General features: G+C 35.7%; 5 protein-coding genes across 11 annotated transcripts; 1 reads left to right on the top strand and 4 right to left on the bottom strand.

Moving 5' to 3' along the window:
* Positions 1–3745: 3745 nt before the first annotated feature.
* Positions 3746–4383, bottom strand: LOC126688722 (glu S.griseus protease inhibitor-like). The gene is made up of 2 exons (XM_050383515.1): positions 4233–4383; positions 3746–4130 (listed from the first exon to the last, which is right to left on the bottom strand). Exons 1-2 carry the CDS (start codon positions 4246–4248, stop codon positions 3937–3939), a joined length of 210 nt encoding a protein of 69 aa, XP_050239472.1. The 5' UTR covers positions 4249–4383; the 3' UTR covers positions 3746–3936.
* A 5291-nt stretch (positions 4384–9674) lies between these two features.
* Positions 9675–13162, bottom strand: LOC126688723 (uncharacterized). 2 transcript variants are annotated; one of them, XM_050383516.1, is made up of 6 exons: positions 13061–13162; positions 12494–12648; positions 12218–12390; positions 11710–11904; positions 11379–11591; positions 9688–10344 (listed from the first exon to the last, which is right to left on the bottom strand). In XM_050383516.1, the coding sequence occupies exons 3-6, from the start codon at positions 12263–12265 to the stop codon at positions 10039–10041; spliced, it is 762 nt and encodes a 253-aa protein (XP_050239473.1). In that variant the 5' UTR covers positions 12266–12390; positions 12494–12648; positions 13061–13162; the 3' UTR covers positions 9688–10038. The 2 variants fall into 2 exon arrangements, with proteins under 2 accessions (XP_050239474.1, XP_050239473.1); XM_050383517.1 differs by lacking the exon at positions 11379–11591 and having other exon boundaries at positions 9675–10344.
* An 11956-nt stretch (positions 13163–25118) lies between these two features.
* LOC126688725 (DNA repair protein XRCC4) lies at positions 25119–35655 on the bottom strand. Of its 5 annotated transcripts, none has more exons than XM_050383521.1 (5): positions 35216–35649; positions 29715–29843; positions 27750–27872; positions 26087–26342; positions 25119–25257 (listed from the first exon to the last, which is right to left on the bottom strand). In XM_050383521.1, the coding sequence occupies exons 1-4, from the start codon at positions 35489–35491 to the stop codon at positions 26097–26099; spliced, it is 774 nt and encodes a 257-aa protein (XP_050239478.1). In that variant the 5' UTR covers positions 35492–35649; the 3' UTR covers positions 25119–25257; positions 26087–26096. The 5 variants fall into 5 exon arrangements, with proteins under 5 accessions (XP_050239478.1, XP_050239477.1, XP_050239476.1 ...); XM_050383520.1 differs by lacking the exon at positions 25119–25257 and adding an exon at positions 25620–25866; XM_050383519.1 differs by lacking the exon at positions 25119–25257 and adding an exon at positions 25620–25883.
* Positions 35656–37431: 1776 nt separating this feature from the next.
* On the top strand, positions 37432–46096 carry LOC126688726 (ureidoglycolate hydrolase). 2 transcript variants are annotated; one of them, XM_050383523.1, is made up of 12 exons: positions 37433–37784; positions 37971–38056; positions 39529–39603; positions 40415–40543; positions 41735–41821; positions 42037–42239; positions 42323–42425; positions 42905–42996; positions 43207–43269; positions 43494–43734; positions 44186–44226; positions 45675–46096. In XM_050383523.1, the coding sequence occupies exons 1-12, from the start codon at positions 37578–37580 to the stop codon at positions 45770–45772; spliced, it is 1425 nt and encodes a 474-aa protein (XP_050239480.1). In that variant the 5' UTR covers positions 37433–37577; the 3' UTR covers positions 45773–46096. The 2 variants fall into 2 exon arrangements, with proteins under 2 accessions (XP_050239481.1, XP_050239480.1); XM_050383524.1 differs by lacking the exon at positions 41735–41821 and having other exon boundaries at positions 37432–37784.
* Positions 46097–51681: 5585 nt separating this feature from the next.
* LOC126690183 (uncharacterized mitochondrial protein AtMg00810-like) lies at positions 51682–52347 on the bottom strand. The gene has a single exon (XM_050385310.1). The coding sequence runs from the start codon at positions 52345–52347 to the stop codon at positions 51682–51684; it is 666 nt and encodes a 221-aa protein (XP_050241267.1).
* Positions 52348–72089: the final 19742 nt, after the last annotated feature.

A 72089-nucleotide genomic window follows, 5' to 3' on the forward strand; every position in this document is an offset into this window, starting at 1 on the left:
ATCTATATGCTCGTATGACATGCCCAAGTCACGTAATATCTTCTTTGCTTCATAGGTTGACCTTGGAACCAAGTTACTTTTCGGTAAAACCTTTGTCAGCAATTCTAGCATCATATCAAGTCCCTTATTACTCAAGTTGGTCATTATTTTTATATTCAACATCTCAATAACAAATTTCAAGATACTATAATCAGTGCAACCCGGATACAACTCACGCTTTGCATCTTCCTCAAGTTTTTCAAAATGACGCACCTCCTCATCTTCGATTGCATTTCTTGGTTCCCCACTAATTCGGTTACCTACCAAGGCATCGATACCATCCATCTGATCACCATCCGACATTTCATTATCATGAATGTTCTCGTTCAATACATGAGGTTCTCCATGATTATACCAATTAATGTAAGATTGCATAATCCCACGATGAAGCAAATGGATACGCACAGTATTAGGAGATTGTCGATAGTAATTCCCAAATGAATACACGGGCACTGAATATTACCACTCACGTCCACAACTACTCTTGCAAAATTAATAAATGCATTGACCCCTTCAATATATGGATGACTTAATTTGCCATTGGGTGTCTTACCCATTGTCATTCAACTTTTATCCATGTTTGACTACAATTACAAAATGAATACTATTTTAGTAAAATAAGGACAACTCATGCATAATGTATTCTAACATCTAAATCCATAAGCTGCTTAGATAAAGTTCTATCCTATTCATGAATGCACAAGTCTATATTAATACTTAAACAAATATACATTGCACACACAAATATACACTCCCAATATGCATTTAAACGACTTTATAACATCACGCAAGCCACCTTCTTGCTCCAACACAACAACCCACCACAAAGCCAATCACAAACATCACAACTATAATGCTTACAAGTATTGAAATTGAATAAAGGAACACAATTGCTACTAATCAACAAGTTTCATTCACATTTGCAAGAAATTAAAAACACTCCCAATATGAATTTAAACCATCTTATAACACCATGCAAGTCATCCGCTTTCTCCAACACAACAACCCACCACAAAACAAATTTTCAACATCACAACTATAATGCTTACAAGTATTGAAATTGAATAAAGGAACACAATTGCTACTAATTAACAAGTTTTATTAATATTTGCAAGTAATTAAAAACACTCCCAATATGAATTTAAACCACCTTATAACACTATGCAAGCCACCCGCTTGCTCCAACACAACAACCCACCACAAAACAAATTTTCAACATCACAACTATAATGCTTACAAGTATTGAAATTGAATAAAGGAACACAATTGCTACTAATCAACAAGTTTCATTCATATTTGCAAGAAATTAAAAACACTCCCAATATGAATTTAAACCACCTTATAACACTATGCAAGTCACCCGCTTGCTCCAACACAACAACCCACCACAAAACAAATTTCCAACATCACAAGTATATATAGAGTTTTATAAGTTTTTAACTAAAATATACTTACTTTGCTCAAGCTAAGTTTACAACTTTCAGAAAAAATCCAAAGTTAACTTGTGTTCTTCACCTTGTTCCTCACAATTTCTTTAACCACCAAAGAGAAAGAGAGCTGGAGATAAAAGAAAGTTTAACTTTTAATTAATCAAACAATCACAATGCATAAAATACGATTGCCTTTATCTACCTTGCTCCCTCATAGGCTCATAGCTGCAACTTAAACCACCTCACCCACCAGCTCCAAAACAAATAAGGTTATCCACGGCCACAGGCACATTCGCAAGCAATTTTAGTCAAATGAACCCAATATGAAGATATCATCACACACGCATTTACACAATTCATCTAAAAAAGCAGGCTCTTTCACTTAATCTGAAACACAATTACACACAACTAGCATATGAGGAAACATGGTAGTGCATAGCAAAGAACGCCAAAGTACAACAGAACCATCTTGACAGGCAATATAACTTTGTGGAGAAACCCAACAGTAAATTCCCCAACAAAACCATTCTATCACATAAATACCATCATCCAAAATCTCACCCTTCAATTTAATCTCATTAAAAAAGGACAGATATAAGAAAGCACATCGGACAAGTATGTAGAAGCAATAAGATTCACTTCATTAACAAGAAACATAGCATGAAAATTCAGTTGGCACAAGTACAAAAACATAAAAACACATATGTGTTACAAACTACTAAAACAACCCCTATCTATGTGAAGCTGATCCAATATTGCCTTTTCCTTTGCCAGGGTCTGGTGGATATTTGGCAACACTCCTCCATTGGCAATAGTTACAGATTAAGAATCAGATTAAGAATGTCATATTTAACAAAATTTACTAATAAAATTTATAAATAAATATATTTAAAAAAAAAATCCAATGCGATGCAAAAAAAATAAAAAATAAAAAAATTGTATGATTCAGCAGATAATCTCAAGCAATCAAACAAATAGATACAGTGCTAACACAAAAATCAGATTATAAAAAATATATATTTATGAAATATATATATATATATATATATATATATATTGGCGGTGGAAATTTTGAACGTGAACGTTGAAAAAAGGAAATTACCGGCGGTGGAGTTTGGAAGCAACGGCGTTGACGTGATGGCAGAGGAGTCGAAGTTCATTCGAACGGTCTCCGGGAAGGCAAACGGTCTAAAACCATTATATAAAACATTATATTATTATTTGTGTATTGCACAAATAATTATGTTATAATATATGTATAACATTCTCTAAAACCATCTTACATAAAACATTATATTATTATTTGTGTATTGCACGAGTAACTTTCTAGTCATTGAATAGAGGCAGAGCCAAAATTTGTCTGACAGATAATAGTATTAAAACATATAGATATCCATCCCCATGCACAATGCTCCGTAACACAGTCAAGGGAGGTACTCATTGATCAAACCACACAACAATACCTCTAAGACTTCAAAGGAATACCTCTAATGTCTTGAAGACTGAATGATGTTCTAATGTGGTTAGGAAAAACTTCATGGACGTATTTGGTTAAGAATGTCTATGATATGCCCTAAACGGAATACTTTTGTGCTACATATGGCTAATCTTTGTGATGCATGTGGAATGCCACAAGAAAAAGAAAATGCTTAAAATTAAATTTTTAAAGGATTCTTTGAATCCATAAGGAACTCCAGAATTCACAAGATCAAGGTTATTTTTGAGGAGAAGTTGCTTAAGTGAAGTTTTTTAAACCTTATACATTATAACTACACGGACGTCCTTTATAGAATGTCAACCTCTACAGGAGCCCGAGTTTGAGATTTTTTGTTAATGTTAAACCTGTAAACAGAGTTTTTTCTTAAGGAATATATCGCAGACATCTTGGTTTGGTTAATGGCTGATTACGGCCAAAAAGCAAAAAGCAATACAACCAGTATAGCCAAGCCTCAAGCCTGCACCTTTTAAAAGTGAAGTTGCATATATTACAAGATTGTTGCTAGCGAATGGATATTTTTTACGTCAATGATAAAGATTACATGTTTCCGTTCATACTTGTGACATCTTAACTTTGTTTTTCTTTTCCATATTCACTTTTTGTTAAGTAATGTTTTAACTTGCATAAAAAAAAAAATATGTATGAAGTAATGTTTTCACTTCGTGCTAGATCAGGAGAAGGCATATATAGATTCTGAACGGAGCTTCTTGAATCTTTATTCGTATCTATTCCTCAAACAGGCATGCAGTATAGGAGATTTGAACAAAATCCAAAAACATGGCCATCAACTTTATAGAACCAGTCTTATTAATTAACTTCATAAGCAATACAAATGCACAAAGGTCCTTTGAACTTGATTAAATAATAATAATAACATTTTATTTGAGTAGGAATTCATAGTATAAGAATAACATTGCTATGAGAATAATAATAAGTAGTAGCCATCAAGTAGTGCAAGCCCTTTGAGTCCTAACCAATGACGGGGACCTTGGAAACAGTGCCATCTGTGCGGACCCAAACCCAAACCCTATCACAACGGAAGTCTGGTGTGACAACCGAGCCGTCTTCAACGATTATAGCATCAACAGAAGGATTCTCTCTTTCAATTGTTGCCTCAGCCACCGTCCCTTGCACTCCCACAAGCTCCGGCCATGAATTCTTACCTACTCATAGACCAAAAAAAAATTATAATGGATCAAAGACAATATAATACTGATGTAACTGGCATATATTCACAACTCTTAATACATGTTCATGTTCTTTACCTTCGCAACTGGTCATTGTTTCCTTTTTGCTTCACTTTAGCTCTTTTGTTGTCAGTGTTTCAATATGTGATGTATTGCTATGGTGAAGAGATGGGGTATATATAGAGCATCTTTACGATAGCTTGTGGTTGATCATTTTTGACTTGATGAATTTCATGCATTGGGTTTTGATTTTTCTTTTTCTTTTTCCGGTCCCCTGTTTGAATGTGGCTTCAAAGATAATTAGGCTGTCTTTTTGAGGTCACTGATTGCAACGGTTTGCTTGCTGAAGGAAAATTCAAGAAAAAATTGTTGTCGTTCAAACATTAAAAATTAAAATGAAAGAAGAAAAATGTGATTATTGACCGTACTCCTTTCATATATATATATATATATGCTCACGAGCTTTGACGATCTAGTGAATTCGCATAACAGAAAACAAAAGATAAGCGATGTTTCAACCAAAATAATATTGATGACTGGAAGGACATTCATCAATTTATCTTCGTTTACCAGCTGGCCGGCCACCGAAGGATTTTTCTTTGTTTATAGATTACAAAACCTTATCGCCAAGGTGGTCTATTCTTCAGACTTCAATGCATTCTAAAAGGCCTACATATGTACAAAACATGTAGCCTAAAAATAACTTTGATTCATACACAACTTAAGAACAAAGTCAATGGTGTATAATTGTCAGATATTGCGTACGAAATGTGTACTTGCCGGCGGTGGATCTTATCGACAATACAGTAGGAAATGTCAATTTTTTTTTTTTTTTTTTTTGAAAAACAGGATATGTCAAACTTGGAAAAGAGGTATATGTCCATTTGAGCCATCCAATTCTGGCTAGATAAGTTTAGTCTTAAAAAGCGAGCACGAGATATTCTTCGTGCAATCGCGGTCATCACTCATCAAATAATAAGAAGCTAGCGTGGGGAGCCAGCATGGTTGGATAATAGAATTAGTTGCTTAAACTTTTAATGATTATTTCCGGTAATTCTTTGATCAATCTCATTTTCTAGGTTTTATTGAAGAGAAACACTCCTACGGAATCTGCTAAATTTGTGGGGTGTTATCAGAACACATTAAATAAATGCCAACCTATTTTTTTTGACTTAAGGTGCTTCCTTCGAGTTTTATGATAGTTTTGAATTTTGTGGGAAATACAATTAATAAGGCCAAATGTTGTGTTTGTGGCTGGCACATAAACTTCCTCATGGATCCTAGGCTTTAAATGTTGCAAATAGGGATGTTAGGGTCATATTTTTATGTAGTTGACATATCCTTTGATAAAATGTATTTTATTTGTATTTGGGTAGTTTTAAGTGGATTAAAAAAATCATGAAATATGTTAAATAAATTTTACAAGTGGTAGTATTGAAGACATAAAAACTGCACAAAGAAACAAGTGTGAAATGCTGAAAATTGGTGGCTTAACACCTAACTCGATACACGTATCTATCAAAAATTAATGAATCTCGATACCTCTCAATCTATCGAGTTTCGCAGATCTAGAATTTTTAGATCTGATTTTCGGCTCATGATGACTTGGCTTTTTAGGGTTTCATTCTCTAACCTTCTAGATGATATAAAATTATTATTTTATAGTCGTCATCATACACAAAGACTCATATAGAGATTCTATATACTCATTGTGAAGCTACTACGTTCTTATACGTCTTAGGGTTTTGTGACCAAGCGTTCTACAAGTGTGTAGTGAAAAAATTTGCATCCAACAAAAAGTTTCAAGTCGTTGGGAGTTAGTCATGTACTACGATCGATCCATGCAAAGGGAATAGATCTTTACAAAATCAAGTTCAATTAGGAGCGAAAGTATTTTACTGTAGGTAGGTACTAAGGGATAGGCTAACAGGGTATTTTACTGTAGGTAGGTACTATGGGATAGGCTAAGAGGGTAATATTTCTTGCACTTGTGATCACTTGATTTTAATTAATGGATTCTTAGGAGTGGTGGCTTGAAATTCTCCTAATGGGGTTTTTGTGTTGTGAAGGTTTTTCCCATTAATCAACAAATCACCATGTCAAATTTACTTTCCTCTGTACTCTAGATTATTTGGTAATTTGTTCGTGCTTCCATGATATTGTATGAAATTTGATCTAATTAATCAACTTGAGTAATTTATTTAATTAACTGTGATCAATTTATAACCTATCAAGAAATATCATGCCAGCCAAGAATTTGGACTTTGCTTTACGCGGCCTTGTAGGGTTTTTAACAAAAGTGGCCATCAACATGCTTTTAATGATAGTCTAACGATAATGACATCTTTTTTGAATTATGTCATCTCATATTTGTGTTCGAATAAAAAATAAACATTTATTAGTTACCCTATAGTGCTTGTTTTCAATCAAATATTCTCACATGAAGGGGTTCTCAGCATAAAGTTGATTGAGTATGAGATTATTTATTAAGTCAAATTTCAAATGATGATCATCACCTTAAAAAAAAATCTACAAATAGTTCGGGTGGAGTTTCTCAGCCCACAACACCACCTGCACATCCTGTACGTATCGCCATTTCAAACAACCATGTCATAGTCAACGGGCTTCATTTGCATCAAAACCGCTGACGTATTGCTATGAATCACAGCTCTATGCCTCTATCCGATGGGTTTGGGTTTTAGAGGTAACTGATCATTATTGTGCTGCTTAAGAGCCCCTATATAGTCTCTTGTTCTCTTATGTTTTTTTTTTATTAAAATTAATCGCTTTTAATGTTCAAAAATGTTTTTTTTTTTTTTTTCAGTTGTTAACCGTAGTTTATGACAGAAGGATAGATGTAAACAAACAGTAGATGTAAACTTAAATAACTAAAATGAAAATCAATTAAACTTAATGAGTTTATAATTTATATTTTTTACCCTTTTTTCCAAAAAATTATTATGGAAATAAAAATTTAAAGGTCAAACTAATACGTATGAATAGAAGAAACTACTGATGGCTGCTATCACTATCAAAACATAACATTATATATATATGGTCTTAAAAATATTTTTTCCTAAATATTTCTTTGGTCTGAAATTGAGTGTTTGAATTTGAGTTCAATATTAAATTACACCTGCTGTAAGTCTTTTATAATATAATACCACTCAATAATTTCTTCTTCAATTAATATTTTAATATATTCACAATTGGATCATATGTTTTCATTCTTTCTAATATGCAAGTTAAATTTTGTTTTAATCGAATGTTATTTTATTATTTGATCTATAAGTTCATTGTTTTGATAATTAATTGACTATTATAACACGCAGAAATTGAAGATTCGAATTCTGGTCCTTAAAAAAAAAATGAAGCAATATTATTGAATTACAAGGCCATAAATTAACATCTTATGTATACTTTAAAATAGAAAAAAAAAAATGAAACTTAAACATTCTATAAATAAAGATGATGGAACAAGGGATATGAACTACTAGATGATGGAATTATAAATATTTTTAACTTATTGAAACTGAAAATCTATTCCATCGGATGGTGCCAAAATCGAAAGACACCTCAAAAAATAAAACGATGAAGTGTAATATATTATAAATAAAAGCGATAAAAATTAAAACAACTTATGTCATTAATTTACAATCTAGTACTTATCATTTCTAAGTCCGGGTTTTAAAAAATAAATAAATTTAATCTTCGTTTAGAAATAATTAAATACTCTTTTTGTTCCTCATATTACTCTAATTAAAAGGATATGTTAATAGAGACAGACCACTTTTTACTTCAAAAAGTACGGTCACCTTATCTAGTCAACGGACTCAACTCAATACTCAATGCGCAAATGCCAATACTAGAAGCTAGCGTACGTTGCACAGCCAGCTTATTTAGACAATGAGATACATATCAGAATTACCAAAGGTAAGGAATAACTTGTATATATATTATTTAACTTCGAATACACTTAAAAGTTACAATCACGAAGAATATGATCTCTTATTTAGTTTCCAAAACAATGCCACGCATGCATGGATAATAGGAACTCCTTATTCATTTGAATAGGAATGGACTCTAACCAATGGTAGGAACCCTATAAACAATGCCATTTTTATCAACCCAAACCCAAACCCTGTCGCAGCGGAAGTCCAATATGACAGATGATCCTTCTGGTACAATCACAGCATCAACATAAGAATTCTCCCTCTCGATAGTTGCCTCTGCAACTGTCCCTTGCACTCCAACAAGCTCGGGCCATGAACTCTTACCTACACAGCCATGTATGCATATATAAAACTTGTATCAAATCAAAGATAGATCATAGATATATATAATATGTAATGTAAGTGGCATGCATATATGCATATATTCACTAACTCTTTGTATACGCTCATTACCTTTGCACTCTGATGACATTTTTCTTCCTTCTTCTTTCACTCTCTTGTATTGTTAATGCCTATTTGTGTTTGTGATGAATTGATATGGTGAAGAGATGGGAGTATTTATAGAGTAGAGTATCATTACATTTGCGTGTGGTTTGTCATTATTGACTTTCTAGATATATATCAAGCTAAGAGGCCGATTGAATTTCCCCCCTCTTTTTTTCTTTATGAGATAGCTTCATAGGACAAGTAAGCTGTCATATATTGACATAACTTTTAGTCTTTCACCATGAGGTGCTTTGACTTTAGCTGCAGTTTTCTTTGATTTTTTTTTTTTTTTTTTTTTTTTCCTTTTCTTTTGGCTTCGTTGCTCTTTTCTTTTATATGATAAGCTCGATAACTTCTTTAGATATATATTTCATTATATGACCATGAAATGCCATATACCTGTTGTTCATTGTATCAATTTATTTGACCGTTTTTCTTTTTTAATAATGTTTTTGAGTTTTGAAAACTATTTTGATGAGGTTTCTGCCTCAACATATCCACGATAATCTAATTGGAGTGTAGAGAAAAACATAACCAAAATCTCTAACAATATTGTCAATTTCAGATCCCATAGTAATATTGATAACTTTAAAAAAAAAAAAAAAAAAATCTCAATGTGAAAGCCACTTTGATTTTAAAGAGTGACGGCTCACATCATCATCCAGATTTTCAAGATACATTTCTTCAATTTTTTAAACAACGATCAAGTCTTAGTTCCAAGATATTGTAGTTAGTCGGCTATAGATCCCAAGGTAGTTTGCTATTTACTATTTGATCAAGGAAATATGGCGACTTCCAGCAACTAAGAAGAATATAGCAAAGAATGGGATGTTAAAGCGTCTGTTGCTGTGACAAGGCTTGCTGAAGAAGAAGAAGAAGAAATGACAATAATGTCTATTGTGGAAGAAGGCGAAGAGATGATGCTACAATAAGTTAATTATTGAAAAGATTGGATCATTTATTTGAGATGCTCAAACCATATGACTGGCGACCAGAAGAAATGCAGAACATGGTCAAGTATTTTTAGTAAAGAGATTAGTACAAGGCCTCCGATACCTCACATTGGCAAGACGTTGTCCGCACCTCACTTCAATGCTAAGCAAGTACCTTTGGAGAAAGTATCATGTGCCTGGGGTAAAGAATAATTTACTTTGCAGAACTATAATAGATTCAAGTAATTGGGTGCTATTTGGTCCTAAAGATGTTAAGGTGTACAAGTATCTGAATCAAATTTGATAAAATCAAACAAAAACATTATATAAACTATACAACTATATACAGTATTATCTGAATATTGACTTTTTAGAACTGAACAAAAACAAAAATGTTTATGTCAATTTCAGTCACCGACTCACCTATAGTATTTCATAATATCAGTTTTAAACTGCAGGCAACCCCTAAATGAGAGCAGATGCAATCACGAGTGGTGAAGCTGTTTTGTCCAATCAAAAGGTTCCCAGTCTTGGACAGCTTTTAACTGCTTCCTTTTGAACCTCAACAGAATCATATCTCCGCTGACCATGCATATCTTCCACCGGCAATTGGAGCATCCCTCTAATGACATTAATGCCAAGGTTGCTTTTAAATTCATCTTCGTTATCAATGACATGTAGAAATCCTTTGTTCAGACCAAACTGAACATTAAAGTATGGAAAATCCTTGGGAATTGAGGCTTGCAGCCCCTTTTCAGTTGTGTCAATAAGCTTTTTCGCATTGTGTTGGCTCCACTCGTCTTCTGCTTCATCAATTGCCTAAGACAAAGTACTTTTAGAAAATTGTAAAACATATACATAAATACAGTAATTCAAAATCAAACAGGGACACACAGATATATATATATATATATATATATATATAAAATAGTGATAAATGCTGATTATCACCTTCTTGTGAAGAATCATGATTTTTCTTATTGAGTTTATAAGGACAGATAATAATATCATTATCAAACATTTGTTGCATGGGAGTGTCAACTGGTTAATTATATAAAACTGAAAGTCCGAAACTCACAAAAGTTTCCAAACAGATGTAATAATAAATAATTGGAGTGAATATGTATGCTGCAGAATTTTCTGCCTTATTATTTTTCTCTCCTTAATTTTTATTTTTATTTTTATTTTTTTAAGTGGCTTATTATTTTTATCTTGAAACACAGGTTCCATCTTTTTCTTCTTTGCACTCAAAGAATATGCATAGTAAAATTTACCACTTATGCCATCAAGATGTAGAAGAAGAACATTGCCCTTATGAAAACACAAGTATATTACCCACAAACTAAAACCAGTTTTTTTTTTTTGGAACCCCAAGAGGTAGCACAATAAGTGAAGTCCATTAGAAAGATATTTCCCTCCCCTTTCTCTTGAGGCCAAACTCACTCATTAAAAAAAATGTTCAAAAGGTTTTTAAGTTTTATGTTTAACTCCAGTTTCATGTTGACATTTTCTCAACAAGCATTATTAACACAAATGTATGAAATTTGTCAAAGTTTCCCTCCAATGATTTGTCCAAAGTGATAGCACTGCTTCAATAAAACACACTTTTTTCTAGCTTCCCTGCCCTGCTAAATACTTGCCACTTGATTTCTAAGCTATTTTTGAAGACCAAGCCTTTCACTAACTTAAAGCACAAAGATAATTCATTGCACACCAATAAGGCAGGGGTTGAAAGAAAGAATGGTACAACTTTTTATTTCGCACAAACAACTTCACAGACACTAGCTCAAGAAATAACAAGCAATCAAATTTCAAATGCTGCAATCATAACAAAATTAGGATAAGGAAAACACCTTTTTAAAATATAAAGGAGCTTGTTTGGCAATTTGTTGGGGCAATGGAACACAATCAATCAAGCAATGGCAGCATTGTTGCGCAAACCCCATCACTGTTTCAAGGAACACTACATCCCTCCCTTGCTTTGCAAACATCATAATGAGGCATTTTTTGAAATTGAGAATTTCTTCCCACACATCATTATCAACAGTTCTTATGGCTAATTCATGCTGCATAGCAAATAGCTATCCATTAGGGGAAAAATATTTTTCATATTGAGAAAAGCAATAAATTTAACAGGAAATAAACTAATTTAACATTTAGGAGAAGGAATCAATTTAATCTCACCTGCAGTGGCAAAATGCAGCAACGACCAGGCACCACAGGCTTCGAATGCGGCAACATCAAATACGTGAAATTAGCTATTGATACAATAAGATGGTTTGTCCATTTAGCATTCTCAAGGCAGAAAACACAGCACTCTTGTTGATGGGTACCCTTGTGATCACCTCCACCGATCATCCGAGTCTTGTCTTCCTCTACCTGGCCATTGTTAATACAAAGAACAAATAACAAGATTAACTCCAATTAATCACTGAAGCAAGAGCTCATGTTCTTAATAACTAATTTACCAATTACAACAACTACATTCAAAATATGAATGCTTTCCTACCCACCCCCATTGGAGCATAAGTTTGCATCAATGCCTTTTTTTAAGAAAAACATTTTCAGTCTGTATTGTTAGTGTTTAACTAATAAAGGTCACCTTCAATTTCTAAATATACCACTCCAAATGTAGGAAAACATAAATTTGACACTAATTAGGATGAGATATAGAAATGCCTGTCACTCTTACCATAAGTTTATTAGCTTCATCATTTTGCAGCAGAAGAAATTTGTGCATAAAGCTTCCATCATTGCAAACTTATTAAAACTCGACACTGCAGCTGAGATAGGGAATAGATTTTGACTTTTCTGCTTTCGCCAAGATAAAGAATCTCAAACTTTAGGTTCCCAGAAAGATACACCCTTCAAGTAAAAACATAAACATTTAACTTGTAAGCATAGAAAAGTAATGCATCAAGACACCAAAAAAAGAAAATCAGTTATGAACTAGACAATGGCCAGGTACCTTGATATCCCTCTCACTTTGAACTTCTGAACCTGTTTTCTGACCCTCAGTTGGTACCCTCTTACTATGAGCATGAGATAGGGCAGCCAGTTCATCACCAGAAGTAGAACCCGAACGTTCTCGACCTGCTTGCTCTCCTGTGCTTGCATTTTCATCTACAGAAACAGAGATAAAAGAGATTCCATTTCCATTGATACTAAGGAAAAATCAAACAAACAAATATACAGCATTGTCTAGAACAATTATTACAAATCACATCATTTACTCAATCAATCAAAAAAATATTTTTAAAAAAAAATCCCAACCACCTAGAGCAAAACTTCAATCTCTCATCCATTCCATTCAACTTCCCATAGGTAAAGCCCAAAAAATCCCTTAGTAAAAAATGAAACCCAAATTCCAAATCTAGGTTTTGGATTCCATAAACATCAAATCTAATCAAAGCCCAACAACAATGGACATTGAAGAAACTAAGAGAATATTTAAGTTCTACTAGTTTAAAGGTTTCAGGAAAGCAATGAAATTCTCCGAACAGAACAAATTCAGGAAGAAGAAGAAGAAACTTACCGGTTTCGGCCATGGTGGTGTAGCCGAGAGAGAGTGAGAGAGCGGGAGACTGGGAGAGTGCGATGTAGCGCGCGCGAGAGAATATTTACGACGCCGTTTTCTTATTTAAAACAATAACCATCGCACACTTAGTATGACGTGCGATGGTCACTTCATAAGTATAATTGCTTGTAGAGTGTGGGGAGAAAAGTTAAGGTTCAAGTATCTAGGAGGGAGTTTTACGCATATACACTTCAATTAGATTAAAGTACAATAAAATTTCTATCTTATATTAAAAATTTGAATAAGGAAAAGTTAGAACGTTTGTCACTTTCACATGTCATTTTTCAATGTAATTGTGAAAAGAAAAAGTAGGGAAGCTAAAATGTCTAAAAAGTTAAAAGTTTTGGTCTTAGAGTTGAGATTAAAGTAAAGTTTTTTTTAACTTTCAATCTAACCCATCAAATTTAGAACATTCACGCTAAAAATACTAAAATAACTAAATATTTATTTTAGTAACAAAAATACCCAAAAGACCCTTAACATCAAAGTTGCTAAAACTAAAAATTTTTTAACACTTAGTTATAGTAAATTGTCATCTTTGGTAGTCTATAGTAGCTAGAAGTTATACACAAATACAATTTTTTTTTTCACGTATCTCTCTTTCTTCATTCAGCCTTTTCTCTCTCTTTTCTTTTCCTCTCATCTCCATCTCTCTCTCTCTCTCTCTCTCTCTCTCTCCACCAAGACCATCTCTCTTCTTGCTTAAGGATGTGCAGTGGTGATAGATTGGCGATGATATTGGTGTCCTTAATTCGTGGGTCGCAGGTTGTTGAGATCGATTGGTTGTGAGAGTGAGTGGTGGCGGTGGTGGTTTTTGGTGCTGGGGTTTGTGGTGGTCATGATATAGGTTGTGGGTTTTTGATGGGTGGTTGGGTTTATGTGGTGGGTTTGTGTGGTGAGTTAGTGGGTGGTGGGTTTGTGGTGGTTATGGTATGGGTGCAAGGTTTTTGGTGGGTGGTTGGGGTTTGTGGTGGTTGTGGTTTGGGTGCTGGGTTTTTAGTGGATGGTTGGGTTTGTGGTTGGGTTGTGATATGGAATATTTTCTGGGATGGTGAGTTTATGGCCATGGGTTGTGCCGGCTAGTTTGGTTGGCAATGGTTGTGCGTGGTGGTGGTAAGCGGTTGTTCTAGTTGTTATTGCTTCCAAGAGAGAGAGAGAGAGAGAGAGAGAGAGAGAGAGAGAGAGAGAGAGAGAGAGAGAGAGAGAGAGAGAGAGATGGAGAGGCAGAGAAAGAAAAAGAAATAGATGATGAATAAAAAAAAAAGAATAAAGAAAGAATATTTAAATGAAGTAGTAAAAAAATAAAACTTTTGATGTTGGGTGTATTATAAAGTAGTGTGTTAAAATAGATAAAGTAGTATTTTGAATTGTTGTGAATGGTCTTACACCATTTTCACAATTATTTTATATCGCATATTGTGATTGGTTGTCACTTTCACATGAACCCACAATTTTTTCTTTACTACTCACAGCTTGTCATGTCAGAATTGTAACAAAGTTGTGGCACAAAATGGTGTGGTCTTAGATTTTTTTTTCGTTCAATTTACATAATTCTCTCCATGCAAGACTGACCAAAAATATAACTAATCAAGTTTACTTCCAAAACAATTTGGAAAATAATTCCTTGAACCCAAAAAGTTATGATTGAAATAACTACTTGTTTTTTAATATCTAAAATGTTAACATTATGTTTTTCCCCTACTTTGTGCTTAAAACATTTTAATAGCCTAATCCTTATGTCAATAAAATTGTCTACTTTGGGGCTTATACCCCTCAAACATTTGTTCTTCCAAAGCACAGAGTAGGGGAAAACGCATAGTTAACATTTTAAATATTCAACCCACATATAAGGCCTTCCACTTTACCACACGTAGGCGATATGGGATTTCATGAATTGTAAGCCTTCCTTTTGGGTCACTATAGTGGATATGGTGTGCTTGGGAAGATTATGAATAGACATGGTGATAATAAGTGCTTTTGATTAAGGGTTTATGTGATGAATGTAAAGTCGATAGTGCAATTCAAATGTTTTACCCAACCACACTCACATATTGACATTATTCCCTTCGGCGTTTATAGTTTTAAGGCTATCCAACCCAATTGGAGACTCGATCCACTAGAAGAAATCAATCGGATCCGAGTTGACCAACGATTGACTTGAATACTCCGGCGGTTGGCGAGGGCCGATTTAGGTTTTCCTCCCCCAAAAATCGAAAAACCCAAACTGACTGACTTACTAAGATATTTATAGCAAAAATTTTCAAATCCTGGCAAGATCTTAGGTAGATTCAATGAGATTTTGACCGACTTTGGCAAAATCTCATCGAATCCGATGAGATTTCCACTGGATCTTGTGAAATCTCACTAATTTCTCGCTGTTTATCAGATCTTTAATCCCAATTGACCCACCCACCATTCGTTGGAGGTTTGATTCGCCCGATCTGATCAATCTCTCGGTTGGTGGAGAGTTGATGATGGCTACTCCACCCGATCAGGCCAAGTCAGATGCGGGTTAGGCCCAAACTTGATTTGACCTGACCTGTGGATAGTCCTATATAGTTTCTTGTCTCACACACACCAATTCATTAACCGGGGGAGGGGGGAGCTCTCAGGTGTGGCCCCAATATGCTAATTAAAAGTTTCAAATCTAGAATCTCATGAATCTCATGAGACCTTAAAAGATATTGGACCAACCTCTTGGTGTTAATTATATAATGTGTTGATAAATGACAATAACAAGATAAAGATGATTGGTGAAACTCAAGACTTGACGATTTGGTGTCTGATGATGTAACTGATATAATTATTAAAGGCTTGAGCCCGTAGGGTTAAAATCAAGTTTCAAGACATTCTTAGAAGTGTTTTGATTTCCCTAAAAAATGTTTTGATATTTAATGTCCAGACCTTATACCCTTGGTAAATTGTGAAAAAACAAATGTCCACACATCAAAAATTGTGTGCATTTAATATACATAATTGTGTATGTTCTTTGAAACTTTGTGTTTATTGAATATATAGAATTGTGTACATTATTTAAAAATCTATGTACAACAAATATACAAAATTCTGTATATTTTTTGAATATTGAATATACAAACCTAACACTCTCAATAATTTGTGAAAAAAAAAATGTCCACCATCAAAAAATTTTGTTTTGAATAGACAATGTGGGGACCGGCCCAAAATAACAGGCTGGCTGGGCCCTAGGCCCGTTCGAGGAGTCAGTGTGGCCCAAGCAATCCTTATTCAGGCCCGCTGGGGCAAAGAGAACATGTCCGAGGAGTAATTTCTCTTCGGATACTGTAAAATCTGGAGCAAAGGTACATCCAAGCCACTATAGTCCATCTTCCAAATACATAAAAAGGAAGGAAACTCGAAATATCTCAACAAAGGCTGCCATCACCACATTAAATGCATTACAACTACTCTCCTGGCCGCATTAATGAGGAGAAGACCCCTGAACAGTGTTACCTTGGCTACCGCAACTCACAAAGAATTAAGAGGGGTGTCTGATGGGACAGGTGCTCAAGTGGGGGTTTGGATGATCAACAAGTGTAAAGCCCAGATGATTGGAAAGGGCTTATATAATATGTAAAGGTCCCCTAAGAGGGGGGGACGGGAGAAAAAGAAGAGAATACTATAAAGGAGTTTTACTGCATTGATCTGTATCTATTAATCAAGTTTTTAGCCTGATCATTTCTGGAGACCTTTCTACACTGTGACATTTTCGTTCTTGTTTGTGTATTCCCTTAACCCATGCATCAAACCGTTCAAACTAACTGAAACCGAGTTCTTTAGCCCATAATAGTCGGCACCGATTATTTTACCAAATTGGTAGGGGCTGAACCTTTGGCCAACATCAAGGACATGGATGCCAAGAAATTCATTTGGAAAAACATTATTACGCGTTTCGGAACTCCTCACACCCTCATCTCGGACAACGGTCTTCAGTTTGATAGTAAAAACTTCAGGGAATACTGTTGCGACTTTGGGATCACAAACCGATATTCCACTCCTGCATACCCCCAAGGAAACGGGCAAGCTGAGGCTGTGAACAAGGTCATAGTGGGCGGGCTGAAAAAGAGGTTGGATGAGGCGAAGGGGAGATGGGTGGAAGAGCTCCCCCACGTTTTATGGACCTATCGAACGACGCCACGACGATCAACGGGCGACTCCTTTTTCAATGACTTATGGGGCCGAAGCCGTACTCCCAATCGAGAATAGCTTCCCCACATTGAAGTCTGGCACTTTTACCCCAAAAAACAATAACGAGTTATTGGGGAAAAGTCTAGACTTAGTTGAGGAAAAAAGGGAAAAAACGATGATCCATATGACCTGTTATCACCAGAAGCTAAAGCAGGGATATGATGTTAATGTAAAGCTGCGACCTTTGAGTCCAGGCGACCTCGTGATGAGAAAGTTTCTCGGCAGCTCTAAGAACCCTTCCTGGGGCAAGCTGGGACCCAACTGGGAAGGACCGTATCGCATCACATCTGTAGCTGGAATAGGTGCTTATTACTTAGAAGACTTAAATGAGAAAATTGTACCTCGCCCGTGGAATGTAAATAATCTAAGAAGATATTATTATTAATGAAAACGGCTCTGCGCATGTTTTGTTTCATGATCATCGCATACCCGTTGGTCCATTTCCATCTATCCAAGTTTTAAACAGAACCCAAGTCCTGCATGGCTCTTCGGGCCACAAACTTAGGGGAAATTAATAACTTAAGGCATCTATTCAAGTTTTAAATAGAACCTAAGTCCTGCATGGCTCTTCGGACCACAGACTTAGGGGAAATTAATAACTTGAGGCATCTATCCAAGTTTTAAATAGAACCTAAGTCCTGCATGGATCCTCGGACCACAGATTTAGGGGAAATTAATAACTTATGGCATCCATCCAAGTTTTAAACAGAACCTAAGTCCTGTATGGCTCTTCGAACCACAGACTTAAGGGAAATTACTAACTTATGGCATCTATCCAAGTTTTAAACAGAACCTAAGTCCTGCATGGATCCTCGAACCACAGACTTAGGAGAAATTAATAACTTATGGCATCCATTCAAGTTTTAAACAGAACCTAAGTCTTGCATGGCTTTTCAGACCACAGACTTAGGGGAAATTAATAACCTATGGCATCTATCCAAGTTTTAAACAGAACCTAAGTCCTGCATGGATCCTCGAACCACAGACTTAGGAGAAATTAATAACTTATGGCATCCATTTAAATTTTAAACAGAACCTAAGTCCTGCATGACTCTTTAGACCATAGACTTAGGGGAAATTAATAACTTATGGCATCCATTCAAGTTTTAAACAGAACCTAAGTCCTGCATGGCTCTTCGGACCACAGACTTAGGAGAAATTAATAACTTATGACTCCCATTCAAGTTTTAAACAGAACCTAAGTCCTGCATGACTCTTCGGACCACAAACTTAGGGGAAATTAACAACTTAGAACTCCTGTGTGATTTTAAGGTACGTTCGTAGTTTGGTATAATTGCATCTATTGTTCTAAGTTCGCCGCACGGCACTGCCTTTTCTCATTCATTTATATTTGTTTATATTGTCGCAAACATTAACTAGAGGAACAGTATTAACTTTGAACAAAATAATGAAATTATATCAACATCAGTCATAAATACCATAAGAGAAATGGAAAAAATAACATTCTATATTAATAAGCCGAGATCAATACAAAGGGAAGTCTTTACAAAAGAACAAAAAATAAGACAAGTCCCATTCTAAAAGAAAATACAGCAAAAACCCTATAAGCTAAGCCTGAGTAGGAGGATTCTCTTTCTGCTCTGGCTGAGGAAGAGGAACCTCTTTGGCTTGGGAATTTGCCCCAAGACCCTTGGAGATGAACTCCTTGGCAGGATCCTTGGCCTTATCAAGCAAAGGGATGGCATCAGGAATAACCAGGGCCTGCTCAGAAGCTTCAGGGGCGCCGTCAGGGATCTCTCGGATCTCAGGAGGGAAGAAGACCTTCTCAGGCAACCTCAAGGCCGAGTCTGCAGGAACCCCTGCAGCATCAAGGGCATGAGCCCATGAGATGCTGCAGTAATCCCTGCATACCTCTGGAAGCTCCTTAGAGAGCCTGGCTTCAGTCTCCTCCGCCCCAAGCTGATAAGATGCCTTCTTTTCAGCCTCGGCTGCTTCCCGAACTAGCTGAGCCTCTTCTTTAGCCAGTCGGACCTCCTTCTCAGCTTTCTATAACGCAGCCTTGAGATCCAACACTATTTGCCTTTCTGCGGCGAGGTTGGTCTCGGTCACGAACAATTTTTAGCACTGGTCCTCGGCTTGGGTTTCAACGTTCTTCAGTCCGGCCAGAGCGCTCTTACGGCCTTTCTCCGCCTCTTTAAACTTCTTCAAGAGTTCAAAATTTTCCTACTTAAGGGACCCTACAAATTTCTCCACCTCGGCACGAGACTGAGCCTCAGATTCAACCAAGTTGTGGTTGTTGCGGCAGTACTCCTCGGCCACAAACACTTGCTGAGTAATCTGCCCATAGAACAACAAAACAATGTCTTAGAGTGTGACAAGGTCTAATGATTTTATCAAAGGTTAGAAGAGTCACTTTACCATTGCAAGGTCCCTCTTGAGGGATAGAAAGAGCTCAAGCTGAGAGAATCGCCTGTAGGCCTCCATGTCTTGGGGAAGGAGCACTGGCTACTCTAGGGCCTCAACTATATATCCTGCTCAGCCCCTATTGTATTCTCGGACCGAGACAATATAGGGAATGGCGACCCCATCTACCTCGAGCTTCGAGCTCCAAGTGCGCGGATTAACACGCACTTCGGCCCAGTTCTCTTCATCCTGGCTTTCTATGGAGGGAGCCCTTTTATTCTTTTGCTCCCGGGTGGTTTTTTGCTGCTTGCCTTGACGGGGGCCCACCTCGCCTTCCTCGAGGGTTTCAAGCGGTCTTTTCTTCTTCAGGTTTAGGTTAACCTTTAGGCCAGGATCAGAAGGGACCTGAGGAGCAACGGGAGGAAGAACAGGGGTCTGCAACTGAGATGTCGCCTTTGAAGATTGACCTTTACCTCGGGAGGCCATCAACTCTCTTAGGCTTTTTCCTTTGTCGAAGGCCATATTATCTACCTCTTCGTCTGAGGAGTCGTCCGAGCAGGCTATAATAATTGGGGCGCCGACCACAAAATTTCGATCCTACTCTCCCTCAGGGTTTGAAAGCTAAATCAAAGGAGTTTTAGGAGTCTCCTCTTCAAAATAGAACTCGTCTATCTCCTCAAGAGAAACACGAGAAGATTCAGTCTCTCCTTCAGCTGGCACAGCAACTTCAAGGTTGTCTGGTAGAGGCAAGTGCGCAACTGGTGGAGGATTCCGAACGCCAGGTAACACGACTGGCTTGAGATCTTGTCGGGCCAAAAACTTGGGCTTGGATATGTCAATCCTAGCTAACCTCGGACTACCAGCTCTTATGGCGTAGCCAATGTCTTGGAAAGCGCGGGATAGGGGTTGGTAGCCCAAAACCAGATGAGCCGCGCGTAGTTGCCCGTCCTCGGTAGCGTAGATTTCTGACCTCAAAAAATATTTCAAGGCCGGAACGTTTACGTGGCTCAACCGAGAAGCAACTTGAGCTCTATCTGCAAAATAGCCGAGAAGGAGATTATGGTTAAGTTATAAAATTTTTGATTCTTAAGCAAAAAAAAAAGGGGGAATGAATCTAAAGAGCTAAGCCCCCTCCCTAAAGGAATGGCCCTAAAGGCGCCGCACCTGGAATTCCTACCCGAGTTGGACAATGAAAATCATCGCTCCACACTCCTGAGGCAATGAGGAAATCATCCTTCATAGTCTTATTAGATATGGGGAGGCAGGAGATTAGCCTAACAACCTCGGACCGAGATTTAAGATAATATCCCCCTTTCTCGATGTAGTGGCACTCGTACAGATGAACCACACCGTGCCAGGTAAGGCCTAGACCCATCCGCTCGTTCAGGACATCTATACAGCCTAATATCCTGAACATGTTTGGAGCGCACTGATGCAGTGTCAACCTATGGTGGAACAAGTAGTCCCGGGTAATCCTACACATGGGAAGTGTCATTCCCCATTCTATAAAAGCAATCATAGGAATGACGACTTGACCCACGTCTCTCTCTGTTAACACTCCTTCTGGGGGACAGTACTGTAGAACCACACCAGGTGGGATATGATATTTTGCCCTGAAAGCTTCCATGGCAGTCGGGGTATCTACTAGATCCTTGAATCTACCCATCTAAGTTAAACTGGAGAAACGGAAAGAAAACCGATAAGAAAATTGAAAGCCGAGGAGAAATTTAAAGCAACGATGTAAGCAGAACTTACGGGTGTCCTCACAAACAATCACCAAGATGCTTGGAAATCTTTTCAAGGAAGGATGCTTCGCAGAAATGGCTACAGAAATGTGAAGGTTGGAAATGTTCGTGAATCTCTAGGTGTTGAAGTTCTCTGGAGTTCTCTGGACTTCTTATGTACTAGTAAAAAAGAAAAAAGAGTCTTTTAAGGGCTTTATATAGTTAGGGGGAAAAGGGAAATCACTCCCGCTCAAGAATTCTGGAAAGAATGTCAGCCGTTGGATCTGCGCCTCGCCGTTGGATAAAGGAGACATGAAGCCGCCTGGAGTAAATAGTTGCGCCTCGTAAATTGTAGCGCGTCAAAAGTAACTGCCCCCACATGTGTGAATCAGGAGCTAATTAATTCCATCTTTTGTAATGTCAAAACCCTGCTTTTCTCCTCGGAAGGAGATCAAAAACCGGAGTTTTAAGGGGCTATTGTGGGAACCGGCCCAAAATAACAGGCTGGTTGGGCCCTAGGCCCGTCCAAGGACGCGACCCATCCGAGGAGTCAGCGTGGTCCAAGCAATCCTTATTCAGGCCCGCTGGGGCAAAAAGAACATGTTCGAAGAGTAATTTCTCCTCGGATACTGTAAAATCTGGAGTAAAGGTACATCCAAGCCACTATAGTCCATCTTCCAAATACGTAAAAAGGAAGGAAACTTGAAATATCTCAGCAAAGGCTGCCACCACCACATTAAATGCATTACAACTACTCTCCTGGCCGCATTAATAAGGAGAAAACCCCTGAATAGTGTTACCTTGGCTATCGCAACTCACAAAGAATTGAGAGGGGTGTCTGATGGGACAGGTGCTCAAGTGGGGGTTTGGATGATCAACAAGTGTAAAGCCCAGATGATTGGAAAGGGACTATATAATATGTAAAGGTCCCCCAAGAGGGGGGGACGGGAGAAAAAGAAGAGAATACTGTAGAGGAGTTTTACTGCATTGATCTGTATCTATTAATCAAGTTTTTAGCCTGATCATTTCTGGAGACCTTTCTACATTGTGACATTTTCGTTCTTGTTTGTGTATTCCCTTAACGCATGCATCAAACCGTTCAAATTAACTGAAACCGAGTTCTTTAGCCCATACTCTATCAAAATTCATTGTGTGGGACCTTTTGGACCAAGACTTGAGCGACAGGGATTGGGTCACCAAATTGTTCACCTACAGACAAAATTGTGTATTTTTTTTTTTAATTGTTTACATTGAATATACAAAATTTTGTACTTTTAAAAAAAAATTGTTTACATTGAATATACAAAATTGGGTATATTGAGTCCGTAATAAGACTAACTTGTTTTGACAAGAAAACTACGCCTAGGGTGTCTAGGACCTAAAAGCATTGCTCCATTCTAGTTTTTATACCAAAACTCCAATCTTGTATTTCGAACGAAAAGCTTTACCCAAGGGTATGAATTTTTGTCCATAATAATGCCAACTTGTGTTTGAAAAATTATGTACTTTCAATATACAAAATTATGTACATTATTTGAAAATTTGTGTACCTTGAATATACATAATTGCATTTTTTTTTTCTATTTTTTTTAAGGTCTGAATATTCAATATATTTATGAATTATTGTTAAAGAGAAATAAATGAATTTAATAAATATGATATGTTCACTCTTATAAGATGTCATCTTGATTAATTCAATTAATAACATTATTTCTCTAAAAAAAATAGTAACATTATTTTGTTATATAATAATAAAAAATTACTTCTTATTAAGGTTCAATTGATAATCCAGCTGTAGTGATACTCTTTGTGGTGTGTGATGTCAAACCTCTCATATCTATCTATCAAAAAGGAATTACTTCTTATGTAACAGGAACATGATAATAAATTACAACAAATTATCTTTTTTTTTCCCTCCCATTTTCTTTTCAACCAAACAAAAAAAATTTATATTTATTTTCATTCATTTCAATTTTCCATCCTCTGTACTAAACCCAAAAATTTACTTTTGCTAACAATTGTTATTTCTATTCATCAAAATTTTCAAAACTGAACTTATGTCTGATCTTTTTCTTTTTTTTTTTTCTTTTTTTTTTTTTTTTTTTTTTTTTTTTTTTTATGAAACTTATGTCTGATCTTAACATTCTTTTGGCATTTTTCTTTGAGAGAAAGAGATGATCTTTATACGTTGTCAAAGAAAAAAAAAATCATAGATATCTACTATATGCTTTTATGAATCATAATTTTTTGCTCCATTATTGATGCAATTGAGTGTTTGTTTGGCAAAAGTTTTTTCATTTTACTTTTTGTCTCAGTTTTTTTTTTTTTTTTTAATAAGAAAACTATTTTTTAAATAATAAATTAAGTTTTAGATTTTTGTCACACATTTAACATAAAAGGTACCAAAAACTATATCTATATTACTATTTAAAGGGTTTCTCCTATTTGGATTCCTCATTTTTTAGTTCAAAAATGCCCTTATATCTCTATGTTTAAGTAAAACTAAAGAACAATAAAAATGCAATTCCAACACCCACTAAAACATTACCTAAAAAATAGTACTCTCCTGTTAATTTTCAAATTTGCTTTATCCACTTAAAATTAGATTCTTAAAATAAAATTATATATGTAAAATAAAAACACAGGTTTTTTTTTTTTTTTTTTTGCTAAAAAATAAACCTCATCGCACGTGCATAACGTGTGTGATAAGGCTAGTTTTTTAATAAATGATATGCAAATAAACTACCAAAAATTATTAGATACCCAAACGTAAAGTGTTTGTCCGTATGTATGAATGTCTTAACATTCTTACAAATATAAATGCCCAGTTATTTTCTTTTCAATAAAATCCAAGTTAAGCCTAACAACCTACATTAAACTTTCAAGAATTCTAAAACTAATTCTCAGGATCATCAACCAATCGTTCAAGAATTTAAACAATTAAAACCAAAAGTTTAAACTCTTGGGAATCTTTAGATTCACAGGAATCCAAATTCACGCCAACCAAACAGTAGCAAGTGAAATCTTTGAACCCGAAATAAAGTTCTAGAATTTTGTTTGGATGAAACTTAAAATTTTCAAACTAAGAGCATTCTTATCAAGACTTCTAAAAAATTTAGCATTTACCATCTCAAAACCTATATTTATAACATATAAAACACTACTTTACAATATTCCTCACATCAAAATTTCTATTTTTTTAACACTTCATTTAAATATTCTTTCTTTATTATTTTTTATTCTTTTTTTTTTTTTTAATTTCTCACTCTCCCTTTGTCTCTCTCTCCCATTGTCTTTCCATCTTTCTCAACCCATTGAAGCTTCTCCCTCCCTCTGATATTTGATCTCAAAACCTCCATGGCCTGAGCTTTTCAAGCTCATCACTGATAAACCACGGCCACAACCACAGCCACAGCCACAGCCACCACCACCAACCACAACTTTAACCCCCAACCACCAAAAAAAAAACCCACGGCACAAACCGAGAAGCTTCTCCCTCTCTCTGATATTTGCTTTCAAAACCTCCATGGCCTGAGCTTTTCAAGCTCATCACCTCTAACCACGGCCATAGCCACAGCCACCACCACCAACCACAACCTCAACCCCCAACCACCAATATATATATATATATATATATATATATATATATATAAAATAAAAAATAAAACCCACAGCACAAACCGCAGCGAAAACCCACCACAAAACCGCCACAAAACCCACCACCCCAACAACCCCGATCCTCACCTCAACCCCGATCTTCAACCCACGGCCTCAACCAACTCAACCCACGGTCTCAACCAACCCCAACCACCGTCGGACCCAGACCCACTTGCAGTCATCAAGACCCACTAGAGGGAGAATCTGAGAAAGAGAGATGAGAGAGAACGAGAATGAGAGAGCCAGAGGATAGTCTGAAGAGAGAGAGAAAAAATATTAAAAAATAGATAGCAGCTTGCTACAGTGCGGTCTCAAAAATGAGAGCGCACTGTAGCAATATTGTAAATTTTTTACAATATACCAGTTTTGATGGGGTGCATGTTTTGGTATTCAGTTGCTAAAAAATAAGATTTATAACATTTAGGAGGCTTAATGAGAATGCTCTAACGGAAGTTATATTTTAAATTGATGCTATTTTCAATCTCATCAATTTAAACAGACAGAAATTTTAGTACCATCAATTTAAATTTCCATTCTTTCAAAAAATATATTTAGAAATTAGAAAATTAACTAACAGATTAAATTTCCAATTTAAATTCCCAAGTACCACTCCTACTCTTACCTGTCCTATAACAATCTATTTTCAAGCAATTCTAGCATCTACTTCTACCAGATCACTCTTACTGAGGTCATTCTTCTGCAGATAACTGTAGCATTACACTGGCAGAGATTCAGTTTGTAACCAAATATTGCCTACGTCTAATTCTTGTGTTGTGACTGTTGTTACTAAATCCTCTTCAGTAGCAGAAACGGCTGTGAAGAAAAGTAGCCTGTGGTATGTTAATGACATGCGGATAAGTTTGTATACTACCTAAAAATCTCAATACATGTTGAAAACCTTTACAAAATTCAATGCACAACCGCCCTCCCCGCCCTTAAAATAAAATTTAAAAAAAAAAAAAAAAGTATATAAAACAGAAATGGCAGAGAAGGGAGAAAGGCAATGCCTAACATGGCAGAATATACACTTGACCTGTGAGGTACTAAATGCGTGCAATCCTCTTTCGGCCACGAGGCTTACCCACTAGAATATCCTTTGAAGTGCCTGAAACTTTTTCTGCAGGTTCTTCCTCACTTGTCTCATTGTCACTTCCATCATCAAAACTTTCAGTTTTGTCAGTGGATCCTTCTTCCTCTTCTTCAGGCAATTTCCCAGCAGCCTTTTTATTTGAAATCTGATCTCGAAGATCTCTTAGTTTTGCTTTCTTTGAATTTAAGACCCCAAGAAACTAGAAGCAGAAAAAGGAAAAGTCATTCCTAATGTTTGCAAAAAGATTGCAAGATGATGATTCTCTCTAGTTAATAAACGTAGCTAGGAAAAATCCATTGCATATGATTATATGATGATATTGATCAAAACATCATGATAAATATGTGGTTAAAAAATCACTTATTATGTATTTTGAAAAATATCAGAAAATCAAACCAAAAAATTTATATAAATTCACTTATATTAAAAAACAATTAAACCAAAACATTGCATCTATTATTGACCTTTCCCATTTCACCAAAACATTGCCTCAATGGCATTCATCCAATATAACAACAAGAACCAAGCATTAACCCCAAAATGGCATTCATTCAATCTTTTATCTTTTAACCAAATATTACATATTACAAAAAAAGAATAAGAGAGGCAGAAATCTTGGAAATTAACTCATTGCCTATGTACTAGATTGATATAGTAATAAATCAGGTAGCATCGAAAGCTTATTAATCCTGGAAGAGGAACGATTCTTTCTGATAAAAATATTAAACATGAGGCTATTGGATGCCAAACAAAAGTGCTCTTATGTATTTGTTAAAGAAGGAATACTTGGCGGGACAGGGGTCATGTGCAGTTTGAAGTTTTTAGGTATTCAAGGGTTTTAAAATAATTCTAGCTGTTTGCCACTTTTTTTCACCAACTCAATCTCAGTAGAGTATATTTAATCCCACTGTTCCTGGCTTTGTGCTTATTTTCAATTCCTTCATGACAGATACAGCCATATCTAAAAAGAAAAGATAATCACATTTATACCTATTGGATTGTGTGTGCAATTAATCTCTCTTCAAAAAATCAAATTGACTGCCAAGAGCCTTGTAACTCAACTAGTTGGCACCTCCTTGGGTTTCAAATGGAGACAGTTAGGGTTCAAATCCCCCCTCTCCCAACTATTGAATTATAAATAAAAAATAAAAAATAAACCAAATTAACTGGTATAAGTGTTGTTGTTAAACAAACACAACTGGTAGAGGACTGAGGAGACTCAAATTCCAAGGACAAAGTTGCTACACCAAGAAATGAAAAAGGAAAAACAAAATGTTGCCTAACAAAGCATAACATTGGATTCACCTTTTAATAGAGCTAAAATGTTAACAAACATTTTCACTCATAATTCATAAACAGTATAATCAATGGAGTCTCAAAAAATTATATCCTTTTCTTTTCTTTGATAGTAGTAGTCTCTCATGGTTACATCAATTAAATCAATTTCCAGAGCATTACAATCAACAAAATATTAAACTAAAATATATTGAAAAGAATTATTATACGATAACTTCTAATTGGAGTTCAATTTGCAAAATCAAGTAAAAATTTAAATAGTAAAAAGTAAAGATGCTATATAAATGATAAGATAACATAATGTGCACACCTTTGCATATATTTCAGATTCAAAATCCACCCTCTCTTTGTTAATTCTCTCACTCTGTGCTAAACACTTCTCAGCTTCCACTTTCAGCATCTCAAAAGATTGAGTTTTTCTGACAACTTCTTCCTATTATACATACAAAGAGTACCATCATATATATCAAACAAACAAGTTACTAAACTATGCAAGATACCTACCAATTCCATTTTACCAAAGGAAACCAGGGAAAAAAGTGAGTAATCACTTCTAACATGGAATAAGCTTCAAATTTCAATTTGAATTTAGATTTTTTTTTTTCTTTTTTTGATGAATGAGCATAAATTTATTAAAGAAACAGAAAACATTCAAACAACGCTACAACACACAGCAGAATCTCATATATGACAATGCTTTCATCATCCCCTGTGACTCCTTAGTCTGATATTATCCCAACTTATCTGAGAGTCAATTAAACATTTCAAGCAATAGCTAGTGAATTAAGATCTTTTATCAAACTCTGAAGTTTTGAGTTGTGTAACATGGAATACGTAACTGTAAATTGATGCATCACAACCAATCATAAGGGACTCAGTTATACTGACACAAATATATTTCTTGTAACATGTTTAACCCAGATTTATTTTGATCTACACATACCACAATCTAATTTGGAATCCTTAGTTCCTTACAATAGTCTCGAAGTTATCCATCAATCTAGTAATAAATGATTTCCTTCATTATGCATTGTATCAAATGACAAAGCCAGAATTTCAAGAACATCTTACTAAGGCACTTATGCCGCATTGAATTTGTATGACTGCTTAGAAAAACCCAGAAGAGTCCATCTTAACATTATGCAAATATAGGCTAATTCATAGTTTCCATAATGTTTCACGATTCAATCAACAAAAAATTGAATGCAAGCAACTTATTGTGATGTTTCCAATCTCCATAAAAATTTTCACTCCTTTCCCCCAAATATTGCATGAAAGTAATAGTGATCTCCACTTTGCACCAGAGGGGGGAAAGTTATGCTGAACAAAGAGCTTTAGAGAAAGTATAAATCAGTATTGAATCTCAACAAATCTCAGCATTGTATCTACTAATCCCAAAGAATCCTTACCACAGATTTGAACAAACCCCTATCCTGTATGACTGGCAATTTTAGACCACGCCCACCAGCCCAACAGGTTCAAATCATAGGCTCATTTGCAGGATCCATAAGGAAGTTTGGTGCTAGAAAAGGAGCTTAGCTTTTGGTATATATTTGGGCCAGGAACATCAATCCTGCCTAGCCTTCTTTATGTTCCATAACTTATAAGTTATAACTATAGAAGTGTTTAGCTAATTCAATTACTCAAGCAGCCTGTATATAGCTACTTATTCGTCGTTTGTGCAGCACTGCAGATGGACCTTCATTATTGTGACACATACTACCTGAGGTATATCATGACTCTGTAGCTTGTCTCACAACTCCCCAACATTCTAGATCTAGACACAATTGTTTGGTTTAATATACTTTATTACCAAAAAAAAAAAAAAATCAACAAGCTACATATATCTCATGAATCACATTTCTAAAAAACTCAATGCAAGACTTTAAAGAGAACTGCACTTGATAACCTCACTATTCAGGCTTTTGCTTTTACATCCTTTATTTTAATTATCAAAGTTTTTAAAGCAATGCTCTCAGTAGTCAGTATTGCAGATGTTGACTTCTATACTTGACAGATGCTAAATTTCTTTCATGAATAATGAAAGTCATCTTCATATCATGTCAACTTAAATTACTAAGATAGCCTAGAAAATTTATCCATGTTGACAGCAATAGCCACATATCTAAAGCAACAATTACAATAACTAACTGGTAACATCTGAATTTAGTCAAAAGTCTCAGCAGCTAAGTAAACTCCAAATATTAAGAAGAATTCTATGAAAATAACATTGCAATATTGCATATGACAATAAGAAAAATATGTGCAACCATACACTTAGCCTTATATTTGCATCCATGAGAAAGTCCAATATCCCTGCTGTAGTTTCCTTACTATTAGGCGACGGCTGACACTTCCATCGCCATTCTAGCTTGGTCCCTTCTTTCTCAAAAGTCCACGACAACTACAAAGAAATATGTTGTAATCAATATGCAAAAAAATAAAGTAGCAAGTACCTGAACACAAAATTTTACATGGTTCAGCAACTCTATGCCTACATTGAAAGACAACGCCAACTAAAAAAACACAATCAAATAATAGGAATTACAACCACACATAACCTCTCACAAAACTCACAAACATAAACTAACTCAAAACTCCAATATAGCCAAAGGCACTTACACTAACACACTAGAAAAAACTTAATCTCTAATTCTCTCACTAGACAAAACTTTTGTCCTCTAACTCTCACACACCCTATAAAGTTACAACATGACTCTATTTATAGGGACTATTACACTTCCTTGCTTCTTTTCTTATCAATGTGGGACTGACAGTTCTAACAGGAATTTATTAATAGGAATTCTTAAAAAAAAAAAAAAAACAGTTCTAATAGGAATTTATGCACCTCCTTATTACTCTTCTAGCCAATATAGGATTCTAAAACTAACTAAGAAACCTATAAAGTATTCCAACTTGGGTTGAACTTAACAAATCTCCACCTCCAGCCCATGAAGTGTCTTCACTAGTAATCCTTTGGTACTCTCTTTGCAACCCTTAAGTACTCTCCTTGCAACCTTTTTATGGGTAGGGGTGCCCCATCACGTCCTCAAAAAGAAATATGATCAATTGAGCGCAAGCAACACTTGAACTTGTCATTTGAACTTGGCTTCACAACCGTATTAATCACGCTCTCAGTAAATATCACTCTCTTCCATCCATGATTATCTTTCCTTTGTAGTGCTTTGACCAAAAGCTCATCTTTGCTTTTTCTCTACCATGCACTGCAAATTTAACTGTCTCATCCTCCCTTGTGGGTGTGAAAACCTTCTCTCCCTTCATCACTACTAAAGCTCCTTTGGTAACTTTCATAATTCCAACTTTTGCAAATTATCCATAAAAAAACCCTTTTTTTTTTTATAGGTAAAATCCATAAAAAAACCAATCAGCCTAAAGAATTCAAATTTCTTCCAAGCTCAAGCACGTGTCTCACATTACCCAAGGTCATCACACTCCCATCAAACATCTTTTTAATTTTAATTGTAACTATAAGATCCCCATAAGTTCTATATTACTGACCAACATAAAAGAACATCACCACAATCTTCATCCTCACCATTTGCTACAACAATTGTTGCATCGGGGACCTTTGACAATCAAGAGTTTTCCTGAACCCTTCTAACTTAACCAGAAAACTTCTTGCATTGATATTGATAATGCCCCAGGAATATGTAGCACTTGACATCATTAATATCCTTCCTAGGTCCATATTTTGATCATAACCTCTCCCTATCATTCTTCTCATGTGACACACTCCCACAACAACTTGACAACATGATCATCACTCAAGAGATACTACACACTATGCAAAAGAAAAAAAACAGGGAAGACTGGGATTATGGCTTTGAAGATTGATCTTGAAAAAACTTTTGACAGATTGGAGTCGGGATTTGTTAGAAGATCCTTCTACAGTTCAATTTCCCAGCTGAGTTAGTCACCATTATCATGATTTGTATTTCTTCAACCTCATTTTCTATCTTTTTTAATGGGGGTATACTTTAATCTTTTCTTCCTATTAGGTATTAGGCAAAAGGATCCTCTATCCCTTTACCTATTTATCTTGAGCTTGGAATATTTGGGCATTCTCATTTATGAAAAAGCATTCAAATGGATCTTAGAAAGATGTGAAAATTTAGGCACAAGATCTTTGCAGATGATCTTATGTCAAAGAGTAAAGACAAGTATTGTGACCTATTCTTTAGAAACACCTCCACTGCAGTATAAGAAGCTGTTTGTACAGCTTTGGAAATTTTGGTAACAAAGAAATTCAATAGGTGTTTGGGCTTTCCATTAAAATATGTTGACTGTGGCCAGAAGAATTTCGATTTGGCAGTTCAAAAAGTCCAAGACAAGTTGGTAGGATGGAAAGCAAATCCCCTTTCCTTGGCAGGAAGGAGGATTCTTAGAAAATCTACCACAAGTTCCACTCGGGAATATGTCATAAGGAAGTTGATAGTGAAAACAGAAACTTTCTCTGGGGCTCTACACAAGAGAAAGGAAAGCTACATATGGTTAAATGGGATAAAGTAAATTTGCCAAGAGAGAGTGGGGGTCTGGGTTTAGCTGCGTCAAGAGACTCAAGACCCTGGAATGTGGCTCTTCTATCCAAGCTCAACTGGAGGTTACTCAATGAAGAGGATGCCTCTGAACCCATGTGATAAAGGCTAAGTATGTTCATGGCCCCTGGAAGACAAACAGCTTTTGTTCAAGAACTTGGGCTGCTTGCAAGGCAGCTAATCCTTTAGTGGAAAAAAGGCTAAGAAGGATAGTCAAAAATGGGGAATCTGATTTCTTTGGAGAGATCACCGGTCTGTCTAAGGGCCTCTTCGTGTCGCGTAATTTTGGGCTTTTTAACAAGGGGAAGATGACATCTATGTAAGTCATGTGTCAAATGATTCCAAGAGTTGGATTGGATTGCACTCTCTTTTGTACTACCAATCAACATCATCCAAACTATTCAGGCCGTTCCTTTGAATCTCTCAACCAAAGGAAATAATGCTTTTGCTTGGTCTCTTAGCAAAGATAGAAATTTCTCTTTAAATTCTGCCTACCCTCTTGCAAAAGGTTTAAATCCTTTCCAATCCTCTTCCTTTCTCATATTTTGGATTTGGATGGCTAACACGACTGAGAGAATCTGAACTGTTCTTTAGCTTTGCTCTTTTAATAGTATTCCAGTTAGATAAATATTGGGTACAAGGGGTTTTGATCAACACTACTCCTCTTACAATAGAGAGATTTTTTCTTTTGCCTTTTTTTTTTTTTTTTTTTTTATATACAATTTAATAGTTGGAGGTGGGAGAATTTAAACTCTAGACGTCTCCGTTGGAAACACCAGAAGATACTGATTGACCTACAAGACTCTTGGCTATAACAGGGAGATTTGTCTATCACTTGTGTCTTAAAATATTGTTTTTTTTTTAAGACATTTTGGAATAGAATTGAGATTCCTTTTGTGTTAATTTCTTGCCTTTTCAAGCATGTTATTGAATGGTTGCATTCAAATGGAACTTCTCCCTCTTGTTCTCAGCATCATAACATTCCTTGGTGTGTTATTTTCTTGTTTGGAGTGTGGACTCTTTCGTTATAAATAAAACTAAAGTTGTTTTTCAATCAGAGTTGCCTAACTCAAAAATTCAGGATGTGTGCCTTAAGAATTACAACCACACATAACTCAAAAACTCATCTTTAGAATATCAAACCAATAACTTTGATACCAAGTTGATGTAAAAGAAAAAGGAAAAAACACGCAAACTATAAAATATTAAGTACCACAGCACACAAACATGATTCGACAAACTCTATATCTACATCTATGAGCAATGCCAACTAAAATCCACTATGAATAGCAAGAATTACAACCAGGCATAACCTCTTACAAAACTCACAAACATAAACTAACCAAAACAAAAAATAGCTAGAAACCCTAATACACCCAAAAGTGCCCTCCCACTAACACACTTGACAAAAGTTAGTCTCTAACACTCTCACTGGACAAAATTGTCTTCTAACTCTCATGCACCCTACAAAGGCTACACCATCACACTATTTATAGGGATTATTGCACTTCTATACTTCTTCTTCTTCTTCTTCTTCTTCTTCTTTTTTATAAGTAAGAAGAGAATATTATTAATAAAAGAATAGCAAGAGAAACACAAAGAGTTCACGGTAGTGAACAAAGGAAAAAAAGGAACAAAAAGACAGAAGCAGCCCCTAATCTATTCTAATAGATGAAAGAAAATCCAAAAGGATAGAACAATCCGAATATCCCCAACATCGAGACCAATCAAAGAGGGTCCGCTGGCAATACTCTAATAATTGGAAGCATTTGTCCAAAAAGAGGTTTCTTGGAAAGTTAAGGTTTCTTGAATTAAAACTATAAACAAAGTCTTGAATTAAAACTCTTTGATAGTCTTGAATTAAAACTATAAACACCCGAAGCATTTGTCCACTCAAACAAAGTCAGGAAGAAAGACAACTTTAAGTCAGGAATAGATCTCTCACATCCTTTAAAATCACAAGCATTCCTCTCTTGCCAAATACTCCACATGAGGCAACGAGGGATCATGCCCCAAATCACCACAGATTTATGCCTAAACTTGCTTGACCAGCTAGCTAAAAGTTCACAACCCCACTTGGCATAACCCAATGAACCTCAAACAATGAAAACAACATATTCGACAACTCTCTAGCTATAGGGCAGTGTATAAGTAAATGATCAGTAGTCTCCCCATCCCTCTTACATGCAACACCAATAAATCACAGCATCTTGACACCTCTACAAATTATCGGTGGTTAAAATCTTCCCCAGTGCTGCAGTCAAAAGGAAGAAACAAACCTTTGTTAGACTTTTGGCATCCATGAAGTCTTCCATGGAATAGAAAGTTGGGTAGTGGAATGCAAAACCCTATAATAGCCAATAGGACTAAAATCAAAAACCTGCCTGGAAGAGGTTTTCCAGCAAAGAAGGAGGCAACCGACTCCAACTCCCAATGACATTCCAGTAATAACAATCCCCTGAGAGAGATAACAGCTCAGCCACTGAAGCATCCCTATTACAAGCAATGCCATTGAGTTTTGGGAAGTTATCTTTAAGAGGAAGCCCCCCACACTGCGAATCATGCCCCCCACATCCACCTAAAAATTAACAAATTGAAGAAAAGTGTCCCACCCTTTCATGGTACTCTTCCAAAGGCAAACTCCATAAGGCCCCTGCACAGTATTAGAGCACCCACCCCCACATTCACTCACCACAAAACATCCCTCTCACATTGCAAACCGCCACAGCCATTTTACCAAACAAAGCCTAATTAAACAAGACCAAATCATAAATACCTAGTCCCCCATTTTGAATTGGTTCAAAAACCCTCCTCCAACCAACGAAGTGATAATTAAACTCATCTCCCACCCCTCCCTATCATAAATCCCGCTGTAACTTCTCAATACGCCAAGCCAAGCGACACTCATTAGGATAGGATACAGGGATAGATAATAAGTAGGTAGGCTCAATAGAGTGTTCTTAATCACCATAATTCAACCCCCATAGAAACATACATTCTCTTCAAACCAGCCAAGCTGTTGGTTTACATGTATTATCAATTATGTGCAGTGTTTTTTTTTTTTTTTTAGCACTCTCATTTGTTTGAATTACAATATGATTCATCCACAACCATACATATATAAACTCCAAAATTTAAAACAAAAACATAAACTTTTACAATATATATATTGTGGGCATTGATTTCAAAAATTGTTTGTGTTGTGAGAGCAGTGACTAACCCTTTTGTTGGAGTCTCCAGCATCGGTGAAGCGATAGACAGAGCCGGGTTGCTGAAACCCTAGGTAGCGCTCGGCCAAGAGGACGTAGTCGGAGACGGGTTGGTCCCAAAGAGCGGCTCGGTCACGGACGTCGTCTTGGGAGGCATGGCAGATCCAGGTGTGGAGGCCGTCGGTGATGGAGAGGTGGAAATGGGAGGGGAACCAGGTGCCCTTCACGAAGATTGGGTCGCTGTCTTGGGGCACCAGCTTTAGGCATGTGTGTCTCTCTTCCTCCATTTCTGTTCTATATGTAGTAATCAGATTTTGAGAGAGAGAGAGTGTGTGAGAGTCTTTCCCGCCTTTTCAATCACTAGGTAGCAATAGCTTCTTCCGCACAACTGATTTCATTTGGTCCTACTCGTGGTTTTTAAAACCACTTTGTGGTGGTATTTGAGGGGGGGAAATCTTTATTAAATAGTTTTTTTTTTTTTTTTTTTTTGGAAAACAAATAGTTTAAATAAAACAACCCAATTCAAAATTGAGATTATTATTAGAGTTATTAAAGTAAAAATTAAAAATAAAAATGACAAAATAATAAAAAATATACTAGCTGGGATGGACTTATATTTGAAATTTCAAAAAAAAAAAAAATCTTTCGTCACCATCTAGTCATATACAAATTTTTTTTTAAGAAGTGGATTTTAGCTATTAGAATTTTTTTTTTTTTTTTTTTTTTTTGAGGAAAAGCCATTAGAAAGTTAGAACTAGAAGAATTCAAGAATCGATAAGAATTATTTGATGGGCAACGCATTAATTTTAAGAATTAAGAAAATGCTTTTTTTTTTTTTTTTGGTACTATATACATCCCCCAACCCCCCCCAAAAAAAAAGAAAAAGAGCAAGCCTTTTAAAGGATACGGTCCAAGGGATCAACCTGGCAGAGGATTCCTATTCCTATCTTTTCTTTTTCTTTTTTATGAACTTTTTTTTTTTTTGATGAACGATTCCTATTCCTATCTACTATCTACTAGACTACTACATATTATATTCCTATTCTATTTTGCTGAATGGATCCTCTCATATGGTTATTTCAAACCATTTGGAGGACTTCATCAATGGGATTCCCTTTTTTAGTTTTTTTCATTTTACTTGCAAAAATACTCAACTCTCGTAAGAGGTAGCAGATAAGAATAAGTTTAGAAACATGCCTAAATGCATATCTAATTCCACAAGAAGTTTAAATGTCACCTTGTGATAGGTGCATCTAAATTTTATTTTTTTCCAACAAGAACTCATGATAGTTGCATGTGTAAATACTTAAATCCAATCACAGATTAATACCTAAGCATATGAAATTAGGTATAAGTTTGTGTGTGATCTTAGGTTGATTCAATATATTAAAGTTTTGTAAAGGGTTCAAAGTGGAAGAGGTTGCCCAGGAGTGGACAAAAAAATACTTAGAAGTGTATTTGGTAAAAGGATTTTTTATTATATTGGCACAAAAAGGAGGAGCACAACGAAGGAGAGAAGAAGATTTGGAAAAGAAAAGGGGAAAGAGGGGAAATATAGAACTTTGTGCATAAATTTTTATGTTGTCATATGAGAACTTCAGCACAAATTTGAATATAACTGAAAAATGAGAAAAGAAAATCCACTATTGCAATTTATTTATAAACTTTTTTGCCATAATTGTTATATGATAGGGTATGAGTGGTGAAGAAAAAATAATAGATCCATATGTAAGTGATAAACAACTATTCATAATTTGCTATGTTAGAATTGTAACAAAAAAAATGATAAAAAAATGTGTGGTCTTAAAACAACTCAAAGGAGAATCCTCATCTTGGGTATTCTCATTTTTGTTTTAGAAAATGAGGTAAAAATAAATAAATAAATAAAAGTATTCTAACGAATTACGCCTTTTTTAGTAGAGTTATTAAACAACTCATTTTGAAATTTTAAACAACATTATAAATATTTTAACACACATATATTTCAAAAAATTACAAACAACATTAATCAAATTCCTATGTCAAACAGCCCATAGATTTCAAGAACCCAAAATTGCATACCAAACACTCTTTTTCTTTTTTTTTTTCCTTTTTGTCAAATATATTTTTCACTTAGAAAGTCGTGAAATGCGTTTTTTTTTTTTTTTTTTTTAATAAAGATAACTATAACAAAAGTACAAAACCAAAAAAGATATTTTTTTGTTCACGCAAAAAAGGACAAAATAACGCCAGCATCAGATTTGCACCGAGGATATCTGTCTCAGCATGTTCATGGGCGCACCTAGGCCCTGCAGGTATGTAATTTAATTACGCCTAATTATATTATAGCTGCTAATCAGTGCATAATAATACCAACCCAGAGACCCAAAAACCATGGCCCAGAGATTCCCTCTTCTTCCATTTCTTGTGCTCTGCCTTTGCTCCTCTGCATCAATCATAGGCATAGCTCATCAACATGAGGATTCCACAACCCAAACCATGGAGGATTTTTCTGGCTACCCAATTCACGACCAGCACTCTTTCATCCAAAACTTTGCTTCTTCTTCACTGTCTGTTGACACTGAAAGTTTACAGAACCAGGTACGGAACGGAAATTTGTATATGGGTTCATTGCTATGGGTTTTCATTTGCTTCACAGTTTAACTTGCTGGGTTTTCTTCTGAGGGATTTTATATGACTATGAGTGTGACGTGACACTCATAGTGTGTGTGTGTGTGTTGTTGATTAGTCTTTAGAGTTATTAATGATGCAAAATATGTTCATTAGATCGATGAACTTGCGACTTTCTCGGATACTCCTGCCCCATCAGTGACTAGGATCCTGTACACTGAGAAGGATGTTTTGGCTCGCAGGTATGCAACTTAACACAACAAGGCCTTGATATACAAGGAGTCAAATGCATGAATAAGAAATTCATTTTCTGATTTTGATTTTAACAAATGAATTTCACTTTAAATGACACTAATAAGTTGTTTTGTCTAAACATATACTAGAAAGTCTGGCATGCTACAAAAGGTTGTGGTTTGTTTGTTAAGTATGTGTGAGGAAATAGTTCGTTTGTTATTGCTTTTATTTTTATAATTTTGATACATCTTAGGTGGGGGAGGGGGACTTGAATCTATGCATTCTTTGGAAACATTAGGAAGTGCTAGTTGGCCTACAGGCCACTGGCTTGTTGTTGAGTTGCCTAAGCAGAAAATCTCAGGGCAGGTTGGGATCCCATGAAGATTGAATTGCCCCATTTTTATTTCATGTAGGAGGTATTTGTGATCACCACCTTGAATTGGGCCATTTCTGAAACAGCAACCACTTACATACTACCTGAGTAAGAACTTGATATGTGTCCTAGTTAAATCATAAAAACAGGAGTGCTATTGATTTATAGTTCCCTCCGGCAATCATGATCTCTCATGCTGATTGGTCCATACATATCCCTGTACTTAACACCATGTTGTGTTTGGCACCATGTTAAGGTTTGGGTTATGCATGTGACATGTGGCCTAATCAATGTGCAATGGGCAATCAATTGTAATTGACTTTAACATTTTTTTTCCATGAAAATGATCACACGCTATTAATTTTGGTAGTGATTCCAATTTCCTTGTGTCATTTAATTAGAAATGATAAGTTCATACATTTCAATTTCATTATTGTTTTTTGATGAATGAGGTAGATGTTTATAGGATGACCAAATGTGTAACGACTCAAGGAAAGCGCCAACCACGTCTGTACTTATTCCCCAAAAGGACTGGTCAAGTTGTACTTGGGGCTCTTTGTAGTCACTTGTATATCCAAGATCCATCTTGTAAACACCCGATGTCAGACTTAGCACACACCCGCACAACACACTCATATGATCCAATCCATATAATCTGGGGTATCACAAAATGCACCCTAGCAGAGGAGTCTTTTCTGGTCTTGGAATATCGAGCATGTTTTGATGTATATACTGTGTATACAATTTAATAGATTGATTATTTAGCATCACTAGATGTGGAATATTGTAGCAATATTAGTGTATATGAGTACAACTGTGCAATAAATAGCCTTGTTTACTAGGTAGGTCTTTTTTACATACATGGTAAAGTTTATTTAGGACTAAACTCTGCATGTAATCAAAGTGAATACATATTCTTCAATATCGATAACATTGGGGACAAAGAAAACAAAAAGACACTTTGTGATTTACATGGTAATAAAAATTCTAGATTCTTCTTGTCATGGGGCTTTTCCTTCCCTCTACTTTTTTTTTTTCTTGGGATTTTCTTGAAATTCATACCTAAGATCCATCTTCATATGATTTATTTGTAACAATTAACTGCAGGTACATCAAAAACTTGATGGGAATCTCTGGTCTCTTTGTCAGAGAAGATGCCGTTGGTAACATATTTGGCCGTTGGTGAGTGTATGACTATATCTTTAAAAGATAGTTGTAATTAACTGTTTGCCATGCTAAAATGTGAAAGATATATTGTAGGGCCCTCATCTAAACTGAATTCAACTAAAAAAATTACTAAGTTCCTACTACTTGAGGTTTGGCTAGACAAGTAGGTTGCTATTTTCAGATTTATAGTGTAGAACAGCACCACCTTGTCACATATGTAAAGCATTATTTTTCTTCTATTTGAGATTACTTCAGGTTTCTTGGCCAGTGGGAATCTTAAATTGACACCGAAAAATGTAAAGTCATCAGCAGATGTCATTGTCACTTATTTTCCATTTTCTTATAAGTGGTCTAACTTTTAGCTCCATCTGCTGGTATTTCATGATACTTAAGCTTTACTATAATTTAAGTTGCTCTCCACAGATAGCCAACCCCAAAATTGTCAGACTAAGGGTTGGTTGTTCTTCTCTCCACAGCCAAAACTGAAATCAGAGTTTTATAATTAGCTTTTTTGTGCATATTTAAGCTCATATTTGCATCTCTGCCTTGATTTACTTGTAAAATTGTTCATTATCATAATATATTATTAAAGGGTCAAACTTAGGTACAATACTATGGGTGTAGTACATTAGGCTCCCCAATTAAATACAAACAAATAGTTGCATTGAATTTAATTGTCTTTAGAAAAGAAAATATTGTTTGTGTTTCATTGGTCAATACAACCACGTGTCTAAATTTAATTGGGGAACCAAATGTAATGCACCTAAGGTACCATACTTAAGTTTTTCCATTTATTAAATGGCTTTGACTAAGCTATATAATGCAGGGATGGGTATGAGCCAAACCTTCCTGCAGTAGCAACAGGTTCTCACATTGATGCTATCCCATACTCTGGAAAGTATGATGGAGTCGTTGGTGTTTTAGGTGCTATAGAAGCTATCAATTCACTAAAGAGGTTTGTAACTTTCTGTTTGATGTTAAAGTGGGTCTTCTAAAATAATAAAAATCAATTATAATCTTAAGAATATTTCTGTGCAGGTGAACCTGATAGATTTTAGCAACTTGAATTAAAACACAAATCTGTTAACCATATAAGATATGCATATTTAATATACATATATTCTGTGCCATGGTAATCTTGGGATTGAGCTGATAATTACATGAACATCACCAAAACTAGAAAAAGTGGGGTCCTAAAAGGAGAGTTAATGACAGCATGACCTGCTAATTTTGAAGTACCCAGCAGGATATTTGAAAGTTTGGTCATCTTGACTTGGTGGCAGACCTATCCATTCATCCAAACATGACCCAAAAGCCTCCTGAAATTGGGTTCTGGCACTTTCCCCCCACCCCCCTGCCCGCCCATCTTTTTGTCCACTATCATTTGAAGTTATAGCTGGACATCCCAAGGATGCAAACAGCTGTCCTGTTATCTGAATTCATAAATTTGAAATGATAATTTTTTATTTTTCTATGTTTTTGCAAAATTATCGATATTATAAATTTTATAACCTTCTTTCTAACAAAGTGTTTTGTTGGGGGTAAAGCCATAAAGGAGAGGAGAAGAGGTTGGGGGTGTCCCCAATCTTGTTTGGGTGTTTTTCGGAGTTGAGGGGAAAAGAATTTAATAGGATTTGGAGGAGTACCTTAACACCTCAAACGCCCTCCCCTCCACCTCCTTCCCTTTTTAGAGGGAGAGGACTTTTGATCTGTCCTTTCCCTTTTACCCTTAATAATATATTAAAATTTAAATGATGTCAAAAAAAAAAATATATATATATATATATATATATCAATATTGTCTAAATAAACCTCTATCACATGTTTTATTCTATTGCCAATTTATATAATAATTTTACCTTCTAATCTGTTTTTTGCCCTACAACCAAACAAGGATGGGGATACATACTCCTCTCTCCTTCCTTTTGGTTTTTAGAATATCCAAACAAAGGAAATGGATAGCTATTCCCTCCCCTCTCTTCTCTTCTCTTCTCCCAACCCTTCTTATCATCTACTCTTCTCTCTCTTAAAACTTCCAAACTTAGCTGAGTTTATGTGCAAGTTCCTTTTAACTTTCTGGTCCTTGAAAGTTAATATGTATGGCTATTATTTTGGTCTATGATTTATTGACTGGAAGTTTCCACAGATCTGGTTTTAAACCTAGAAGGTCACTGGAAATTATCTTATTCACCTCAGAAGAGCCTACTCGCTTTGGGATCAGCTGCTTGGGAAGGTCACTCTATTGACAATATCTCTCTATATGCTTGTGCTAATGTTTTCTAATTACCCTTTTTTCTGAATTTTCCTTCACCATATATTCTCAACTTTAACTTGTTAAATTTATTGTTAAAAACCACAAAAAAAATTTCATGTCTTGGAGATGGAAGTTTGATTTTATCATCCCATTCTCTTGTTTGGGGTTCCTCATACATTATCTTAAATTTGCAGCCGCTTATTGGCAGGAAGCGAGGTACTTCTGAAAGCTCTGCAAACAACAGTTGATGGTCAAAATAAATCCTTTCTAGATGCTGCTAGAGCTGCTGGATATGCTAAAGATCAAGATGACTTATCCAGTGTGTTTTTAAGGAAAGGAAGTTACTCTGCTTTTGTGGAATTGCATATAGAGCAGGGCCCAATTCTGGAAGAAGAAGGTAAGATAATTTCACTGCTGATGTTAACCTTATGTTCACTATTTATTTTAAATTCCCATCAATCCATTTTGTTTTCAATCCAGGTATTTCTATTGGGATAGTAACCGCCATTGCAGCCCCTGCAAGTATAAAAGTTGAATTTGAAGGCAATGGAGGCCATGCGGGCGCTGTCCTAATGCCAAATAGGTGATTTGCCTAGAAGTGACCACTTCTTTCCTGGCTGCAGTAAATAACACCATGAACTTATGCACCTTTCTCATGGCAGAGTTCACTAAATATTTTCTTTTTCAAATTTTCATCTGCAAGATATTTCTATCATTTTAATAGCTAGAACTAGACATATTTTATGCATTTTTCCACTTTGAGATCCTCAGTGATATATATATATATATATATATATTTGTTGATTACATAGTTCCTTGTTTGCTATCTTCATTCCTTTTATTCCCCCTCCCCCCTATCTGTCCACTTGAAGAACAATCCCTTATAAATGAAAGTAATTCCAATAAATTGTGTAGTTAGAGTTGATAAAAATCATTCCCTGCTGGAAAATTTTGAGTTATTCTAGAATTATATCATTTTTACAATCTTATACAATCTTATCTATTATTATGCTTGTTTGTTTCAACAAGAGTGACTAATTTTGTGTTCATCACTTGGATCAGAAATGATGCGGGACTAGCAGCAGCAGAGTTGGCACTTGCTGTTGAGAAACATGTATTAGAATCTGGCTCTATTGATACTGTTGGTACAGTTGGTAAGCCACGCTTTCTTTGTAACTAGGTATTGGCTTTTGTTGTTGTTGTTGTTGTTGTTGTTGTTGTAGTTGGTTTTTTTTTTTTTTTTTTTTTTTTTTTTTTTTTTTTTTTTTAAATTTAAATTGCATATTTTGCAAAGCAGTTTCCTCTTTTTTTGCTATATTTATTATTGTAGACCTTTGTATAAATTTATACTTCCTGTTTCCAAGGTATTTTGGAGCTGCATCCTGGAGCAATTAACAGCATCCCGAGTAAATCACACCTAGAAATTGGTACTATTTATACCAGTATATTGAGAATGTTTTTGTCCATGGTTTTTAATACCTTATCTTGTTCTTAATGGTTTTTTAGTTGGTATAAAGTGTTCATAGATATGATTAAATATGATCCAATCATGCTTTTCCTGCCCCAAATACTGCATTAGGTGTTAATTTATATAATTGCTTTGATATCTCTATTTTGATTCACCCCCCCCCCCCCCCTTTGGTTTTGGCAGACACAAGAGACATTGATGAACAACGAAGAAACAATGTAATTGAGAAGATTTATCAATCTGCAATTAAAATAGAAAAAGACCGTGGGGTCAGGCTATCCGAATTTAAAATTGTAAATCAGGATCCACCAGCACTTTCTGATAAATCAATAACTGAGGCAATGGAAGCTGCATCAAAAGAGTTAAACCTACCACACAAGCTGATGATTAGCAGAGCTTACCATGATTCACTATTTATGGCCAGGTATGACTTATGAGAGAGAGAGACAGAAGCAACACACTTTATCTACACATGGCTTTCATATTGAAAATCATGTACCTTATTAATCAGATATCTCCAATATCTCATTTAGATAAATCAGAATTATTTTATTTAGACAATGCAATTATCAGATTTTTTCAATGAAGGAATCGTTTTATAAGGCTGGTGAAAAAATGCTGGAATTTATAGTCCAAAATAGCCAATACCAGATTTGTTAACATTATGCCATGTGAGGCAACCTTTGAGTGTGTGTGCTACAAAAGATGTGCCACTGCAATAAAGGTGCTCAAATTTTTATGACTTAGTTGTGATACAGACGCAATAAATAATTGTGCAATATGCGTTTTTTAGGGAATTCAGATGATAAAAAAAATGCCATTGCTCATATCTTACTACAAATAGCTGCTGATCATGCATTTTAACATTCATGCAGAGTATCCCCAATGGGCATGATATTTATCCCATGTTACAAAGGTATGGACTGTTTTCTCTTTTCCTACATCAAATGCTGTGATACCACATTTCCTTTATTTTTCTTAGAAAACCAATGGAACTTTTCTTTAAGATTTTGTTTCAAATTATTAGGAACCTATCTGAAACAACTAGTTACATCATCTTTCATCAGCTAATGTATTTGAGATAGTATTGAGGAAAGCATGTCTGTTGCCATTGAATCTTTTGCTTTTGTATTTGAAACAACTAGTTACATCATCTTTCATCGGCTAATGTATTTGAGATAGTCATTGAGGAAAGCATGTCTGTTGCCACTGAATCTTTTGGTTTTGTGTTGGAATTGTAGCTCACCTATATTATATGCGTGTGATAGGCTAACAAACTTAACTTCCAAACTAAGATAAAAATAAATAAATAAAAAAGAGTGCAAAAATATATACACAAGTACATCTCAATGGCATGGGGTAACACAGGCATATACAGAACCACCAATGGACACAAATAAGCATGTCAACTTGCTGCAATTTGGTGCTTAAGCTATGAACATAAGCAGAGACGGAACTAGTAAGGGGCTGAGGGGGCTGTGGCCCCCTACCCCCCACCCCCACCAGAATTTTTTAAAAATAGTAATAGTATATACATTTAATGAATAGTTTAACAATTGAGCCCAAAATGATTATTTTTGGCCCCCCTCCTCCCAATGAGTTACAAATTGGCTCATGAAAATGATAAAACCCAACTAGCAAACAATTATATTACAACATCTGTGTTATTGTATTGGCTGTTTCTTATTCTTTCTTCTTAGATCCAAGCTATTTTTTTATGAGTGTTAAGATTGACTATTTGAATTTTTGTGAATAAGATATGACTATTTTTGCTAAAAAGAAAAAAAAAATGCGCAAAGCAAAAAAGAAGAAAGATAGATGAATACAAATTACAAACCAAGTTAATGTACTTGTAGTGAGTGAAGTGGGGTGCACGGGTGGCCATTAATCAGTGTGTGGGGTGGGATGGCAGGTGTGTTTGGCTATTAATTTTTAACTTAAAATTTTTTTTTTTAGCTTACTACTTACTAGTTGTTGTTGGTTGTTTATTAGTAAAATAGTTTAAGTTTATGGGGGGTATTATGGAATTGAATAGTTGTGTTAATAAATTGGTGCTAATGTGTATTGTATAGCCATTAGTATTACAAATTTTACTACATAAATTTTTGTTGCAAAGTTTAGTACAAAATCAACTATAGATAATTTTTGTTATTTAAAAGAATGTTGAATTCTATTTTTAAATGATTAAGGTAAAATGTATTAATAAACGATTATTTTATTTCTCCTCTCTTTTGTTGATATTTTCTTAACATTAAATATATGCTAATTTGTATTTTAAAGAATTTTTTTTTATTGAGGCTTTGCGCCCCCCCCAAAATTTAGATCTTGGTTCCGTCCTTGTACATAAGTAAATTGATTTTGCAGGTTACAGCCACAAGCCTGAAGAATATGCCTCCCATCAGGATATAGCAAATGGGGTGAAGGTATTAGCACTGACCCTTGCAAAGTTGTCCCTGAACTGAGCCATCATCCATAGTTAAGATTGAATACAAGGGTGCACCGTGTACTTCCTTCGTCATAGGATGTGTAGTAGGAATACTTTTCATAAATCATTTGAATGTATTCCATGCTAGAGTAGCCTTGTTATATTATATAAGCTTACCAATCATACAGTGTCATTGATAAATTTGATTTCCTCTTTGACATAGAAAGAAAATTGTGAAATATTGCGTCCAACTACTCCGAAATGCTGGTCCTTTTGTATTAAGTTTGCTCAAAAAATTAAGTGATAACTCAATGGTAACAACATCATTTGTAATGCGATATATTTGTGGTTCACATTTCCACATCTCTCCCTCCCCACTACCTACCTATCAAAAAAAAATTGATCAATAAATTTCAACCATATTAGAACGATAAAATTTAACTCATGTTCCCTGTTTTGATGTAGCAGTTTCACTTTTCTTTTCCTTTTGTTTGTTTGTTTGTTTGTTTGATTTTTTTTTTTTTTTTTGAGAAATAAAGAAAGGGGTGCAACACGAGGACTTCCCAGGTCACTTCAAATCCTATGCTTGAGAACATATGTTAGTGTGTTTCGCTTTTTAGCATAGTGGTTAACTTCTACAATTTTCTAATACAAAAATATCAAGTGTTGTCATCATTGTTTTCGTTCTTCAATTTGATGCATAAACTTACGTGTATGATACCTCAATAATGTACAAATTAAACAATACACCTAAAAGCTCAAATCTCTCTTTAATGTGTCATTAATTTTTAAAAAAATTTACATGTTGTTGCTCTTAATTTTGTTTTTACTGTCACCTTGATTCATGATTCATTTACATCAATTTTCACTTTTGTTTAGTCAGAATTCTCAATTTGAACAAGTAATTCAAAAAATGTTTTAATTAATTATTTTCATGCTATTTGTACAAGTTTCATATTTTTGTTTAAATCAATAGTGTTTTGGATCTTTCTCTAATGTCAAATTTGTTTTTTATGAGCCTTAACTTTTTTGTCTGATTTTTAAGGTCTAATGATAAAAGGAAGGTGTTGATGCCCATTTTTTTGCAAATCCATATTCAAAAGCTCATGAAGAAGAAAGCCCAATGAAAAGCAAGACCCAAAGGCCCACCAAGAAGACCAAAGAGCAAGAGAGGTCCAAAGAAATAAATGCAAGGGAAAGCAATCTATAGCAAAACGCAAATCTGCCGCAGATTACAGATCTGCCGTAGAAACAGATCTGCTACATAATACAGTTCCCTGATAGAATAGCTTCGGCAAACAAAGACAAAGTGGGCCTAAGACCCTTTTGATCCAGTCAACATTATCTGGCCCATAAAGGCCCAAATTCTTTTGTATAAAAGTATAAGCGTGAAAACTGATATGAAGAAGCATGATGAAAAGAAACAAGGAATGACAGGAAGTGTCAGCAGCAGGAATCACGTGAAGAAAAGAAAAGTCAAACCAAAGGAAAATGACAAACATAGCAGGAAACGCATGAAGAAATAAGACAAAACACGCAGTAAACCAAAACAAAACTAATCTGCTACGGCAGAAACGGCGTGGGAGACAAACACAGAAGACAATGGAGCAAGCACAGAAGGGTCGGGGCATCACCAACCTGTACCCAGCCAATACAAGGGAGGTGGGCCCACAGTCAAGGGGATTCAGAGGGCATGATTTGGTGGTGGAGGAAAAAGGGGGTCTATATTTGGTTTTCTGCCGTAACTTCTTTTGGAAAAGATATCTTGCTGGGATGGTATCTTACCCAAAAGAAATAATAAATGGTTGAGACCATCTGATGCATGTCATAGAGCTAGGTAGTGAGGTAGAGGTATACAGCAGGAACAAACAAAAGGGAATTTTGTCGTGAAATAGGTAGTGGTGCAGCAAACATGAACTGAACAATGGCAGTGGTCTGGGCAACCAATGGGTGAGTGGGTAATCTTGAAAGGATGTCCACAACAAATCAAAAACAGTTGGTGAAGCCCTAGGGGTAAAAGGGAGAAATCTCATTGAATTAGTTGGCTATAAAAGGAAGGTAACCAGGCAGAAAAAGAAAGAGGGAATGGAAGAGGAAAAACAAAGGAAGAAAAGGAAAAACAGGGGAAGAGAGAAAAAACACCGAAAGAGAGAAACCCAATGGAGGGAAGCACTTAAGGGAGGAAAACTCATGGTAAAAGAGTAGTAAGCACCCAGAGAGAGGTACCCAGGAAAAGGAAAGTCCAAAAAGGGAGAACAACCCACGGCAGGAAAGTAATAAGAAACTAAGAGTAAAGAAAGAACGTAGAGAAAGAAAGAAAGTGGTAAAACAAAGAGAAAATACGGCAGGAATAGGGGCATGCATCAATAGACCATCTTTTCCCTCCCTCTTAGCAAACCCACTTTTTGATGTCCCCAAAAGTAATAGCTAGTAGCCATTGAGGCCTATTCTCCAAAATGCACAACTTTGATGGCAAAAGCCTATGATAAGGTTATTCAAGTTGGGGTTTGGGTTCTTTCTTGATTTACTTATCCTATGAGAAGATTCAATACTTGATTTTGATTGCAAATATATTTGATTTATCTCATTATAAATTATATCTGCTGTATTTAGTCATCCTGCCATAGCACGTTTTTATCACGTCTGCTGCATCAATTGTCCTGCTGTGGTATCTTTACTTTTTGTACTAGTTATTCTGTTGTAGCACCGTTTCATTATCTGTATTGTGTTAGTTATTATACTAGCTAAACCTTTTCTGCGGAAGCTTTTTTCTTTATTTGTTATTACGTATTTCACTGTTGACACAAACTAATCATTATCCTGCCATAAGTATATATATACATATATCTTGTTTCTCATGTTCTGCAAAATATATTTTATATATATATGTGAATATGTATAAGTATATATACTCATATATATATATGTATATATTTGAGAATATGCTAACCCATTTAAACTAACATTTGTTTGATGAGTATTTTCTTTGGGTTTTAGATTTGTTTATGTGCAGGAAGTAGAAAAGTATTTCTGTAGTAAAGACAAAGAGTAGTCATTCACATTGCAAAAGGTTTTACTGCACAACAGAAGGCTTTAAAACATAGCAAACAGCTTTAAAGCACATCAGGAAGCTCTATTGCACAGTAGAAATTTTGCTACATAGCAAAAAAGTCAATCCTGCAATAGAAACTGGAGAAAAGTTCCTTTTGCGGTAGAAACTGGAGAAAAGTTACTTTTGCGATAGAAATAGAGGATAAGCACCACGTTCTGCCCGCCGTAAGCGTGCTCCTGGTAGACGAGACATAGTTTGCGAACAAGTTGGACCAAATTGAGTTGCAGTTGGACTGGTCTCAACTCCCTTACTCAGAATACTTGAACCCAATACCGCAGGAGGCAACCCAGCCCACTTTAACCACAAAAAAGCCCACTACAGAAGGAAAAGACCAAAAAAAAAATTTGAAAGAATGAAATAATAAAAAGGCTAAAAATGCAATTTGAAGTTTTAAATTTAGGCATTTGACCATATGATCTTTCAATTTGGACCCATTTTATAAAGTTGTCAATGTCAGTATTCCATCAGTCCTTCACATTTTACACCATTTTTAACCCATTAAAAAAAAAAAAAAATCTTAGCATATCTCATGCCATACGGTTCTATGAATTTAAGTTGGGAAAATTACAGTAAACCCACCTGTAGTTTGGCTTGTTTTCACTTTGCCTACCTGTGATTTAAAATTTAACACTTTGCCCACCTGAACTTCAATCCATTTGCTATCCATTACTCACCTCACCCTTAGACGTTAGGAAAACACATTTTTAATACAAATTAGAATATAACACGGATCAAAAACACGAACCATTGAAACTTTTCCTCACGAGCCCTAGAAACACGAAAAACCCCATTTGAACAAAGACACAAAGCTTCATTTTTATTAGTTTCATGAAGTGGGTGGAAAGTTGGGTTTTTTAAGCCTCTTGGTGGTTCTATTGCAGTGAAATTTCGGATTTAATATATTCATTGTCCATATTTTTAGTTTCACTAGCTTTTGTTCAAGTGAGTTTTTAATATTTTTTTGAATGATTCATTTCATTGTGAAGCATTTGATAATGGGGTTTGTTTCAAGGACTAGATTGCCATGGCTTTTGGCGGTCTTATTGATGTAGTGATTTTTGTTCAGTTGTGGTGGGGGTAGTCTTTGGATTTTGAGAAAATGGGTTGTGCTAACTCCAAAATTGATAAAAATGAAGCTTTGTGTCTTTGTAAAGAATAGAAGAGATTCATCAAGCAGGCCATTGATTCAAGGTATGCTCTAGCAGCTGCTCATGTCTCTTACACACAATCCCTTAGAAACATTGGTATTGCTCTTCGGCGGTATGCTGAGGCCGAGGCCTTAATTAGATGGGGGTTTTTATGCCAACAAGGAAATCTGATGTTGGGTTGAGTAGTAGTGGGAATTTGAGTTCTAGGTCGAGGGAGGCTTCAAAATTGAATGGTATGTTGAAGAAGTTGTAGGGCATAGACAATCACAAAGGGTTTCTAATCAATGAAATGTTATTGATGAACATGTGGAAGTGAGTAGTAGTGGTAAGTCTTTGGATGAAGTGGATTTAACAGATGATGAAAAGTCCTTGGATGAAGTGGATTTAATAGATGATGAAAAGTCTTTGGATGAAGTTCTTAAGCAATCAAAAACCCTAACTTTTTTATTTTTGTTATGTTTGTTTTTCCCTAAAAGTATGTTTTTCTAACAGCAAAAGGAGAGGCGGGTAATAGATCCCTAACGAAAATTAACTCAGATGGACAAAGTGTTAAGTTTTGAACCACGGGTAGGTAAAGCGAAAACGGGCCTAGACACCCATAGGTGGGTTTACTGTAACTTCCCCATTTAAGTTAAGAGGAATGAATAAAAAAACTAAAGACAGTTTCTAAACATATAAAAGCACTTCAAATGTGAGTTACAGTTGACTCAATTGGTAAAATTCATTATTATCGAATAAATTTTTTAGAGAAAATTATATTTTATCACCCTAAACTATACTTTAGATTACACTTTGCAACTTAAACTATTCAAATGCACGCTTTATACCCTAAACTATGATGCTTATTACACTTTACACATCAACGTTAGTTTTACTGTTAAGTTAGACAAAAATTAATAGCATATGATTTTTGCTTAGGTAACACACTGTTTAAAGACCAAACCACCCTTTCCGCAAGCAATTAAAAACAAAAGTTTTTTTATTTACTTATTTAGCTCTTTCTCTCTCTCACGTGCATAAGCTTGTTTCTTTTTTTTTTTTTTTCTTTTTTCCAGCTAATGGATTCAAGGATTATATGAGATTTGTTAAGAGTGAAATTCTCATTAACTTGCATAATGATACACGGGTCTATTCCTTATATACAGTGCAGAAACTAACTACCTAACTTAACAGCTATAACAAACTTCTTAACAGAAAATTAAACATACACATGCACCACTAATGCTATTTACAAGACTAACTAAACTATACAGTTTAAGCAATAAAAAGACTAAAGCTGCAAGTCGTTTAGCTAGGACTCTCTATAGGTCTGCTTTGCTCTGATTCCTCTTCTTGCTGCTCTAAGTCTTCTTCCTACCTGTAATCTTTAATACTCCCCCTCAAGATGGGCACTATAAGAATGAATACTTAGGATCCCCATCTTGACAATAAAGGCTGAAAATTGATTCAAATTTAAAGCTTTTGTTAACAAGTCTGTCAATTGAGATTGACTTCTAATATCCATCAACCTTATAAACCCAGCTTATACTTTATCTCTCACAATATGACAATTTATTTCAATATGTTTTGTACATTCATGGAACATAGGATTGGATCCTATGTGAATTGCTACCTCACTGTCATTGATCAATAGAGCAGCTTTGTCACATTTCACATTCAAATCTTTAAGTAAATATAGAATCCAGGTCACCTCACATACAGCCACAGCCATTGACCTGCTTCTGCAGTAGATCTAGATACAGTATGTTGCTTCTTAGACTTCCAAGAGATCAATGATTCACTAAGAAATATACAAAACCCTGTAATAGACCTTCTAAAATCTAAATAAGTTGCCCAATCTACATCTGCAAAAGCCTTTATATGCAATGGAGAGTTTGATGGCAAAAACAAACCTTGGCCTGCAGTTCCTTTGATGTATTGAATGACCCTAAATTCTGCTTTCAAATGAGGCTTTCTAGGCTTAGACATAAATTGACTTAACCTATGCACAAAATATGTAATATCTAGCCAACTAATGGTTAAGAACAACAGTCTACTTATTAACATTCTATACATCCTAGCATCATGTAACAACTCACCATCATCCTTGCTCAACTTTAGATTGACTTCCATAGGAGTTCTAACGGGTTTACATCCAAGCATCCCAACATCATGAACAATTTCAAGTGCATACTTCCTTTGACACAATGAGATGCCCTTCCTTGATCTTGCCACTTCCAAACCCAAGAAATACTTCAAATTGCCTAAATCCTTTGGCTTGAAATGCTTATCCAGAAACAACTTGAGATCTTCCACATCTTTAGGATCATTAATAGCAATAAGTATGTCATCAACATAAACCAAAAGTGTCATGAAAAATCTATCATTCTATTAATGAATAAAGAATAATCTGCCTTGAATTGTACAAACCCATGCTGCAGTAATGTGATTAAAAATTTTGAAAACCACTATCTTGATGCTTGTTTGTAGGGGCGTGCATGGGTCGAGTTGAGGGGATTTTTTGACCCAACCTACCATTGTGGGTCAAAAAAATTCAACCCAACACAACCCATCACAAGTCCAACGCAACTCACATGAGTCGGGTTGAACCCATGGGTTGGACAATTTTTTTTTATTACTATTATTATTAAATTGAGCAGAAAAAAATATATCACATTTGCTACCTAAGTTGATAAACAAAATATACATTAATATATAAACTAATATTCCAATTCAGTTGTAAACAAAATATGTATAAGTATCCAACTGAGTTGATAAACAAAATATAAATGAACTAGTATTCTAATTCACTTATAAACATAATATACATGAGTTCCTAACTCAGTTATAAACAAAATATATCTAATTGAGCTGATAAACAAAATATATATGAACTATTGAAACTAGTGTCCTAAGTTCTCGACTCAGTTATAAACAAAATATATGTAACTGAGTTGGTAAACAAAATATACAGAACTAGTATCCTAAGTTCCTAACTCAGTTATAAACAAAATATATCAAACTGAGTTTATAAACAAAATATACAAAACTAGTTCTATGAAGGGATTTCAAAAGAGTTCTATACTAATCCCACTAAGAACCAAAATATCCAAGCTATCCAGCGTTCTAATTTTCAACTAATCTTCCTCTTCCACTATTATGGTGCTTTGAGATGCAAACTTTGATACAAATCAAAAAATAAATAAATAAATTATACAGTGAAATTTAAAACCCAAAAGGCTTATATAACAATTAAAAAATTACAATCATAAAAAATTACTTTGTTGAAAAATTACCTAACTCAAGACCCTCATAGGATTCAACTTCTTCCATTGATTCTTGAAGATCAATTATATCAGTAGCTCTTAATCAATTCTAAGCACAAATCAACATTTCAACTGTGTTAGGCAACAAAGAGCTTCAAAATGAATCCAACACACGACCCCCAATACTAAATGCGGACTCAAAGGCAACTGTAAAGAGAGGAATGGCTAACACATCACGAGCTACTTTTGAGAGAAGCCGATATTTTGAGGAATTCACCTTCCACCAATTCAAAATACAAAAATTTGGAGAATCTTCTTCCACACAATCAGCCAAGTATCTTTCCACCTCTGATTTGCTTTCCAAACTATTTGCTGCCAAATGCATCTTATAAATAGATTTCACCAAATGCATGGGGATCTTGCACAAGTCTAGTCTCAACATTGTTTGAAGAAGAGCCATCTTGACCTTGCCCATTTGAATACCCATCACAGTCACAATAGTGCACATACATACGAACGAGAGCCTATTTAACCTTTTTTGTCATGTTCTTTGCCACTGCTCCTAGATTCCATTTGGTAAACCAAAATTTTACAAACCTCAACTTGTACCTCGGGTCTAGTACAATAGCAACAAACATCATCAAATTAAGCTTCTTAATGTCCCCCCAATACTTATCAAATTTCTCATGCATATCCGTTGTCATCATACTCAAAAGAGGATCTTCACCTTCACACAAGTTTGTCAATTTAGTTTTCATCACAAAAAGTTCATGAAAAAATACATTAGATGTGACATATAGAAAACCAGAAAATCGTAATGTAACTTCATAAAACAACTTCAAAAATTTCACAAACACCTTCACATTATCCCAATCCTCAAAATTAGGTGGTCCTAATATTTTTTTCCCACTTCCATCATCCAAAAAGTAGTGAATATATTGTGCATCATTAACACGTAATCTTTCAAATGCCCTTTTGAAATTTTTCTGCATTCTCTAGCATCATGTAGGTCGAGTTACATCTAGTTGGAACATCAAGACATACACAACCCTTGCTAGTAATCTTTACTTTTTACACACATGCTTTAAACTTATCATACCTAGATGGAGAGGACCTCACATACCTTACCGCATTACGGACTTTGACAATTGACTCATGAAGGCTTTTCAAACCTTCCATCACAATAAGGTTCACAATGTGTGTACAACATCTCATGTGCATAAACTCACCACCCAAGATAGAAGCACCTCACTCTTTAGTTATCCTATTCAAGTAGATTATGGTCCCACTATTAGAGGCTGCATTGTCAACTGTGAGGGTGAAAATTTTATCATTGCCCCAACTAAGCAACAATGACTCCACCACCTTTCCAATGGTTTCACCTTTATGATTAGAGACTTGATGAAAATTTAAAATCCTTTTGTGATATTGCCAATCATCATCAATGAAATGAGCAATAAGGCACATGTAATTAATATTTTGGATTGAAGTCCAAGTGTTAGTGGTGAGGGAAATCCTTTGAGTAGATTTTTCCAAAAATATTTTCAAGCTATCCCTCTCTATTGAATAAATTCTTATGCAATCTCTCGCAACAGTAGTGTGAGTTAGGATAGCGAACCTAGGCTGCAACACATTACTATAGTACCTAAACCCTTCATGCTCAACAAATTTAAATGGCAATTCATCCACAATAATCATCCTAGCGAGTGCTTCCCTACACATGCTCTCATTGTAGCTTACAGCAATAAGACTATTACTATTAGCACCCTCCGCATCATCACTCTTTTTAGGTCTGAAGGCTAAAGTCATTTGAGTCTCATCCTCCTTATTCTTACCATAAGGATATTTTTTACACCAAGCTTCCAAATGAGTTCTTAAGTTAGTAGTGCCATAAGTTTTTGACCTAGCAACATAAGTTTTGCCACAACACTTACATTCAGCTCTCTCACCTTCTAATAAGATGAAGTGACCCCATACATATGATGTTTGGTTAGGTTTTTTTTTATACATTCTGCTTCTATGGGAGGGAGACTTGAGGCAGCAACACTAATGTCTGTTGCCGCCATTTGAGGAGCCTCATTTGTGGGAGTGGGTGCCACAGGAACCTCATTTATGCCGCATTGAGTTTCAGATGCCATCTATAAATATAAATATTAAAAAAAAAAAAAAAACCCAAAGATTAGTATAATGTAACTCCTTAAAGGCAAACAACACTAATGACTAAACAACAATAGTAAAAACAATAGGGAGAGAGCCAGACAGAGACAAACCTGCAAAGCAAGATAGAGAGAAAGGGACACAGCAAATCGACAAGAGAAAATATTGTAGAGTAAGAAATACACCTGTAGGTTGAGACAAAGCAAAAACATTTAAAAACCAGCCAAAAGAAAACTAAGAAATCAACAAAGCAAAAGCTAAACATTGATCCACCACAACAAGAGAGATAAACAGATAGAGTGAGTGAAAGAGAGAGAAAACATTGAGAAACTTTACCTAACACTGGAAGAGATAGCTACCATCGAAAAGATAGAACCACCGCCGAGGCGGTAATGATAGCTGATGGACGGCAGTGGTTTAGTAGAGGGAGAGAGTGTTAGAGTTCAAATGAGAGTGAAGTGTGACTGTGTGAGAAACTAAGAGGGGAGGGGAAGAGGGAGGCAACACATTAGGTTTGTCATTTGTGTGATTGTGAACTAATAGGATGTTATATATGTAGGAGGAAACCAAGGGAGTGCTGGACAATTGGTTTTTAAATTTTTTTTATTAATTATATAATATATTTAAATATATATTAAAAGAACTAATAGCCATAGGATTTTATATTATATAATATATATGATAGTATTAGTAGGAGGAACCGAGGAAGTGCAAGTGCTCTACGGTTGGTTTTTAAAAAAAGTTATTAAATATAATATATATATATATATATATATATATATATATATATATATATGATAGTAGGAACTGAAATGCCCTATGGTTGGTTTTTTTTTTTTAATTTATTAAATATAAAATATATTTTAAATATATATTAAATATGGGTGGGTCGGGTCGAGTTTGGTGAGTTTGTAATTTTATGACCCAAACCCAACTGACCTGTTATAAATTTTTTTTTTTTGTAACCCAACCCAACCTATCAAGCCCTAAAAACTGACCCAACCCAATGGATCAAGTTGAGTCGGTAACCCACTAAGCCTTAAAAACCGACCCAACCCAACAGGTCGAGTTTGGTTTGGCGGGTTGGTGGGTTTTCTGCACACCCCTACTTGTTTGAGTCCATACAATGACTTGTGCAACTTGCAAACCATCTCCCTCTTGCTATGCATGCCTAGAGGAAGAGACATATACACCTCCTCATGGAGATCACCATTAAGAAATGTATTATTCATATGTAATTGTTGAAGAACCCAGCCTTGCATAGCAACCAAAGCCAAGAAAAGTTTGACTGTGACCATTTTAGCCACTGGAGAAAAAGTCTCAGTATAGTCCAGCCCTTCCTGTTGAGTATATTCTTTAGCCACAAGACGAGCCTTATATCTCTCTATACTACCGTCAGCTTTGTACTTGATTCAAAAAACCACTTACATCCAACAACCCTTTTGTTGGGTGGCAAAGGAACAAGAGACCAAATGTGATTTTGTTCTAAAGCTTCAATTTCTACTGCCATAGCAGCTTCCCAATTAGGATCACCAACAGCTTGATGGCAAAACTGAGATTACTTGAGAGCAGAAATACTATTGCAGAAATGAGAATAACTAGAGACAATTTTTTATGAGAAACATAGTTGGCAATAGGATATGTAGTGGAAAGAGTATTGCATTTATAGGGTTGGAGATATGGAGGTGGTTTGGACACTCTGGTAGACCTTCTAAGTGAAGGAATAGATGAAGGAATAGGCATAGAAAAAGGCAATGGATCAGGATGAAAGATAGGATCATCAACTATATCATCAAGTAAGTAAACAGAAAAGTCTTCTAGAAGATTAGAGAAATGATCTTCAAGAATGTTAGATTCAAGATCAGAAACATGTTCAGAAGAAGGATGTGGGCAATCCACAAAAGGAACAGACTTTGAATGTTGAATAAGATCACTAATAGGTAAATGTGAAGCATCTGGAGTGCAAATCTAAGACAACGGGTCAGAAGGAGAAGGGGATGTAGAAGAAGGAATAGATTGAAAAGGAAAAATGGACTCATAAAAGGTGACATCCCTTGAAATGAAAATTCTTTTAGAATGCAAATCAAGCAATTTGTATCCCTTGACAGCAAAAGGATAACCTAAGAAAACACACTTGATGGCTCTAGGATCAAATTTAAGTCTACTATGAGCTAGAGTGGAGGCAAAACACAAACAACCAAAAACTTTAAGGGAAGTGTAATTAGGAGCTTTGCCATAAAAGTAATTCAAAAGGTGTCTTGTTAGGAAGAAGAAGAAGGGATGGAGGTCTATTGATAAGGTGTATTGCTATGAGAATGTAGTCACCCCAATAGGCAATAGGAACATTTGATTGAATTCGTAAGGCCCTTGCAACACACAAAATATGTTGATGTTTCCTCTCCGTAATAGTATTTTGTTATGGAGTGACAACACAACTATGTTGGTGTATGATGCAATAAGTCTTAAAGAAGTCAGTCATTTGAAATTTAACAACATTGTCAATTCTAAAAACTTTAATGGATTTGTTGAATTGAGTTTTGACCACAACATAAAAAGACTGTAAAAGGGATCTACTATCAAACTTGGACTTCATGAGATAAACCCAAGTTGATCTAGTACAGTCATCAACAAGAGTAAGGAAGTATTTGTGTCCATCAACCATAGGAACAAAATAGGGACCCCAAATATCACAATGAACAATATCAAATGATGAATCAGATAAATGATTAGGAAAGGGAAATTGAAGTCTCTTATGCTTTGCAAGTGGAAAAATCTCACAATCTTTATTGAAAGTACAAACAGTATCAAAGAGTACATTCTTGAAGAAAGAAAGTTTAGCATTAGAGGGATGACCTAACCTAAGATGCCATATAGAAGAAGGTACAACAACATTATTGATTACATGAGATTGAGAATTATTGAAAATAGATTTGAAAACAGAATTGAAAATGGATTGGAAGAATGAACCCGGAGCCTTGGAGTTGATTGGAAAGGTACAAGCATCTGAAGGGCTGTGTTGCAGCAAATATAACCCATCATGAACTTCACCCATACCAATCGTCCTCCAACAAATGAGGTTCTGTATAAAACAAAAATTTGACAAGAAAATAAGGCAACAAGAACAAGATTTTGTGAGCTGACTAACTAACAAAAGATTAAAGGAAAGAGAAGGAACACAAAGAACATTGGAAAGAGTTAAAGCGGCTGAAAGGGAAATGGAACCTATGTGAGTTACCATAGTTGTCTCACCATTAGGAAGTTCAACAACACAACTAATAGTAGTGAGTTCGGCTAGTAAATGAACAGAATGCACAATGTGATTAGTTGCCCCAGTGTCAATAACCCAAGTATCTCCATTAAAGGCTGTCCTATTTGCTACATGGGCAGAAAAGATTGAATGCCTCAAATCAATATTCCTAAAAGGAGATATACCTACCATTGTGAAAGCATCTGTAGGGTTGGAAGCACTTATAGAAGTAGTTGATTAGAGATTAGAATAAGGCTTGATTACACTGCTAGCCGTATGGACTTCCTTGGTTCCCATATTGAGTTGAGCAGTAACTTGCATCTGATTTCCTAGCATAGCTAAGAATTGCTGACATTGCTCTTAAGTAAAAGGAAACTGAGCAATAGTGTTGGATGATTGACCTTTCTCTGCAGAATCATCTATTCACCATGGAAGTCTTTCCTTTAAGCTTGAACGGAAACCATGCAACTGGAGACACTTCTCCATGATATGACCAAGTTTTCCATAGTGAGTGCAAATAGGCCTATCTTTGCCTCTTGAATTCTTCCCTCTAAGAAAACCAGAACCTCTAGAGTAATTGAAACTAGAATTGGGATTAAGAGCAGCGAAATCGAAACCTTTCACAATAAGAGCAATAGACTCAATGTGAACATTGGAGTTGTTTCCCACATTCCTTTGCCTTTCTTCTTGAATTAGTAAGGAATAGACTTTGTTAATGGATGGAAGTGGATCCATTAGCAAAATTTGTCCTTTGATTTGAGAATACAAATCATTGAGTCCCATCAAGAATTGCGTCACGAAATCTTGAAATTGAGGATTCTCAATCTTTTGTGATATATTGCAAGTGCATTTTCCACAAGAACAAGTTGGAGTATGCCTAAAATTATGAAGTTGATCCCAATACACTTTTAATTGAGTAAAATAGATGGTAATCGAAGAATCACATTGATTAATTGATGCAATGTCCTTTTACAATTGAAAAACCCTAGGTCCATTACCTTGAGAGTGCGTGTTTTTAAGATCATTCCAAATTTCTAATGTCGTGTCTCTGTAAGTGATGCTGACTCTGATCTAAGGTGAAACTACCTTCATCAACCAAGAACCTACCATATTGTCACAGTGAATCCAAGCATCAACTGTTGCTAGAGTTTTTATCAATGGAGAAGAGAGAGTGATGGTACCATTGACAAGACCAAATTTGTTCTTGGCAATCAAAGCCTTCTTCATGGATCGAGCCCAAGCATGGTAATTCTCACCAATCAAGGCCTTAGACACAAGCATAGCTCCAGGACTTTTAGCATGGTGAAGAAATGGAGGATTTGAGATGTCTTCTATCAATGTTGGATCTTGCTGAAATGAAGAACAAGAAGAATTGGATGTAGAAGCCATTGAAGCAACTTCAAGCTTTCAAGAAAGAAACCCTAGAAATTAAGAAAATTAGAGCAAATGAGGCTCTAATACCATATGAGATTTGTTAAGAGTGAATTCTCATTAACTTGCATAATGATACACAGGCCTGTTCCTAATATACAGTGCAAAAACTAACTACCTAACTTAACAACTATAACAAACTTCTTAACAAAAAATTAAACATACACGTGCACCACTAATGCTATTTACAAGACTAACTAAACTACATACAATTTAAGCAATATAAAGACTAAAGCTGCAAGTCGTTTAGCCAGGACTCTCTATAGCTTTGCTTTGCTCTAATTCCTTTTCTTGCTGCTCTAAGTCTTCTTCCTACCTTAATCTCTGATAGATTAGAAGTTTTGAAGATTGTAGATTGTGGGTGAGGGTTATGTGTTGGCGTGTGGAAATTGCTTCTAGTGGCACATAAAAGTCGTGTTGGATATTTTGCGTTATGGGGTTGAAGTGTTATTGAGTCTTTGTGAAATTTTCTACTTCTGAGTGAGTGAGATTGTGTACAGAGTACAGAAAAGTGTATATATAGCATAGGCATAATGTATGAACTATGAACATGTACCCATTTCTTATCATTCTATTCTCTGAATATGTTGTCTTGGGTTTTTTAGTACAATTAAAGCAATGGAATTTTGGGTCTGTTTGTTTTTTGGGTTTAACTGTATTTTTGGCTCTTTTTTCTACTCAATGAGTCTTTTTGGTATTCTAGGTGTTTTTTTGGGTCTTTGGAACTTTTTTCTGGGTATTTCAAAAAAGCATATGGGTTCCAAAAGGTAAGCCTCATGAATCCCAATGTTTGGACAAATACGAAGCCCAATCCATAGTATAGTTCACCACAGACCAAGGCCTGGGTTTTATTCTCGATTAAGGCCTTTTGCATTTCCACATACTCCAATTCTCTTCTCCTTGGATACTTTGGATTGGCTATTGTTTCAGATGCTAGTGTTGTTGTTGGGTACACTTGAGAGCTGTTGGAGAGAGAGAGAGAGAGAGAGAGAGAGAGAGAGAGAGAGAGAGAGAGAGAGAGAGAGAGAGAGAGAGAGAGAGAGAGAGATGTACCTGTACGCATGCAAGAGAGGGAGAGAGAGTTGGAAAAAAAATCTTTTGTTTTTAATTGATTGTAAAAAGGGTGTTTTGGCCACTTAAGTAAAAATCATGTGCACGTCATGTGCTATTAATTTTTGTCTAACTTAACAATAAAACTAACATTAGGATGCAAAGTGTAACAAGGGTCATAGTTTAGGATAGGCCTGTCCACGGGTCGGTTCGGGTCGGGTTTGTGCCCAACCCGGAACCGACCCGATCACTTCGGGTCTCCTAAATCTGGACCCGCTGCCGACCCGCCGAAGGTAGCGGATCGGGTGGTCGGATGTCATCGGTTTCCGGTCGGGTATCGGTCGGTTTCGAACTGTGTGAATCATCGCCGGATTTTGCAGAAATCGTCGCCGGATTTTGCCAAAATCTCTGGTTTTTGCTGGATCTGACCGGATCTCAAAGAGATCTTGGCGGATCTCAACGAGATTAGGCCGGATCTCAACGAGATCAGGCCAGATCTCGAAGAGATCCGGCGAGATCTCAACGAGATCAGGCCGATTCTCAGTGTAAGTCGAAGAGATCGGGCGAGATCTCGGCGGATCTCGACTAGATCAAGCCAGATCTCGACAAGATCTCACCGAATCTCGACAGATCGGACAAAATGAGGCCGGCTACCCACTCCAATCGGCGGAGAACTGAAATTCCGATGTGTTTTCCGGTCGGGTCGGTTGAAAATCGGTTTTTCAGGTTCAAACCCGTCAACCGACCCGCCGGTCTCGGGTTTTCTGGGCGGAGACCCGCTGCCGACCGTTGCCGGCGTCGGGTCGGACGGTTTTCGGGCCGGGTCGGACGGGTTGGGCGGGTTGATCGGGTTTCGGGTCTGGCTGGACACCCCTAGTTTAGGATGCAAAGTGTAATCTAGTGTATAGTTTAGGGTGATAAAGTGTAATTTTTCCAAAAATTTAAGATCTAAATAGAAGACCTATTTTTTTTTTTCGTCTTGCAAGGATTTTCATTTGGAGTTGTTGATAAAAATCTTATGGTTTGAACAAGCCACATGTTTTTATTGTCATAATTCTCTCATTCTCTTTAATACTTTCAATGCAAAGTCTTTCTTCTTTTGTATGCAATCTCTCAAGTCTCAACCTCTTTCAATTGTTCAAGACAAAGCATATCCTTTTCTAAAAGAACTTTCTTATTTACAATGAGCACTCAAACTAGTATTAAGTCATGTTGTTACAATGAGCATGTCTTCCTATTCAGTAAAGTTGCCACCCTGTAGTCACGTCTAAGTAACAATTTAGTAACAATTTCAACTACAAGTAGAAACTCTTATAGTTCATTCTTCTTAAGCAGAAATTCAAATTCCACCGCTACAATAAATTTGGCCTATAGTGACGAAATCTAGTGAGGAAAACAAATTTAGTATACGTTTGGGTACCGATAAAATTGTTGCGTTTGCGTTTCTGGCATTTCACTCCTTTTTTTTTTTTTTTAAATTGAGAAGCACGTGAATACAGACCTGCCAGTGGGTCCTGTGCACTATGCACGGGACCTACTACCTCTTATCACATCCAAACACAGCACTGAAATGTGTCACACCAGTGGGTCCCGTGCACTATTCATGAGATCCACAAACCTTTTTTTTAGCAACTTTTTTATTAAAAATGGGTCTCACAACACTATTCACACATTTAAAAATTATTTTGCTACAATGTTTTCAGTTTTCAGCAAAATAAGTGGCATCCAAATGGACCCTTAGTAACCAAATGGCAATATTCAATGAGGAAATAAAATATTTGTCACCAAATATTAAAAAAATACATAAAAATGACAATTAAATCATATTTTCATCGTTGAAGATATAATAATTGGTGACGAAACTTCTTTTCATGACGAAACTTCCTTTTGTCACTATATGCCATGGAAAAACTAGTGCCAAATAAATTTTTAGGTGCAGATGTCTATGGTAACAAAATATTTCGTCACGCAAACTCCTACACAAGCAGAACCTTGTTAAGCTTTTAAATCAAGCTATGATTGGCTTGGGAATACATTTGCCAAACATTAGGACTATGAGCTCACTTCCTAACCCACTTCAAAACGAGTTGGAAAGAATATGTAAAGAAATAGACAATTAGACGATAATCCAAAAAAGAAGCAGTCAGTATCTAATTCACCGAGTTACTTGCTTAGTTATAATCACACAATTTATTATTTAATTTCCTTCTTTGTTTCTTGGAGCAGAAGTTGCTGCTCTTATGTGATTGTGAAAAGGAGACTGAGGAGATTCGTAGAAAGTATGTCACAAAAATTCAGAAGGTTGCACCATCTTTAAACCACCCATTAATATGTTTATGATGACAATTACTTTCTATTTTGATTGAGAATCTGTTCTTGCCAACCATTTGCTTCTCTTGGAACCCAGTTAAACTATATATTTTGTGAGAAATGCACCACCCTTTTGGACATAGCAAAAACCAATGTCCCTCTCCAATCTCTCGCCACAATAGCACATAAGGCCGGTTTTGATTGACTACAACATCACTTGAGATGTACTCAATTCATATTTAAGATTAAATATTATAAATTTGAATGTGTATTAGTTTATAGGATGCGACATCATTCCACATGAAAATGGAGATGTTAAATTTGTAATAAAAAAGAATTGTCCTTAGACTTCTTGATAATGGAAAGAATGAAATTCGTAAGAACACGGTTGAAATGGTGAAAGCCATTTCTAAGCTCATTAGAGGATTGACATGTTGAAGGAGGAAGAAAATCTAATGCTATGTTCATAGATAATTTACTTTAGAGTCAAAACACTTTAGGATCAAGTTGTTTTGTGTAAATTGGGAGAGTTGGGGGAAGAAAAGGAGCTGTGGACGACTAAATTCCTAGTTTGAAATATGTCAAGCAAGTGAAATAGTTTCACAAATGCGAATTTGTATTGATGAATGTGTGGTAGAATTCTCTATGATTACAAAAGTGTGATCCTTTGATTCGATCTCCTTGAAAGATTTGTTGATTGGAATTGTGGTAATGTGATTTTGATTTAAACACCAAATATACTTCAATTTGGCTGAAGAATGGATCAAAAATCTTTGAAACAGAATTACAATGAATTTCTGGCTATGAGCTTGTTAGAAATCCATTGTTCTTCACGTTCTTCGTGTTTTTCGTGTGTTCTTCGTCTTCGAAGGTTTGTGGTGAAAGTTCTTCGTGGCTTTCGAGGCTTGAATCCGTGGAGCTTCACTGATTTGTGGTTGTTTGAGGTTTTTTTGGAGGCTTTTGAGCTTGATTCTAGTGAACTTTGAGATCTGGGAATATGATTTGGATGATTCCTCTTCGAATGTTCTTCGTATTAGAAGGCTTGTAATGGAAGTTCTTCGGGGCTTTGGAGGCTTGAATCCGTAGAGTTTCGCTGATTTGTGATTTGTTGAGGTTTCTATAGGCTTTTGAGCTTAATTCCAGTGACCTTTGAGATGTAAGCAAGTAGTTTAGATGATTCTGCTTTGAATGTTCCTTGCATTTGAGGTTGAAGTTCTTGAAGTTCCTGGAGGCTTCGGGGCTTGATTCCAACAGAGCTTCAGTATTTTGGATCTTCTTTGATGCTGCTTATGCTCTAGATGGCTTGGTATTTTTTAAATGCCTTAGGAAGGCTTCTATTTATAGGAGTTTGGGGGTGGGTGAGCGACATGTGGCGAAGTCTGATTGGTGACACATATCACAGCCTGATTGGTCCGCTTATGTCATCGCTTACATGCACTGATGTGTGATTGATTTTTGCATGACACTTGGCAAATTTTTGTTGGTTTCTGAGTAGTGATAGCAAAACCTAGTAGCAATACATGGCGCTTTGTAATTAGCTGTATTTTGTGGACTTGATATTATGATGTGTCAACTTGTAATAGGTCGAGAATTTTCTCTCTCTACAGGAGCTAATCGAGAATCAGAGTGAGTTAAAGGGAGATCTTGTTGAAACTCAATTATCAAAAAGCAATCTCTAAATTCCAATTGTCATTAAAAAAATGGGATAGAAGAATTGTATTTCAATTATTACTCCTGACTAGTTCTAAAATGTTTAAGGTATAGAAATGTAATTTACTCAATTTTTTTTACTTATTTTTATTTTTATTTTTTTATGGATGTTTGTGTGTCTAGTTGGGTCAAAAAAGGAACCTCTATAACTTATTTATTTATTTATTTTTATGAAAATCAAGAAGATTTTATTGAGATGTTGATCCCAACTACATCCATCTAGAGCCTAAACTCTCATAAGAAGGTCCAATTTTTAACCTTGGGTTCAGTAATTGCATAACCAGTGATGGAACTATACTTGGACTTAGGGGTAGTGCCCCTAAATTTTTTCAAAATTTTTTTTAGTGTGTGTATATATATATTAATTTTAGCAATTTGTTTCAATAAATTTGCACTTTGCCCCCCTTAACATATTATTGATCTTTTTAAAGGCTATAAAAAATTTTATTAATCTAAAATTTGAAATATATTTAACAAGCTCAACAACAAAATGAATGCTTATTTGGAGTTTCAAAAAAAAAAAAAATTGTTTATACTTCTGCCTCCTAACTCCAAGTCTTGGCTCCGTCCTATGCATAATAGCCATTGAAGGCGAGAATCCCAATTATATATGTCCATACAAGCTAGGCAAAATACAGTGTCTTGTAGCCAGGAGTTCTCAATGGCAATTCAGCTGAGCCATCAAAAATTATCTCCAATCAGATCTTCCCTTTGGTCCAATCCAAAAACAAGGTATAGTCAAAGCAAGAAAGCATGAGTGCGGCTCCAAGGTCGCCACACTTGCACTGGACTCATCCCAATGCGCCGATTCGGTCTCTTTTTTTTTTTTTTTTTTAATTTGCGCCGATTTGGCCCAATTCACACCGATTTAGCCTGATTCGGCCCAATTCCGACAGATTCAGGAGTCGAAACGGCTGAATCAATTCGATTCTGGCTTAAACAGCCGCCGAAATAGACCAATACGGCTATCGAAACAGGCCAAAATGGGCAGCTAGCTGCCATTTTTCTGCTTCATGTTGCCTTGAGAGAGAGAGAGAGAGAGAGAGAGAGAGAGAGAGAGAGAGAGAGAGAGAGGAAAAAAAAAAAAAAGATGAGAAGACACAAAGAAATGGTTAGAACATGTGAAGAATAAGAATAAAGGTATATAACAAAAGAATATAAATTAAGTAGGTGGGAAAGTCAATTGTTTCATGTGGGTGGGCCAATTGGAAAAAGAGTAAATGAACCTTCTTGAAATGTGGTTTTTTGTTTACAATTACCAAAAATATTGATTTTATTAAAAATAAATCATAAATAATTGTTTTTTTAATAATAAACTCTACCCTTTATTTGAATTTTTTATATAAAAAATATTGAAATCACTATATAAAAATATTGAGTGTCACATACCTGCACCCTACTTTTTCAAGAATTATTAAGTCTCACACCCGCACTCAAATCCAAAAACGCACCCGTGCTTCATAGAGTCAGAGTCATTTGTGATGCAACCATGAGCAATATCTAGTCCTATATTGTGATTGACGCTAGAAATTGGAGAAGGGACATTGGTTTTTTCTTTCTTTAAATGAGTGGAAACTGAAAACCACTATACCTATCCAAGCGAAAGTAAAGGAAATTAATTGGGCGAGTCTTCGAGTGGTGTCACATGTATTGAAGCTGCAATTATCGAGAGTGATGTAGAGATATGTGTGGATACTCTCAGTAAACCCAATTTCTGCATATCCATGGAAAATTTCAGTTCTAACTCGGCACACGTTAAGGTTAGAGTCCTGGGCATGCAGAACGGAATTTAAGTAGATCCCCAAAGAGTCCAATATAGCTACTCATGTTTTCCAATTGTTTTGTATTAGGTGCAGCTCCAGATATTTTTGTTGATGTTATTGTTATTGTTAAGGAGCAGCCCCAGTTGGCTTTCTTTTTGTAATCCATTTCTCGCTCTCAATAAAGTCTTTTCAATATTAATTATCAAAAAAAGAAAAAAAGAAGAAGCCTCTAACTGTTGCTATGTCTGTTGATATGGGCCATTATGCTTTGGGCTTATATTTTTGGAATAGCCACATAGCTTGTTGAGGGCCATAGTCAAAAGAGAATCCGGATTTGATTAGCAAAATTTGGAGAATATAAAAATTAGCCCCATACGTAACCACACTAATAGGCTCCTCTAACATAGCCCATGTCAAATTTTATAATATCAAAATTTGAGAGGTTAGCCCATTATGGCATTTGTTAAGGTAAAGAAGCAACAGCAGAAAGGAGCGCTCGATCTCCTTTCATTGTCATTGTAGATTGTGGGACAGCTTGTACCTTTCCCTCTTTTACTTAAGAGTGCTTAAAAAATAAAAATAAAAAGGACCCTCTCCTTACCAATATCTAGCTCCTCCTCTCCTTCAGGTTGTTTCCGTATATATAAATCAATGGTTTAGCTTTTGTCAACTCATTTACAATTTTTTTTTTTGAGAAAAAAATTCAATTAAAAAAAAAAAAAAACTCATTTACAATTTAACTATGGTTAAACTAAATTAGAGTTAATGAGATGACAAAATTTAGACCCTAAATTTTATTATACTTTGAATCATAAGGATTGAGACTCAATCCAATATCTTGGACATTGCACCTAATGCAATAATTCTTAATGGCCGAGAGCCTAAGATTGTGAAAAATGAAGAGTTTTTACAGTGTGAATGCGGTCAATCTACAATGTCATCATGTGTATGACTGGGCCATAGTAGGAAAAGAATCTAGATTCAGTTAAAAAAATTGGATAATATAGATATTAGACCCTTGCGCAAACTCACTCAATAGGCTCCCCCAAAACAGGCCATGCCAAAGTTTATATAAAACGTTTCTTTTTTGGGCTGAGTTATATGAACATTTGATAGGTGAGTGAGCCCATTATAGCATTTGTAAAGGTATGGAAGAAACAACAGCAGAAAGGAACCCTCAACCTTCTTCTGTTGTCACTTGTCGTTGTGAATGGGAGCGGCTTGGACCGTCGCCATCGTTTTCTCTGAGTGCTTTAACCCAGCAATTTTTTTTTTTTTTTTTTTTTTTAAAGGGATAAAAAAAAAAAGGACCGTCCTCTACCATGGGTTGTGTTCGATTCCTTAGCACTAGCATTGTGGTGTAAACACCCTGAGTTGCTATTTTACGACTTAAACTACTCAAATCCTACTCCATCCAGGTTTGTTAACTTAAAAAAATTTGCAACCTATGAATAGTAAGAGCACTATCATCAGGTGTGTCAAATGCCAAATATTTGGCATTTGACACACCAAACACTAAAAATCAACCACCATCAGATATCTCAAATCTCAAAATTTATAACACACGGCTACAGTATCGTCTCATATTTGAGACGGTACAGACAAATGTGCCAAATTTTTTATTATTATTTTATATGCTTTTTCTCTCTCCTCCCCAGACATATCTCTCTCTCCGCCTGGTTCTCTCTCTCCGTCTGGTTCTCTTTCTCAACTCTCATCTCTGTCTAGCCCTCTCTGTTGCTCTTTCACAGCCATGTCGATCTCACCACAGTGACCACCACGCCGCGCCGCCGAGCTTCGTGCCATCCACCACGTCACACCACACCGCGCCTTCGAGCTTGTCGTATCGTCGAGCTTGCCGTACCATCCGCCACGCCACGCCACACCGTCGAGCTTGTCGTGCCATCCACCCCCACGCTGCTGATCTCTCACAGTGTGAGACATTTCTTATCTTTTGTTTTCTGATGGTGGTTTTTTTTTTTTTTTTTTTTTTTTTTTTGGTTGCCGTGGGTTTTATTGCTGTGGCTATTGGTTGATTTTCATGGGTTGTGGTGGTGGCTTTTTTTGTTGTTGCCGGTAGGTTGTGAGGTTCAGGCTTATCTAGAGGGATTGGAGGTTGGATTTGTTTGATTTGGGATGGGTTTTGAGGGTTGTGAATGTGCCGGGTTGTGGGTTAGTTGTGGCAGTGGTATTGTAATTTGGTGGTTGTGGTGGCTATCGGTGTTGTTGGTGTGGCCATGGTTGTTGTGGCCGTGGTGGTTGTTGGTGGCCGTTGTTGCGGCATTGGTGGCTGTGTCGTTGTTGCTGTTGTTGATGAGTGGAGTTAATATATTATTTTAATGTGGTGTAAATATTATTTTAATGTATAGAATTGAAGTATAGAACGTTTGATAAATGGTAGATTGTAAAATGATGTGTTAAAATGATAAAGTAGGTTTTTGATGTGTTAAAATGGCATTTTTTATGAGAGAGCTGATGAGAATGCTCTAAGGTTGCATATATGCAACCTTACTGTTCATAGGTTGTAAAAAAAATATATTATTTTAATATGTGGTTGTGTATGAAGAGAAAAAGTGAGTCGGGGAAAATGAGAGACAATAATATTTTATATTATTTTATTGGATTGTATGTAAAAATAAAAAATAAGATGTAGGGTGAATTGTAAAATAAATTGACAAAGTAAATAAAGTAATGTTTGAGGATGCAAAATAGATTTTTTTTTGCATCCCCAATGCTAATGCTTAGGACGTTATTATTACATACCACAATGGCACAATTTGCCAAAGTACACAATGCCATGTCCTACATGTTATGTTAAACAACTTGCCCCACTGTTAGCCTTAACTTATTTTTTTGACAACTTTTTACATTTCCCATTATAATGGTGTCAAAACTTTTCTAATATGGTCTATTAATAATTGCAGTATCTGTTAATATACCCTATATATATTACGAGTAATGCTACACAAACTATTTTACAAACTATTGATGTGGCAAATTCTTATTAGTTCTAATATGGGTCCACCACTAATATCACATTTATGTTTATCAATGATTATTTGAAAATTACTAAAGCCACATCAGTATTTTGTAAAAATGTTGTAAAATAGTTTGTATCTATAGCATTACTCATATATTACATGTATTCAACCTTGACTTTTGGAACAGCTTTAAGGATGCAAAGTCAACCTTTCCTTGGTGTTTGCAGCTTGGGGAGGTTGTCTAATGGAACTCAAATCCTTATAATCTTTCAAATTTGAAATTATTTTATGTAAATTCTCCATTTTGCAACCATAAAACCCCCCATTTTTAGGGTTAAATATGACCAAATGACAAAATTATGATTTTACATAAATGCAAAATTTCATTTATTGTGGAGAGTTATTGGAATTATGAGCAATGTAGGAGAAAATAGGTCCAGGGGCAATGTTGAGATTTCAAGTGTGATACCATCCCTTTACCAATCCATATTTTTGGAAAATTAAATTTTACCACCCTACACTATATTCCAAATTATATTTTGGGATAATTATAGATTACACACCTGTGGTTTAGTCCGAATTTAACTTACTCACCCGTGGTTTCATTTTTGACACTTTACCCACCTGTGGTTCATTCAGTTTATACTCCGTAACCCACCTTTGTTAAAAAAGAGGGGTAAATAAGTCTTTTTACACTCATTTTATGTCTCTCTCCTCCCAAAAACAAAAAAACAAAAAACAAAAAAAAAAAAAAGAAAGAAAAACAAGATTAAAATATAGTATTAGTTTCTCACAATTCACAAACATGAAGAACATACATCCAGAAAACTAATAAAAATCAAATCAAGCAATACCATCAAAGTACAAACCATAGATCTATCAAAATACAACCCCAAAATACAAACATCAACACTCCCACACACATCTAAACCCACGAATCCATCAGTAACCATGCCTCAAATCCCATTTTTCAAACTCCAACAACCAAAAGAAACCCAATCCCTAAATCAAATAAACAAAGAAGAAGAAAAATATAGCACAACATTTGATCCCACGTTTTATACCAAATTGGCTTCAAAATTAAGCCCACAAAAAAGAGTCACAAATTGCTAGCAACACATTGAAAATTAACATGCAGAGAGAGAAAATCACAGTTTCAACTTCTTTGTTGAAAAAAAAAAAAAAAAACCTTAGAGAACTTTAATGGAACTTAAGAACAAATGAATTCAAACCCAGGCATATATTTGAAACCCCAATTTCAAATCCAGACATATATTTCAGGGACTTCTCAAACCTAGAAAAATTAAACCCAAATCAACCAATCCACAGATCTCATCCTCTCTCTGTCTTCTCCCTCTCTCTCTTTCGTCCATCCATCCAATATATCATTGACATCTCTGTAAATAGAGGAAAAATCCAACCATCAAATTCCAATTTACCCTTAATACATATATTATTAGAGTGAGTTAGCATTAGGAGGTAGAGGTATCGGTAGGAAAAGAAGACGCCTCAGCGGAGGAAGACGTGGGTGTTGCGGGAGTGGTTGATGAGAAGACCCGTGGTTGATGGAGTGGTTTCTATCCATCAATCCCAAGACCCATGGTGAGTTGCTACCCACGGCCCCACGAACCTAGGTCCACCCACAGCACCACAACCCCATGCTGATGTCCACCATAACAACCCAAAATCTCAGATCGACCACCACCAAAACCCAAATTGTAACCTACACGTCACACTCCTCAAAACCCAAACCCAAATTAGTCATGCTCCTCCTCCACAAATCAAAACCCAAACCCATATAGCCACCCTTGGCTCCTCCATTGTCGCAATCGTGACCCAAAGCTACCGCCTATCTAAACCAAAGTGTGGGAGATGAGAGAGAGACATAGACTGAACAGAGAGAGAGAGAGAGAAATAAAATCAAATAAGAAGTAATGAAAAGAGTAGTAAGTGATTTTTGACTTTAATGATGATTCTCAGACTAATAAATCAAGTGGGTGCCATTGTAGCATCTAAGATCTCATTTGGGTGAGCAAACATGAGAGAGTGCGTGGGAGAGGAGTGTTTGATCTAATTTCTTGTTTGATTTTTTTATGAAACTTGTTAGAGTAATGGAAAAATTAGAGTTGGGTTACGGAGCATAAACGGAATGAACCACGGGTGGATAAAGTGTCATAAATGAAACCACGGGTGGGTAAAG

This window comes from Quercus robur, chromosome 6 (assembly GCF_932294415.1).
Source record: "Quercus robur chromosome 6, dhQueRobu3.1, whole genome shotgun sequence".
NCBI lineage: Eukaryota > Viridiplantae > Streptophyta > Magnoliopsida > Fagales > Fagaceae > Quercus > Quercus robur.

Bases quoted from the DNA above. Each gene is read 5' to 3' on its own strand.
- LOC126688723 (XM_050383516.1), bottom strand. From the start codon at position 12,265: ATGCACAAATTTCTTCTGCTGCAAAATGATGAAGCTAATAAACTTATG. The intron at 11,592-11,709 runs GTGAGATTAAAT...TTTGCTATGCAG, and splicing joins GCTGCATTTTGCCACTGCAG to CATGAATTAGCCATAAGAAC. The intron at 10,345-11,378 runs GTGTTTTCCTTA...ACTTTGTCTTAG, and splicing joins CTCCTTTATATTTTAAAAAG to GCAATTGATGAAGCAGAAGA.
- LOC126688725 (XM_050383521.1), bottom strand. From the start codon at position 35,491: ATGGAGGAAGAGAGACACACATGCCTAAAGCTGGTGCCCCAAGACAGC. The intron at 27,873-29,714 runs GTATGGTTGCAC...TATGTATAATAG, and splicing joins ATGCAAATATAAGGCTAAGT to GAAGAAGTTGTCAGAAAAAC. The intron at 26,343-27,749 runs GTGTGCACATTA...TTCTGCTTCTAG, and splicing joins AATCTGAAATATATGCAAAG to TTTCTTGGGGTCTTAAATTC.
- LOC126688726 (XM_050383523.1), top strand. From the start codon at position 37,578: ATGGCCCAGAGATTCCCTCTTCTTCCATTTCTTGTGCTCTGCCTTTGC. The intron at 42,426-42,904 runs GTGATTTGCCTA...CACTTGGATCAG, and splicing joins GCTGTCCTAATGCCAAATAG to AAATGATGCGGGACTAGCAG. The intron at 43,270-43,493 runs GTACTATTTATA...TGGTTTTGGCAG, and splicing joins TAAATCACACCTAGAAATTG to ACACAAGAGACATTGATGAA.
- LOC126690183 (XM_050385310.1), bottom strand. From the start codon at position 52,347: ATGACACTTTTGGTTTATGTTGATGACATACTTATTGCTATTAATGAT.